Source organism: Lycium ferocissimum, chromosome 1, assembly GCF_029784015.1.
Source record: "Lycium ferocissimum isolate CSIRO_LF1 chromosome 1, AGI_CSIRO_Lferr_CH_V1, whole genome shotgun sequence".
Taxonomy (NCBI): domain Eukaryota; kingdom Viridiplantae; phylum Streptophyta; class Magnoliopsida; order Solanales; family Solanaceae; genus Lycium; species Lycium ferocissimum.
The window spans coordinates 9710654-9782742 of record NC_081342.1 but is presented as its reverse complement, the minus strand read 5'-3'; the positions used below and the strand labels follow the sequence as shown (position 1 = coordinate 9782742).

General features: G+C 33.9%; 3 protein-coding genes across 4 annotated transcripts; 2 read left to right on the top strand and 1 right to left on the bottom strand.

Moving 5' to 3' along the window:
* The first annotated feature begins 16711 nt into the window (after window positions 1–16711).
* Window positions 16712–24498, top strand: LOC132046910 (protein tesmin/TSO1-like CXC 3). Of its 2 annotated transcripts, none has more exons than XM_059437750.1 (10): window positions 16712–16898; window positions 19707–19858; window positions 19945–20665; window positions 21754–22247; window positions 22337–22408; window positions 23024–23204; window positions 23300–23395; window positions 23479–23545; window positions 23733–23877; window positions 23956–24498. In XM_059437750.1, exons 1-10 carry the CDS (start codon window positions 16737–16739, stop codon window positions 24308–24310), a joined length of 2445 nt encoding a protein of 814 aa, XP_059293733.1. In that variant the 5' UTR covers window positions 16712–16736; the 3' UTR covers window positions 24311–24498. The 2 variants fall into 2 exon arrangements, with proteins under 2 accessions (XP_059293733.1, XP_059293725.1); XM_059437742.1 differs by having other exon boundaries at window positions 23718–23877.
* A 19540-nt stretch (window positions 24499–44038) lies between these two features.
* LOC132046904 (protein NETWORKED 1B) lies at window positions 44039–53086 on the top strand. Its single transcript, XM_059437728.1, has 5 exons — window positions 44039–44250; window positions 45052–45142; window positions 45277–45464; window positions 46834–51041; window positions 51563–53086. The coding sequence occupies exons 3-5, from the start codon at window positions 45365–45367 to the stop codon at window positions 52790–52792; spliced, it is 5538 nt and encodes a 1845-aa protein (XP_059293711.1). The 5' UTR covers window positions 44039–44250; window positions 45052–45142; window positions 45277–45364; the 3' UTR covers window positions 52793–53086.
* A 2554-nt stretch (window positions 53087–55640) lies between these two features.
* LOC132046895 (small ribosomal subunit protein eS1) lies at window positions 55641–58830 on the bottom strand. The gene is made up of 7 exons (XM_059437715.1): window positions 58725–58830; window positions 58580–58627; window positions 58095–58200; window positions 57203–57340; window positions 56912–57097; window positions 56099–56299; window positions 55641–55954 (listed from the first exon to the last, which is right to left on the bottom strand). Exons 1-7 carry the CDS (start codon window positions 58733–58735, stop codon window positions 55862–55864), a joined length of 783 nt encoding a protein of 260 aa, XP_059293698.1. The 5' UTR covers window positions 58736–58830; the 3' UTR covers window positions 55641–55861.
* Window positions 58831–72089: the final 13259 nt, after the last annotated feature.

Here is a 72089-nt window from a genome sequence, read left to right as displayed (position 1 = left end):
GAAATATAGTCTGACGTATTAAAAAGCTTTTTAGAATTTCTCTGGATCCACCTTTCCACGGGATCACTTAATTAGTTAATGTTTTTGGTAATAACTGTGAAAATAATTAGCTAATGTTGACATAGCTCACATGCTTCATCCGTTCACTTTTACTTATCTACTATAAACTTTGCATACCCTTTAAGAAATAATAAATGAAATGCATATTTTATAATGATTTAGAATGAGTAATTAATGCTTAAGGTAAAACAAGAAAAACAAATTATACTTTTCTTGATATACGAAAGTGAACAAGTAGAAGTGAAAATTTATTTTTGAAATGGTGGATAAGTAAAAGTGATCGGAGGGAGTGTAACTTTAATTTTTAAAAGGAAATACGTACCTGTAGAGGTAGAGAAGTAATGAAATGGTAATTAAAATAATTTTCCTGATTTGATTGAATAACATAATGAAGCATTGAACCAACAAATTTAAGGACCACAGCAACACCTACACGGGAAAAACATTATACAGCGGTGTTTATATTTAAAAAAGTAAAAATAAACTGCAAAAAAAAAAAAAATCGCAGAATTAACCAAAAAAAAAAAGAGAGAGAAGAAGTAGCGCACCGTTTCTCATTAGTACTTTCTAAGTACATAACAACTAATCAGATGTTTTAAATATTCTTTTTCTTTCTCTTGTGCGATGCACGGACCGAACATGTTTATTCAATTTAATTAGCCAGTCTTTAAGGTTTGTATTTTAAAAATAACTTTTAAAAACATTCTAATTGTTATTATATATAGCAACATATACAAAATGCATTTTATGTACCATTACTTTAGTTATAATTAGAAAATGGAGTTTAAAAATTAAAAATATATGATGGAATTAAGTTTTTGAGATGAAAAGAGTCGGACTTTTTTCTCATTATTATGACAATGAAAGTTGTTCATCGATGTGAAAAAGAAAATTAGTAAGAATATGAGAGAAAATTAATGTTTTGATTCTAGATTTTTTCTTTTAAATTCTTTAATATCTTATATGTATCTTAACAGTTGATATCCATCTCAATTAACTAATTGTTCAAATCCAAACATAAGAACCATTGTTGTATATATTGGATTTTTCAAAAGCAAAACTAATAAAATATTTTTATTAAATTAATTAAAAAATATATTATAATTATTTATATTAACAATTATAGATAAAAAGAATTGTTACAAAGAAATCAAAATTAGAAAGATATATGTTATATCGTAAATCACCAATTTTTAATTCCGAAATAAAAATATAAAGTAATACATTTTATAAATGTAAAGAAACAATAATCGGATAATGCAATAGAGAGTGAAATAAGTAAAGGCATTGAGAAAGGAAACGGGGATAAATGTCACTCCCTCCCTTCACTTTTACTTGTCCACGTTGACATATTAGGAGAAAGAAAAAAAATTCTTCTTCTTATTTTACCCTTCACATTAGTTACTCATTTTCAAATCATTTTCTAAGGCTATTGAGACTATACACTAATAAATATGGATATTATGATAATATATATATTTTATTTATTAACTTTTAAAGAACGTGAAAAGTAAAAAATGGACAAGTAAAAGTGCACGGAGGGAATAAATATGTGTAGGAGAATTAAAATTGAAGTGCATATGTGTATACATGAGAAGAGAATAAGTACTCAGTACTATGACATATGTGCAAGTGGAATACAAAAGTAGTTGGATAAAGTGTACAATGTATATAACTTTTGGTACAAATTTGCATTGCTATTGTTCGTCCTCTCTTCACATTTAAAGTATTGACAAAGAAGGAAAATGGGGATAAAAGTCACTCCCTCCGTTCATTTTTACTTGTCTATGTTGACATATCAAGAGAAAGAAATTTTTGTTCTTATTATTAATTTTACCCTTCACATTAATTACTCATTTTCAAATCATTTTCGAAGGCTATTGAGACTTACACAAATAAATATAAATATTATGGTAAAATATATACTCACTCCCTCCCATATTACTTGTCACTTTCCTTTTTGCACGCTCCTTAAGAAATCATAAATAAAAGATATATTTTACTATCTTACCCCTATCTCTCTCCAATAAATACATTCTAATCAAAATTGACTATTTTCAAGAACATTTATTACTAAGGGTAAGATTGGAAAGATTTAATTAATTTTATCTTGGTTTTGTAAATGAACAAGTAATTTGAACATATATTTTTAGTAATGTGGCCAAGTAATATGGGACGGAGAGGGTATAAGATGGAAATATTTAATTAATTTTATCTTGATTTTGTAAATAAACAAGTAATTTAGACATATATTTTTAATAATGTGGCCAAGTAATATGGGACGGAGGGAGTACTTCATTTATTAATTCTTAAAGAACGTGAAAAGTCAAAAGTGAATAAGTAAAAGTGTACGGAAGAAATAAATATGTGTCGGAGAATTAAATTTGAAGTGTATACGTGTGTACATGAGAAAAGAATAAATATTCAGTACTATGACATATGTCCACATGAGATAAAAAAGTAGTTTAGTAATGTGGCCAAGTAATATGGAACGGAGGGAGTATTTCATTTATTAATTCTTAAAGAACTTGAAAAGTCAAAAGTGAACAAGTAAAAGTGCACGGAGAAATAAATGTATCGGAGAATTAAAATTGAAGTGCATGCGGGTATACATGAGAAGAGAGCAAATATTCAGTACTATGACATATGTCCACGTGAGAAAAAAAAATTAATTGGTTAAAGTATACAATTTATATAGCTTTTAGTATAAGCATTCATTGTTGTGTTAGTCCCTCTTGGGCACTTATATATAATAGAAATATTTGTAGACGTGACCATTTACTTTATACTATTTTGTTTACTAGTATATGTCAAGAATGTTAGATTTTTTTTTTCATTTTTTTTTCCTGACTTTACAACATATACAGGTTAAATATACTCTTCCCAAAATTTTGTAAAGTTCTTTGTTAAGTTTATTTTTAATGGTCAACTTACCTTAATATTAGTTAGTATGTTAATTAAGAAATCATAGTAATTAGTAATATAACACTCTCAATCACTGAATTTTGTAAAGTTTTAGAATTGTTAATTATTTTTGACATAGTTAAGAGGCAAATAAGAATGAAGGCTCAAGTGGATAGCATTAAGAATAATTACAAGATTTTAGATTAATCACACTACTAGAAAAAGATGTTTTTTCCATCAAATTTGTGCTACAAAACATGATTTTCCCACCTCATTCCCACCAAACCAGCTCACTGGGAAAATACATGGTGGAAAACAGATTCCCACTGAAACGCTGGGAAACTTCAAATTTTTTTCCGTGTAAAAACACTACTATTTAAGTTTTCCCACCAACATTCAGTGAGAAATAGACACTGAACATTTTTCAGTGAAAAAATAGAGATTTTTTAATTGTATTATTTGTGTATTTGGAAATCCATGAAGCAGGCTATCTGATACCTTGGTATCCAATTCTTGTATTTGATAGTGAATGCACTCTAGTATATTTTCATTCAAGACCTCTAACATTTGGTCATGCTCAATACCTTTGAGTGGTACTAATTAGGGAAATCTAGTTTGGATACAGCCGGAAATTAATAACCTCTCTCTCCACAAAGGTAGAGGTAAAGTCTACGTACGTCATATCTTCCGCAGATTCTACTTGTGAAATTACACGAAGTATGTTATTGTTGCTGTAGTTTGGATATAACAAAACCCATTCATGAAAATTAAAACGGTTAAAACATAATTTGTAGCGTAATAAGCAGACGGTGGATATTGCAATTTTTCACAATCACTAAAAAGGACATTGCACAATTGAAGACGAAGAAATAATGGAACAATAAAATGACGAAAAAAGAACAAGAAAGTTAAAATGAAATACTCCCTCCGTCCCAATTCAACTATATTAATTTGACTGGACACAGAGTTTAAGACATACAAGGGACTTTTCAATCCTGTGGTTCTAAATTAAAGATGTGTGAAATGTACTAAAATGTCTTATGACTTTTGTGATTTTAAACTTGTCATGTATGGTGTTTGAATTATCAACATACTAAATACAGAAAAAGATATTCTTTTTGGAACAAACCAAAAAGAAAAGTAATACACTTAAATTAGAGTTGAGGGGGTAATAAAGATATTCTGAACCAAAAAAAATAAAAAATGGAAATCCTATTAATTCGTATCCTCATGCAAGTATCGGAGAGATGGTCCTTTGATTACATCTTATTACAGGTTCAACTCAACATGGGTTAGCTACGGCATTTGTCGGTAATTCCTAGCTAATCCGTCGCTAAATAACTCCTCGCTAATAAGATTTTCTTATAATTCGTCGCTAATCCGTAGCTAAATGAGATTAGTATGAGATTTTGCTGTTTAGCTACAAAATTTTGTCCGTCGCTAATTTCACATTTTCTTGTAGTAGCTAGGTACACCATAGAAAAAACTCTCTCTCATTATTTACATTATTATGTTACCTGAGATTTCTCCAACTCCCCCTTTGAACTTTCTCATGAACTCACAACTTCTATCCTTTCAACGCACATATTATAATACATCACCAATGAGTCATGACACGTTCCCTTTGACTTTTAACTCAATGGAAAGTTAAGATACAATAGTTGTACCGACATATAACAAACTCCCCGCTCCTTGATTTGATTGCCTTCACTGCCAGTTTAATATTCATATTGAACTCTACTAGCCATGTTCCACAGACTCAAACTAACTTCATCACAGGAACATGTATGCCAAAGAGGTTATTCACGGTTAATCTACGTTCACTCAATCTTACGGAACAATTATAAATGACTGCAGTTATTGTTATGTTTGTGGGCCTGATGTAAGGACTAGGCCCACAAACATCTTCCATTGAATAATAAGAGTTGGTAATGATCGTGGTTTACTTCCCCTTGAGTGTTTCCAAGATAAAAATGTGTGTTCTTCTTTTTTGTTATCATTGCTATAATTGTCGTTGTCCCATAACTGGTACTTGCTCAGATAGCTGGATGATCTTTTATTGGAGCATGTCTAAAGGGAGCAAAATTGGGACGCAGACAAACCGGCGCGATATGCCTGTATAAATCTAAACACCAAGTTAATAACTATTTTCTATGAACCACCACCTTTTGTCCAGGAACTTTTGCAAGACGACATCACTGGGAAGTTATATTTGAGGCATGGACCAACAACTGGAAACATCAGTGCTAACTCCAAGAACCTCCTCCTTGTAACGACTACATGTTAATTTTCCCCTTACACAAATGATTTTTGTATAGACTTAACTGTTGAGTCCCTATGTATTTGTATGGCATAATGCATCATGTATTTTGCACATTAAGTGGTATAATATGATCTTTCTGGACACAAAAAGAGATCAGTTAAGTGTAGAAGTAATAGTGAAGCAAAAAAAACTTAAAATTGTACGGAGATTAACTCTAAATGCAGAATTTTGGTTCGAAGATAAGTAGTACATGAATAAGTAATGCACCAATTAGTAATACATGGATCAGTAAAAATCAAGGACTTAGGATATCTCCTTGGATATTTGTCTTTCATAGACTTCTAGGAAAACGATAAGTGTAGCTTTGTCCTTTTGGTATTTTATTTATGTATAAGTTATTTCAGGTTGTTAAGGGTCGTTTTCTTTGAGCGTAGAAAGAATTGATCTCAACATAAAATCAGGCATAAGATAGTAGTGTTTGGTTTGAGGTATATGAAGAGGTATATGAAGAATTAATCTCAGCATAGAATACCGCTTAAGATAAAATATTTTGGCTAGTGGTACTAAATTATACCCGCATTAAGTTATGCAAAAACCTATGTATTATTTTATAGAGATGAAATCTGAAATAAGAATACATATATTAGTAATTCAGGGTTTAAACTATTTAAGGACAAAAATGTCCCTTTAGAGTAATCAATTCATGTATAACATTTTTTAACCAAACAATCACCCCATAACAATCCTTTCATTATTAATCACAATATAATAATTTCTTCATTATTAACTACCGTATAAGCAATTCCAACATTACTAATTCCCGCGTAAGTATCTCTGCATTACTAATCCCCACATTAAACACTTCTAAACCTAGCGACCCCTAAGGTGCAAGCTCTCATTTCAATATTTAATTTGAAGGTATGATATTTTGACTAATACACTAAACAGCTCAATGATTCGAGCGATTGGTGGTCCTATCGAGACTAATTAGAGTTCTTGACTCTGCATGATAGTTATCTTAAAACTTACAGATACAAGTTGAGGACCTGCAAAAGGAAAACAGAAAAAGATCTCTTAAGGATAAAACAATTCTGAAAGGTAGATCTTCCCCACATTTGGAAATCTCAACAAATAAAGAAACCCCAAAAATGTTATAAAAGAAATACCCTCCACAGAAATAATTGAATTCACATTTATCTACCTTTAACTTTTTTGGTCCTTTTATAAAAGAAGATATACATATTCTCATGGAAGTAAGTTTGCCTAACATTTCCCCACACTTAATTGCTTTTTGGTCTTTCTTTTTTATTTAATTTTAAGAAACTGTGCCATTAATTCTTTAGAAATAATTTGACTTTAATTTCTCACAGTCCCTTCATCTTTGGTGGCTTTAAGTAACTGGATGGAACCTTAGTCAATGTTGTGCTATAATTATTCAGCAACTATTCAGTGTAGCCTTGGCATTGTTTGGCAAAGCTAAAAACAACAATAGAGCTGATGCTTACCTAACTTAGCACAAGTAGCCTTACAATCTTCAACTTTGCAATCCAGATAAGCAACATTAAATGACATCTTCTTCATTTTTTTAATTTTGTCATAACCACCTACTATCTGGCATACACTGATCTGATTAATTTAAATTCGCATTTTGCAAGGTCCTTTAAAGAGAAAAGAGATGGCAATTTTTCATCTTTTATGGTTGGAGTTGAGTTAGGCACAAGATTCATTTTATTATCATTATATCAGAGTCTAACCCACCCAATTCTTGTTTCATCCTATGTTAGTCCCTCATATTATCTTGTCCACGCTCTAGTTGTCAGGTCTAGACATACGAGCAAGGGTTGAGTTAGGTTCAAGTTTCATTTTCTTATCAAAAAATGATTCCAACCAAGTGTTTCTCCATTCTCAGGGGATAGAACCTCGTGCACCTATAGTGAATTGTAAAAGAATCCTATCCACCCGATCACATCCCGGTGGAAATTGTCATCTTCAGTAATATTGATTATGTGATGTCTTCATTTCTAAATCATAAAAATACAACAAAAAGAAATTAAATAATATTTCAACTAGAGGGGAAATAATTTTTTAAATTTCTCTTTCGTTCCTTCTTTTCTGTTTCTCTCCTTTAGAGACCAAACAGAAACAAAATGGATGAAATTATGATACTATCGAATATCTCGTGATTCATTCCTTTATGAAAGTATCAGATTCGGAGCAATGTGATCTCTTGTGAACAAAGTGCTCACTGCATTCATCAAATAATAATTTATGCACAGACTTTATACTTATTAAATGTGAGATTGCATGTAAAGAAATGTGAGATTGCATGTAAAGAACCATTAATAATATTCTACTACCTACAATAAGCACAAATCTGACAGAGATGGCCAAAAACCAAAGACTTTTTGTAAAAGAAACGAAGTGTGGGTTCAGATGTGAGATCAATGAGGGACAAGGGGCAAAAAAATTCTCGCTGACCTTATCCAAGAGAATAGGATTTGCAAGAGCATTGGTTCAATAGGATTAATTAAATCAATTATTTTTATTGTAGAACATAAATACACGTATAATATAAAAAATTATTAAAATATCAACAAATATTAAATCATAGGTTCATAATGTCAATAATTGCAATGGTTCAGTAATAAGTAGTTGTATTAACTTTATATATAAATTTGTCTTAAATTCAGATTCGCCCTTGATCTAACATCCCGACGACTGGACTATAGTATAACACACGAATAAGAAAATAGATTCAAATTTACCATTGAAGTATTCACTTAGCCTTACATTTATTATTCGTTCCCTTTCATATAATGAAAGTCACACACTGTTTCGTCTCATATTTGCCTCTCCTTCTAACTGCTATATACTCACCTTGAATATGACATTTGTCACGGCAGAGGCACATAATCAAACAAAGACCCAAATTTATCCCTAAATATTAGCAAATTGGTTTAGTAGAATAATTTGAAGCATGCCTTTGAACAATAAAAAATATTCAAGTATGCCTCAGGGCGATTGAAAAGGTCCAATAATATCCCTTACGTAGCTTCCACTGCATCAACCAAATTAAACCGACCTTTTCATGTATAACCCGTTAGTGGGAGAGGCATATTTGAGGCGAAAGATGATGATGATGTGAGCTTTTAGGAACTGAGAGGTAAATGAAAGGGCAAATGCAAGATAAATTATTAACGTTATTGGTATTTTTGGACCTTTCCCAATGAATAAAATAATTTATGTTATAAAACATGATTCAGTTCCATATGAAGAAAACATAATCAAACCAAAAATAAATTTAATCTTATCTAGATAATCGCTTCAATGAATAAAAAAGTCCACGAGAGTAACCTAGCCAACCAAAATCCTAAAAAAAAGTCCTTGACTTAAATTTGTACAGTTGCAGTCAGCAATTGTAATTAGATGGATTCGTTTACAATCATGTATGTACTCAATAACAAACAAAAAAGTCTATAAATATAAAATCTTGTTATTAGACAAATGAAAGAGTTTATATGCTGGACAAATTTGGGTGGTCATAATATCTTCTTCTATTTGGACATTATTATAAACTTTACAAAAAAAGTAAATGTTTCTTAGCCCCACTTTCCCATTGAAAAACAAAAGCCAGACAAAAAGCCCATTTTCCAATCCTCAAGAGGACCAAAAAAATATGCAAATAAATTGTCCTTGCATGTTTTGGAGTAAGTCACATCCTAGAACCTTGCACTAAACTAATCTTAATTTTTTGTACTAATAGTAAACTTCTTCCTATTAATTTGTCTATTGCAACTTGTACTTGGATCAAATATTCAATAAATGCCTAAAGCTTGGAGTCTTATTCAATTAGTCAACTATTAATAAGGTTTTAATAATTGATCTAGAATCTGACCCTTTACCAAAAAAGTCTTAAAAATGAAGAGATAGCTCAGTACTAAATACTATCTTAATTGGACCTCAGCATATCATATACTATACTAATATACTATATGCTATACTAATAAAAAGTACAATTACATGTCTGAGTTCATCCAACTTTCCTAGATTCTACTACATGCAATAAGATGATAAAAACATAGTAAAACGTTTGCACGAATGCAGTAACAGATCCAAGATTTAAATTCAACGGGTGTAACTTGTAAGATTCTTAGCATTATACTCATTATGCTATCAAAATTGTTGGTTCAGATCAAATATTTCTTGATATTTAGTATGTTTTTCACAGACACACACATACATACGTAGAACTCATAGCCAAGCGGTTACATCCTCCTTCTCCAAATGTGTGGCGCGACAGACATTAAAGTGGATGAAAATTATGGAAGATTACAGTTGAAGTATTATTTGCATCTTTCTAAAGCTAGAAGGTTAGAATTGATTGGTATTGGTGCTAATGAAAAACATCAAATATTCGATGAACAGTTAAGGTGCATACAAACTGATTCGAACGCTATCATTATAAGGAACGCTATCATTATAAGGAAATTAGTAAAGATTTTACTTATTACTAGTAAATTAAAAAAGAATTTAGTCACATGCGAGCCTACGCATGATGTGGACACAATGATAACAGTGGAAGTTGGACTTACCAGAGAATGTGGGGATGGTGGGAAAGTACAGATGTCAATAGAGTTGGTATAACAAATTTTACAGAGTTTGAAGTGTGAGTTTACTGGTTACCATGACTTTTGAGGAACTTGGAAATCACGTGATCTGCACATGTGGCCTTTAATATATAAAGAGGACCACACACCAAACTTATTAAAAGTGTGGAGGAGATAATATTGACAAAGGTAAAAGTTAAAGGTGAAAAAATGGGTGGATAACCTTGTATTCTTGTGTAAAGAAAACTCATAGTGAGGAGGTTGAGAAGAGATGAACTCAGAGTTTTTAGTTATATTAGTTTGGAGTACTATGTACTTTGTTAAATTACTTAACATAATATCTGCTCCTCAAGTTGAAAGTAATTAGACTGGTTAAAAAATAGTAATAGATGTTGTTCTGTTTGTACCATAACACAATTTAAAATAATTACGACTCAATTTAAAAAATGTTCGTATTGATTATATAAATTTTAATAATTTCAAAAATGTTCTTATTGATTATATAAATTTTAATATTGTTATATAGGTATTGAGAGTTCATCTAGTTGACTTTTAAGTAGCATAATTTGTGATCAATTATTTTTGTTGTTAAGTTTGTGTGACATAGAGCGTAAGTGAAAATCAATGTTAATTCCACAGTGCAGGTAAAAAAAAGTTATGGTTTCATGATAAATCTGTTGATTGGACAGTCCACATGCTATTAATCCATCGAAAGTGTCTAAATTTTTGCTGGATTCTATTTGTAGTTAAAACATTGATGTGAACTGTCCCTTTGAAGACATTCGATTATTTAAAAAAAAAATGATGTGAAATTCCCAATAAAATGTCCTGTGTTGGTTTTATTTGTGTGTATGGACTCGGGAGAGTACAGTGTGGAACCAAACTTTGATGAAGCATGTGCTTTCATCATGACTAATGTTTCAGGAAAAATGTAACAACACATAATAAAGTACGTTTAATTTTTTTTTTCTGACAATTACGAAGAAAACTAGAAAGTTTCATACTCTATTTAATAGTATATGATTGATAAGGTACTTATGAAATTATTACTCCACGACTGGTTAACATGCTGCATAAGGTAGTAAAAACTAGTGCCTTGAAATGTTGGAACAAGAGACCAGACATTTATACCTATGTGATAAAACATAAATAAGATACAGTCAAACCTCTATGTAATAATATTGTTTGTCTCAATATTTTTGGATTGCTGTAGCAAAATATTGTTTTAAGGAAAAAATAACAACATAACATAAAAGATTAATTCCATAAAAAGCAAGATAGTTATAGTGAAATATTGTCATAAATAATGATAATTGTTACTGAGAGGTCTAATTGTACCTTCTATGCTTATCCTTTTTAACTTAACATTTAAATTTTGCGGATTTTTACGACCTCCTTACATTTGTTTGAAGTGATGCAGATACCCTCTTTTGAATCCATTTGACACTTAATTATGGGAGAAAATCCCAGTTATTGAGATGGTAAGCCATGAGACTTTTGGTATCGTTGATCACTTTAGAATATTAAGTCGTATTAAAAGAAGTCTCAACTTTGCTTGTCGGTGAAAAACCACAACAAAATTGCTAACTTAAGGCAATTTGATACTATTATACAGTTATATACTCCATGTATTGTGCTTCCTTGCCCAATGAATTTTAAAAAAAAAAATACTTACTTATTTAATGGTTGAAGATGTTGCATGATATAAGGTTGGCTTCGAACACCCGATGAAGAAAACATGAAACAATTCTAAGATGAGTAAACATAGATACAAGATATAAATTTGCTTCTTAAAAAGGGTGTATTTACTTGTAATTGCATAAGTTAATTTCCGTCATGTCAGAGCTTTGAAAATGATTATTTTTAGGGAGCCATTTTTTATTTAAATGAAATTAACATAGCGCAAATTTGAAATAATCATGATAGTGAATTCAGAATACCAAATGAAAAAATAAAATAATAAGGCCACAGGTTTGACAGAAATTCTAATTCCCGTAATCACGAGATCAGAGAGTCATTTGGTGTGGAGATATTCTTAAAATAGACAATGATTGGTCATATTTGTGATCGTATATGTATAACTAGGTATAATATATAGTCGCGCCAATTTGCCAAACAATAAATTTGTTTCGATTGATTGGACATCATTATTTAGCGAGAATAGTTTTATATATTGCATGGTCAAGTCGTTTAGTGCATCCCTCCTAGTGGTGTAAGTGGTGGTGGAGTGACGGGGAGAAAAATAGAAAGGAATGGGGAAGAGGAGACGGTGGTGCAGGTGATGATGACAATGGTGGCGATGGTAAATAATGAGAAAGAAATGGTGATTGGTGGTGGAGGTAGTGGTTGGAAGAAATAAAGGATAAATAAAAAAATTTAAAGACTCAAAATTAGGGGAGGATCAAATTTGTCCTTGAACTTTGCGAAAGGGCAATTTGTCCTTGAACTATGTGAAAGGTTCAACTTTACCCTTCATTTAAAAAAGTAATCCTTAATTGCGTGATACGTAGCATTATCGGGTGTTAAACTTCCACCGTTTAAAAATAAAGGCAAATTTTGTTTATCTCGCTTAGTTTAGGGACAAATTTGACCTCAACTAGTAACGCCAAGAGAATATTTGACCCCAACTATTAACGAAGGCAAAATTTATTCTATTTTGCATAGTTCAAGGGCAAATTTTTAACAATTTTTCAAAATTTAATTACAAGTTGAATTATTCCTTGTGTGGAGGGTCGGAGTCAAAATTATTAAATTTTGGATAAACACATAATTTTACACTCTACATCAGCCCCCGCCGTCTATCTATATAAAAGGGCAACCTAGTGCACTAAGCTCCGGCTTTGCGTGGGATCCGGGAAAAGGCGGGACCACAAGGGTCTATTATACGTAGTCTACCCTGTATTTCTACAAGAGGTTGTTTTCGTGGCTCTAACCTATGACCTCCTGATCACATGACAACAACTTTATCAACTATGCCAAGGTTCCCCTCATTTCTGCCGTCTATCTGTATCACTTCAAAAAATAATGACTTCTATTTGATTCAATTGCATATAAGGCCAATTCAACATTTTCGCTTTTGATCTTAGGAGCCGTTTGGATATCTTAAGTTGTATTTTCTCTTATAGACATAAAAACCCCATAAGTTGTGAAAACTATCAAAATATTCCCAATTCTTATACAATCTTACCAAATGAGTAAGTCATAGCTCATAACAAAATTAATACGCTACTAGAAGGTCTTTCTAAAATATACAACATCAATTAATCAAACTTTAGTTCAATAAAAACGAAAATTATACATGAATAGTAATGTAACTACTCTTTAATATAATCCTAGACAGATAAACATAAAGGTTGGTGAAGTTAATGAGGTTGGTAAATGGTTGGTGACAGTAATTGTTAAAAATATTTACCAACTTATGGGTCTTTTTTTATAAAATATAAACTTATGAGTCAAGTTTTATATTAATTTTTTTTTGAAACCCTAAATCATGCCTTTTCGGATGATTTGGGGTTTCAAACCATGGTTTGAAATCATGAGATGAAATGCACGTCCAAACGCTGATTTCATCTCATGATTTCAAACTATGGTTTCAAACCGCATGTCCAAACGCCAACTTATATTTTGTTTTAACAAATAAAAAGAAAAAGAAAAAGAAGAACTCTTTCCCTCTCAAAAAAGATTTTGAAGTTCTCCTATACTATACTATTAACATGGACCTACATTGGTCCAATGATTAAGCAAGTGTTGGCACAGGGTTCTTATTTGAAAATAGGATGCGCGCCAAAGTCCCATCAGTCTTTTTCTTATTTATTTATCACTTTTTAATAAACTCACGAGTATTTATGACGTTATCATCCAGTAGGCACTGCTACTATTTAATGCATTTTCGTGACTTTATTGAATATCATTTGGTAACTTCTCTTTCAAGGTAAGAATTATTCCTTCTAATAATATAAAAAAGTAAAGTGGGCATTTCTTTTTTTAATTTAAAGGGAGGAAAATAAAAAGGGAGGAAGTTAAAGTCCGGCTAAATATAAGGGTAGTTATGAATCATTATTTATTATTTGTTGAAATAAAGAGCTTATGCAGAATTTATTTTAAGCTTATTTAACAAGACATATTTCTAATGAAGGATCTTGTGTTATTTTTAATTGTCTCCGTTAATTTGGTGATTTATGGTAAAGCAATATCTTTTTTACTTTATTTGAATTTAGTTGAAATGTTTAATGACAAAATTATCTCTGCACCTATATTGACAATAATGATATTTTTGAAGAAAAACTCAAGACCAGATTCTTAAGACACAAAATACATACTCATAGTACAATACTCTAATTAAGGGAAAATCGTGTATTTTGATATAATATTTCAATCTATATTTCTTCTCTTAATATTGAAAATTTATTGTTTGCTGCTTCTTTATAAATAATGACATAACTCTAAACTCTAAAGACATGTTTAACATAATGTTAAAAGTGGGACAATGAAGAATTACATCTTAGATCTCAAAGTACAAATGTAATTAACAATTGGCCTCTCAGTAAAACTATATCTACTAGTTTTGAACAAGTATTCAAAAAATAAAAAAGAAAAAAAAGACAACTCATGAAAAGTTTATAGTAGAATTTTTCACAAAATAATTTGCAACAAAAAGTAAAAAGTAAGCTATTTATATTTTTTGAGAAGTGGGAACAAGGCTTTGGGAACACCCTAAAATTGGAACAATTTCCATTTTATTGCATTGAATCATTAAGTAATATTCCAAGCAAGTTTTAAATTACCAATACATCTAACACAGCTTGAAAGTTTACCAGACAATTTTCATATTATAATTAAGTGGAATATTTAGGACTCTGCATTGCTGTGACAAGATTTCAAGAACCCAAAATAATAATTTGACTTTATGAGCATAGGCCAATAATGACATTGTAATAAGTGCAATAAAGACTCATAAAAACTTGGTGATTATGCATTTAATCAATTAATTAAAGCAATATTAAAATGATTATTTTCCGCTCTCTCACTAAACGAAAAAATAAATGTCCTTTATACTGATATAACCTCATAGATAGCCATAATAAAACTACCAGCAAAAATAGCCCGCAAAAGCGCATAACTGAAATTTAAAACTCAATCCTTCATAGAAATGTTAGGCACCTAAATAGAAACTGAAAAATTATTTTTCCCCAACAATCTTTGACTCAGTCCTGTGCGTTATATATGGCACCAAACAAAGCAAAGTCAAATAAACAAGCTGGTAATTTTTACATGATTAACAATGAACTAAAGAAAAATCATTTAAATGCTCGTGATCAGGAAGTAATTCAGATTAAACACAGTAATATTATGATTAAAATCATGTATTATGAGAATTTTACTACCCCTCGAGAACAACGCGGATGTCTCATAAGCAAATAATTGGCATTAAAATATACACAGTTGAACTCTCACGAGATTTTTACTTTCTTTACTTCGGACCACGACAACAACAATAATAATTACACTCGTGATCTCGAGGTAACTAAAATTAAATTTGTAAGATTGAGATTAAAATTCCTGATTACGACAATTAAACTACCCCTTGAGAACAACGTGAATATATCATCAACAAATAGTTGACAGATATACAATTGGATTCTTGCTTTCTCTACTTCGTATCGCGACAACTACAATAATAATTACACTTCTGATCCCGAGGTAATTTCAGGATCGCGATAACTACAATAGCAATTACACTTCTGATCCCGACGTAAGGATCACAACAACTACAATAATAAGTTCGGGATCACGACAACTACAATAACAATTCCCGAGGTAATTTCGGGATCACGCCAACTAAAATACAATTTTACAACCGCGATCCCGAGGTAAGTTCAGGATCACGACAACTACAATAACAATTACACTCCTGATCCCGAGGTAAGTTCAGGATCACGACAACTACAATAACAATTACACTCCTGATCCCGAGGTAATTTCAAGATTACGTCAACTAAAATAACCTAGTACACTTCTGATTCTGATGTAATTTCAGGATCACGACAACTAAAATAGCAATTACGCTCCCCATCCCGAGGTAATTTCAGGATCACGATAACTGCAATAGCAATTACACTCCCGATCCCGAGGTAATTTCAGGATCATCACAACTACAATAATAATTACAGTTATGATCCCGATGTAACTGTAATTAAACTTGTAATATTGCTATTAAAATTAAGGATTATGACAATTAAACCACCCCTCGAGAACAACATGAATATCTCATAAGCAAATAATTGACATTAAAAGATACACAATTGGATTTTCATATCGGATTCTTATTTTTCTCAACTCGAACTATAACGAAAACAACAATAGTAATTTCGCTACAATCCCAAATAAGTCCTCACTTACGCACTTGAGTTAGTGCAAGATAAGGCTAAAGTCTGAATACACTCTACCCTCCCAAACCCCACTTATAAAATTACACTGACTATATTATTATTGTTGAATCCTCACTTAATTAAATTCATATACTACCTCCTACCAGAAGGAAAAAAAAAGAAAAGTGGGAGTTTTATAAGTATGTGACTAAGGTAAAAAGTAAAGGGAGGAGATTTGGTCAAACTATTTCCAGTGTACGTTACTTTTTGGTCTATTTTCCCTCCTACCCTTTATATTTGTTTTTTGTTCCACCAAAGATTCATTCATAGCTGTGTGGTGTCAACAACTTCTCTTTGTGCGTTCTGAGGTTGTGGGGTTGGGTAGTGGGGGCAGATAGATGTCACCATTCTTTTATCAACACGAGAAAATCCAACCTTTCTTTATCACCATTCCCGCTCCTTATTCAATTTAATCTGTCTCTTTCTTTATCTCAGAGAGGGAAACTGTGTGTGTGTATTTGTGTGATAGAAAAGATGTCTACTAAAGAAAGTAAAGAAGAAGAAGAGAAAGTGAGTGAAAATGTAGAAGAAAAAAAGAGTGAAGTAGAAGTAGAAGGTAGAAAGTGTGTTGTGGTGGTAATGGATACTCCTGAGAGAAACAAGAACCAGATCGTAACACCCATTTCCAAATTTGAGGTATTTTTACTCATTTCATTTCACCAAACTTTGAATCTTTTGAATTTGATTAATTGACTTGAGGGTTTTGGTTTGTTACTGATTTGCTTCCTCCAACAGCCTAATTCTTGATTTTTTTCTTTGGATACTTGTCTTGTTGGTTTAGTTTATAGATGTCTGATTTATTTTACTAAAGTTAGAATCTTTTGCTAATTTTTTAAAAATTTCTTTTTGGGGGGAAGGGGTTTTTGGGCTAATTGACCTGAGGGTTTTTGGTTGTTAGTTACTGAGTTGGTTCCTCCAAGAGTCTAATGTCTGATTATTTCTTCTTTCTGATTCTTGATTTTCTGGAAACCTTTGTATGGTTGTGTTGTGTGTTTTGTTTACTGATGTCTGATTTGTTTTATTTTGGCTACTTTCAGGATCTTTTTTCATAAATGGGGTATAATTACTGATTTGATTTCACCAAGAGACTAAAGTTAAAATCTTTTGCTAATTTTTTGAATTCTTTTTGGGGGGGAAGGGGGAATTTGACTAATTGACTTAAGGATTTTGGTTGTTACTGATTTGGTTCCTCCAACAGCCTAATGTTTGGATTTTTTCTTTTGAGGAGGTGTTTTTTTTTTTGGCTAATTACTTGGGGGTTTTGGTTGTTAGTTACAGATGTGGTTCCTTCAAGAACCTAATGTTTGATTTTATTTTATTTTATTTTTTTTTTTTTTTTTTTTTTTGGCTAATTCTTGATATTTTGGAAACATTGGTATCTTTGTCTTGTGGGTTTTGTTTAGTGATGTGTGATTTGTTTTGTTTTGGTTACTTTAAGGTTGTTTCTGAGAAATGGGGTATAATTACTAATTTGATTTCACCAAGAGCCTAAACTTGCAATCTTTTGCTAAGTTTTTGAATTTCTTTTTGGGGGGAAGGGGGATTTTGGCTAATTGACTTGAGGGTTTTGGTTGTTACTGGTTTGGTTCCTCCAACAGCCTAATGTTTGATTTTTTTCGCTAATTCTTGATTTTTTCGGAAACATTGGTGTTGTTGTTTTGTGGGTTTTGCTTATTGATGGCTGATTTGTTTTATTATTGTTACTTTGTGCTTTTTTTTTTTTTTTTTTTTTTTTTTGTTGTGTAGTAGTCTTGCAAAATAGTTCGATATTCACCAAGCGCCTAAAGTTAGGATCTTTTGATAATGTTTGAATTTTTTTGGGGTGATTTTGACTAATTGACTTGAGGGTTTTGGTTGTTTGTTACTGATTTGGTTCCTCCAACAGCCTAATGTTTGGTTTTTTGTTGCTTAATTTTTGAATTTCTTTTTGGGGGGAAGGGGGATTTTTGGCTAATTGACTTGAGGGTTTTGGTTGTTACTGATTTAGTTCCTCCAAGAACCTAATGTTTGATTTTTTTTGTTGCTAATTCTTGATATTTTGGAAACATTGATATCTTTGTATTGTGGATTTTGTTTGTTGATGTCTGATTTGTTTTATTTTGGTTACTTTGAGTTTTGTTGTTGTTTTTTTGAGAAATGGGGGCTGTTCATCTTGCAAACTAGTTTGCTATTCATGTTTTTTCTTCCCTCTTTCATTTTTTGAGAAACGCTGCTTCTGGAAAGGCTTTTATTTTTGAGGGTTAGTTTAAATTTTTAGGCACCAAAGCTTGCTGAAGATAAATCTTTTGGGAAATGGGAATCCTGCTTCTGTTAATCCATTTATATTAGAGTGGTTTCTAATTAGTGGAAATGACACTTTTTTTTTTTTTTTGGAGAATTGGGTTGATTTAGTGGAATACGTTGTTTTCTTTTTTTCCTCCTTTCTTCTTTGTTTTTGATGTGTTTCTAGTGGTGATTTTGTTCATTGCCTTTACTTGACCACTGTTAAATTTCAATGAAATTGATTTTCAGTGTTATTGGTAACATAGCTGACCTTATCCTTGATTTGTTAGATTTGCTATCTTCCCGGTGTCTAGAATGCTTTAAGACTTGGTTATGTTGCTGAAATTGTCTCTCTTATCATTTTCTGAGTTTGCATGTTTTGCTAGTTTCTTTATTTGGATGCTTTCTGTTTTGGTGTTAGTTCTTGTGTTAATAAAACTTTTCCTGTTTTGGTGTTAGTTCTTGTGTTAATAAAACTTAGTCCTTATCTATTTTCTATTCTTTAACTAATTTTTCCTTTATCACATGATTAGCCTTCCCAATATTCAATTAACTGTTGGGATATTTTGCCTAGTTTTTCAAATGTGAGATTTCTTTGATCTTGCATCGCAAGATTCTCTTGTTGAGATTCTTTCATCTGTGCCTTATAGTGTGATAGTTCTCCTTCCTTTGTATCTGGAAAACTTGTGATGGTTTACCTAGGCTGTCTGTCTAATTCCCAATTGAATCTTGTCACATTTTCATCTTGCTTGGATTGGAATTCAATTGAGCTGTGGTGGATGCATTCCTTCAAGAAGGTTAATTAGCAAAAAAATGAAATATGCATACACTAATTAACTTCCAGGCACTGTTGGATAATTTGCACGTGTCTTCTTTAATTAACTGATGAAGCAGATAAGCTGCTATATATATGATTAAGAAAGTGGACGAACGAACCAAGTTCATTTCCTTCCCTGCACATTACTTGGTCTGTTATCTTTGACATTAGCTTGAGATCTTTCTGCTCTTTTTGCGTTAGGGTCAATTAACGTAAATAACATATTTTTTCTGAAAGGGCTTAGCTTGTTGCGTCGTTGAAATTCTGAAATCCGCATGTTCAGGAAATTATTACTATCATTTAGTTTGTTCTCTTGTATTCTTGTTCTCTTGCAATCTGAAGGTCTTCTTTTTCTCTCTATGCAGGAATCCCCTTTTTCTAATTTCCTTAACAACCTTTCGCCCATCAAACCAGTTAAGTCCGCACACTTCCCTCAGACGCTCAATACCCTTAGTTTTGCATCTATACCGTCCGTGTTCACCTCACCCCATGTCAGGGAATCTAGATTTTTAAGAAGGTAATCAATCTTTATTCTCTCTCATTAGTTTTATTGAATGCCAATCAGGCTATTTTTTTTTTGGTTAATTTTGTTGTTTTTGCCAGGCACCTGCTCTCAGATCCATCAAAACCAGAGTTTGCTTCTGATGACAGTGTTAAAGATGATAACGCTGAAGGTAACTTAGATGCTGTAAATAACTCAAATGAGCCCAAGGAAAGTTTTGGTTCTGAGAGTTCTGTGGTTGAAGCACTGGCTTCACCATCCCATGAATGCTCAAAGCTTGCAGTTGAGCTTGCCAGAAGTCTAAATTATGAGTGCAGCAACGACAGTCCCAGTACTTTGCCTACTGGGGGCATTAGAGGTAAGAGTTTGTCAGAGTTTGCAGGCAGTTCTGTGACATATGTCCCTTTGGTACAAGACAAGTCTGGAAAAGGTTTGCTTAGATGTGAGGTGAATATGGAGGGGACAAATGAAAATGATCCAAATAGAGAACCTTCAGAATGTGATTGGGAGAATATGATTTGTGATGCTACAGATCTACTCATCTTTGACTCACCTGGTAACCCTGAGGCTTTCACGAAAGCAACAGGTCCTAATTTTAGGTCCTTTGGATTTATCTCAAATGAAATGCAGAATATGCAAGATTTTAGTCAGGTTAGTACCAGTGAGTGTGGTGGAGATGGAAGTGAAACAGAAAAGCCATCTACTCAACCTGGGGATGAAACTCAAGTCGAGGAATATACCGAGACCCAAAATATGAAACCTGATTCATCTCTAACCAATGATGGCATGGGTGTGGGTCAAAGTGAAAAAACTGAAAATGAGGTGAGCAATTGCATTCTGCATACTAGTTTTTTAATGCCGGTGCTTTTATTGTAATTGTTTGAGATAGCCACTACGTGTTGTGGCTGTTTTTTCCATTTTTCCTTTTCTTTATTCGTCTCTTCCTATGTTATGGGTTGTGTTCAGCTATTTTGACTGCAAGTTTTTACTTTGGAAAAGTCATTTTTACACGTTTTCTGCTATCTATGTATACATAGACAGTAGCATATGTACCTTTTTGTGCTATAACATCTATGTTATACATTCTTCATTGGCATCTTGTTGACTTTGACAAAAGCACATTGGTTTTTCTGTTGAGCTGATCATAGAAGGCACCGAGGGTTTTAGCTTTCAAAGGACTGGCCCCTCGACATTTGATATAATGTCATAGCTACTGAGTTTTCTGGTATTATTGTGATCCTATCGCCTAGCTCGTGGAAATTATTTGAGTCAGATTTTGCTCTTAAAGGAAGATTTTCAGACACTACCTTGTTTCTGACATTATATCAAAATAACCATTGTGCATTTTGTAAGTTTAAACTGATTTTACAAATCTTTGCTTGTGTGGAACCTTGACTTGGTTACAGTTTGAAGCATTTGCTGGTTCCTGAGTAATATGAGATGCAATATATTTCAGCTTTGCATTAGAAGACGGGGAAAGTAGTCAAACACAGAGCATGTTTGTTTAGTGGTCTATTAGCTGATCTTAAAGTCATTTATTTGTCTGTTCTAGCTTTTATATTTACCAGCTGTACTAGAGCCTGTTTGGATGGGCTTAAAAAAAGCCAAAAAAAAAAAAAAGTTGGGGTAGCCCAACTTATTTTTTTTGGCTTATAAGCTGTTTTCAGCTTATAAGCTGCCTTTTTTAAGCTAAGCCAAACGGGCCAACTTATTTTTTGGGCTTATTTTAAGAACAAAATGGCTTATAAGCTGGCCAGCCAAACACTCAAAAAAGCTAAAAACAGCTTATAAGCTGTTTTCAGCTACTTATAAGCTAAGCCAAACGGGCTCCTAGTTGCGAGCGTATTTTGCATTGAATTTCCAGTTCTTTATTTTTGTGATCTTGATCTCTTATCGGTTTTCTAATTCAGATGGTCTCTACTCTATATCGTGGAATGAGAAGACGTTGTCTAGTTTTTGAGATGGTGGGACCTCGAAGAAAGCATTTAGATGAGGGTTCTGGTTCTTCTGCTGTGCAAGAAACTGATGGAAACCTTGCCTGCAACGAGAAGCAGCTTGTACCTTCTAAAACTGTAAATGAATCTTCGCGATGCATTTTACCTGGAATTGGCTTGCATTTAAATGCCCTTGCAGCATCTTCAAAAGATGGCAAAGTTGTCAAGCATGAAGCTAATAATGCTTCTGGGAAACAGCTTTTAATTGCATCCGGCTCAGCTGTCAGTCTTCATCCTTTAGTTACTGGTCAAGAACCACTGAATAAATCTCTGCCTGAAACCCCTAGAGAAGGACAAATTGTTCCTTTTGTTCCTTTAGAGAATAGTGTACCTCTTATGGAGGATGTTTGCCAGGCACCTGGATATGTAAATAATGAAGAGCTTAATCAGACTAGTCCAAAGAAAAAGAGGCATGTTCATCCTTTTCCCTTATGATCATATTTTGTTCTTGTAATCTCTTTTCGCTCTACCATTATCTGATTACAAATTGCTTCCACAGGCGTCGATTGGAACCTGGAGAAGGTGAATCCTGCAAGCGCTGTAACTGTAAGAAATCAAAATGCTTGAAACTGTAAGTTATTATTCTCCTTTTATGTGCTATCTTTAGTCCGTACTCAATTTAAATTCCTTGGGTTGCTTATTGAGTATTTAAATGAGCTGCCAGTTGTTTAAGTAAATGCCATTTTTCTTTTTAAATTATATTTGTCGTTAACTACGGGATTGTTTGGTTAATGAAAATTGTTGAGTTATAAATACATTAGTTGTAATACGGTGACTAATAATCCCCATATTAGTTAGTGCATATGCATGATCTGAAGTTGTAAAACGGGTTCTTACCATGTAACAAATTTCTTGTGCATATTGAATCTTTATTCAGTTTTTTGTGGATGGACTCGATATAACTGACGGTAGCTCTTTATTGGATGCTCTTCGTATGTCTCTGAATTTGAGATGACCATAAATGCTTCAAAACTTTCTTGGACACGTGGTTACTGCCCCCACCATTTGTTGTAACCCAAAAGGTATTTTGGAATAATTGAAGTGGAAAATTGTGATCTGCATGATTAGAGCTTATAGAAGATATAGACCCCCTCTATCGGCCTAGCATTTTTTATCATGTTCCTATAGTGACAATATGCTTACTCCATCTACAAATTTAAAATTTCTATTTCACTTGTCAATGCAGTTACTGTGAATGTTTTGCTGCTGGGGTCTACTGTGTGGAGCCATGTGCATGTCAAGACTGCTTCAACAAGCCTATTCATGAAGATACTGTCCTTGCAACTCGCAAACAGATCGAATCACGAAACCCTCTTGCTTTTGCTCCTAAAGTGATTAGGAGCAACGACTCTCTTTCTGAAACAGGGGTGAGTAAACAATTCATGGTTTTCATTCTGTATTTCTTTGTTATTTCAAAGTGACAGATAAGTCATATAACACAAGTAATTTAATTGCATTGCAGGATGATTCCAGCAAGACTCCTGCCTCAGCTCGTCACAAGAGAGGATGCAACTGCAAGAAATCTGGCTGTCTGAAGAAATATTGTGAATGCTATCAGGTCTTTATTTCTACATTTTCAGGTTGCATTGATTTTCTTTTGTTTTATACATCAGCTGATAGTAATTGTTTTTGTTCTTGAAGGGTGGGGTCGGATGCTCCATTAATTGCAGATGTGAAGGATGCAAGAACGCATTTGGCAGGAAGGATGGTAAGTCTAGTTAGCTACTCCTAATACTGGCTCGTTTTAGTTTAAAACCTTTCTAAGACGTTCCCCGCTACCTAAACTGAATGAGTTTAACGTTGGTTCATATCATCTTTTTAGTTTCATTCAGTTGCTGTGACCTATAAATGTAGTTTGAAAATCTACTATTCTGATTCAGGTTCTATTTTCATAGGCACAGATGGGGATGCCGAGGAAGAGGAAACAGATGCATTTGAAAAGAGTGTTGTGGATAGAACTTCTCATAAAAACCTAGTACAGAGTGATGTAGAGCAGAATCCAGATTCCGTTCCGCCTGCTACACCTTTAGCGTTCAGAAGGTATATCAATCATTTAACTTTTCAGGCGAAGTTCCTTCTTATGCTTTTCACATCCTGATGATTTTTTTTGCCTTTTAGACCACCAATGCAGCTCCCATTCTCATTGAAGAACAAACCGCCTCGATCATCATTTCTATCCATCGGATCCTCATCCGGTATATTTGCTGGCCAAGGGGTTGGAAGGCCAAATTTCTTTCAACCTCAACCTAAGTTCGAGAAGCCATTTGAGTCGATTAAAGAAAATGAAATGCCTCAGATACTCCAAGAGACTACCTCTCCAATTAGTGGCATTAAGACATCTTCTCCCAACAGGAAGAGAGTTTCTCCTCCTCATGCTCATTGTGACTTTACAAATTCGCCCGGTCGTCGAAGCAGCCGAAAGTTGATACTGCAATCCATCCCTTCATTTCCTTCCCTCACTCCCAATCCTTGAAGATCATCATCTAAACCAGTAGGTGAACTTGGAAGGAAATTTTTTAATATCTTTATTATTGTAGTTATTAGTTTTAGTTTAGTTCACCTCCATGGACCTTTTGAGGGCGCCCTTGTTGCTTGTATAATAGCCTTGTTTCTTAATAACCTTGTTTTATCCTTAATAATGAATTAAAATCTGTTAGTGTACTTATTGTGTCATGTTCTTTAGTTTAATACTTGATCTTATGAAGAAAAAATTGATATAAAGTATTAGGAAGAGTGATTTTGCATGATGTACGTAGGAGTGTGTGTTTATTATAGAAGTTGGGCCTCCAAACAAGATGTTACTAATTGGGCTAGTCCACTACATATCCTAAGCTCCCTGGTCAAACGAGAAATCATACTTATGGGCCTAACAGACAGATGCCTAGCTTGTTCATGTCATTTCTCTCTACAAAAATACAAGTACACACCTTTTCTTTTTTGCTTTTTCAAACCTTAATATTCCCCAATCATTTGCTTTCTTCAGGTAATTCTGTTCACATCTAGGTGTGGTGGGCATAATTATTGCTTTTGCAGTTCCCATCTTTTGACCCCCTGTAATTCTCATCTCTCATCTAAACCATCTTTAAGATTTGGATTTAAGATTGGATTTAACTTATATGCATTGGCATTATGAATAATTTATACATTATTAGTGTATTTGAACATGTGCAGCAGGGTATCTACCCCGTCTTTAAGTTACTAATCCACTTACACTGTGTTTGGAACGTTGTTACCCATTGTATTGTATTGTATCGTTATTAGTGTTATTTTGATCGTACGTATTGTTGTGCAGCAGAAAGTTCTTTATTTTACGTAACAACCGATTGGTGTTATTCCATCATTCTATAATTTCTTTTTCCAATTATATCCTTACTTAATATTTCATAATCCTATTTTACCTTTACCCTATATTATCTAACTCCATTCAAATGCTCTGCCCTATCTTTTCCCAGTTTGAGGCTGCAGCTATTTCTGCATTCTGGGTTGTGGAAACATAAACCTGGGTAAGTGCTGCTTTCCTCTTACAATCTAATTATCAGACCAATCTCTGTCGATACATTAAGAAGTAATGTGAGAGGATATTTTTGTTATATATATGAGAAACTAATAAATCTCATAAAAGAAAACTGTTCTTCTGTGCATATGATTCATAGAGGTTTGATTTTCTATAGATCGATAAGAATGCATTATTAGTGTACTAAAAACTTCTTCTTTTTTTTTTTTGTGTCCTACTTTTTGGTAAAAAAACTTTTGTGATTTTATAGTGTACTATTTTTAATTGCTCAGGTTTCTCTCTCTTGTTTCGAATTACATGTATAATTCGTTTTCATTAATTTTGTTAAAATTTGCATTAATTTAACAATTTAATACATTTACAATGCATTATTTGGCACAACTTAATAAGTCAATATTTCCAATAGTTTAGGGCATTTTAGTAAAATAGTTTACCAATCCAAACAAAAAAAAGTATTATAACAGTATCCAAACATTATATCTACTTTCAAAGACAAAAGACAATACAATACAAAGACAAGACAAAGACATTATGAAACGATGGATAACAACTATCCAAACAGAGCGTTAGTATGGACTGTTATATATATATTTATTTTTTAGATGATTTAACAGTGTAATTTTTTTATATCGTCAATGTATAAAAGTAAAAAACTCTCGAGAATAGTCATTTTTAACAGTATAAAATATATGTGAGCCATATGATCACTTTAATTTTATCTTTGTTTCTCTACAGTATGCTAACAGTAGCAGCATATGGATAAAGAGAATAGTCATTTTTAACTTTGTATGCAGAAAGCACAACACAATTATTGTACCATTGCATTCACAAGCTCTTTTCAGACTCTTTTGGCTTAGGTGGGGGTCTACAGCTGGCAATATATCACAATACAACAAAAACACCATTTGGATCTCATCTTATTCAACTAGGCCCCATTTGCATTACTTTTTTCCCCTCTGCCCCATAAATGTGTTTATACACATTTCTTTCAAAGAGGTTGGTAGGAAGATGTTATGTCTTATTGAGTGATGTGTTTTTGTATAAAGTTAGATTTATGAGATACACAAATTGCCTCCCTTTATGGCTATATCATATGCTTTTTCACACCATATAATATACACTTCTTGGCCCCTCATCCAACCTCCCCCCACCCCTCCCACCCAAAACAACCTTAACCCCACAAAGAAAAAATGGGGAAGAGGAAAATTCTCATAAGAAAAGATTACCGTCCAATGTGGGTAATAGAGTGAGGGGGTGCAGTGGGGGTATGGCACTAGTATGAGATATAGACTATATAGTATAGTGTCGGTCAATCCAGCTAGTATTTTATTGGAAGAAGGGAAAGAATTGGTGGGGAGCAACCATCAGATATTACTTTGAAGAAAAGACGAGCTTCAAAATTAAGACTTGTTTCACAGATGTTGATGTAACTTGTGAACATTAGGCCAACATATAATAAACAAAATGTGTGTTACTTTAATTTAAGTCTAATATATAAAGACTACGTTTTTTAGTTTAATTAAGTCAAATACACGTAAGGACATAGGTTTTCACTTCATATTTGCACATGCCATTTTTCAGGGGCACAGCCCATGTGTAATTTGACTCCACAAAAGTCCTTTTCTGTCTATCTCAAATATGAAGTTTGAGACCAATGCTACTCAAATTTTGAGCTCTAGTATCAAATATTTTATGCTCGAATGTACTATACCCGAACATTTCAAGTTAGAAATAACAACAACAACAACATACCCAGTGAAATCCCACAAATGTGGCTTTGATGAAGGAAGGAGTAGTACGTGTATCGCTATTTCCGATGTAAAGCCGCATGCTAATGTTAATTCAAAGCAGGATGAAACAGAAATATAAATAAACCATGGAAACGAAGTAATACAATAGTCAAAGGACAAGAAACAACAAATAGTAACACAAATCGAAAGGCAAGGAACTACAAGAGTAAAACTACGAGTACTAGTATGAAAGGATAAGTGAGACAACACTCAACTACCTACTAACCTTCTACACTAATTCGGGTCCTCCAAAACCTCCTATCTACAGTCATGTCCTCGGTAAGCTGGGACTACACCATTTCCTGTCGTATCACCTCTCTCCACTACCTCTTCTAAAAACGTCCATAGCCAACCTTTCACACCTTTTCACTGGGGCCACCGGGCATCTTCTCTTCACATGTCCAATCCACCTCAGTCGCGCTTCTCGTATCTTGTCCTCCATCGATGCTACCCCCACTTTATCCCGGATATCGTCATTTCTAATTTTATCTCTCCTATTATGCCCACACATCCATCGTAACATCCTCATTTCTTCTACTTTCATCTTCTGAACGTGAGAGTTCTTGACTGGATAATACTCCGCCCCATATAACATAGTCGGTCTAACCACCACTTTGTAGAACTTGCCTTTAAGTTTCGGCGGCACGTTCTTGTCACATAAGACTCCTGATGCGAGTTTCCACTTCATCCACCCTGTACTAATACGATGTGTGACATCATCATCAATCTCCCAATTTTCTTGTATAATAGACCCAAGATACTTGAAACTTCCTTTCTTTTGAATGGCCTGAGTACCAAGCCTCACTTCTACTCTAGCCTTAGACCTTACGCCACTGAACTTGCTCTCCAAGTACTCTCTGCCTCCGACTCAACCTCGAATCTTTAGACTCCATGATTCGATGTCTCCAAACTCAAATTTTTAAGATTAACTCCAGTGCGAGTCTTGTCGGTGAGAACTATATCGTCCGTAAATAACACAAAACAATGGCACCTCACCTTAGATTTGTCGCGTCAATCCATCCATTACTAAGGCAAATAAAAATGGGCTAAGAGCTGATCCATGGTGCAACCCCATCAAAACTGGAAAGTGCTTTGAGCTCTTCCCACTATCTGAACCCTAGTCTTGGCTCCCTCATACATGTCCTTAATTGCCCGAATATACGCCACATGAACACCTCTAGCCTCCAAACATCTACAAAGAACCTCCCTTGGCACTTTTACTACAAAAAAAATTGCTTGAGGAGGCTAAAACCCCCGCAAATTGCAACTTTCAACCTCCGCAAATTACCTCCTTTTTTGTAGTGTTAATTGTAACAACCTTGGACCTAACTCACACTCTAAAAGCTAGCTATTAAGGTGGGAGAGCCCAAGGCTATTTAAACCCACATAAGCACATTATGCCCACCGATGCGAGACATAAAGAAACCACCACGCTCCGCATCCGTCGTCCCGACGCTACGCGCGATGTTACTAGCCCCGGGGGCGAACACCGTCATACCGGCTGGTCACCACGCCCCAAGACACGGCGAAACACGCACTCGGTGCCTTACCGTACGTGACCGAGCGAACCACATGACTTGTCAATCATCACGAGGCATAAAGGCGAGCGAATATAACCTGACGTGAACTCGCAGCCCCAAAATGCAATAAGTCATAATACTCGATCAAAATACTTGTTTAAACAGTGGAAATAAATACGAAGAGCCCAAGGCTATTTAAACCCACATAAGCACATTATGCCCACCGATGTAGGAAAACAAACCACCACACTCCATACCTTCGTATGCCTAATCATAAAATAAAAGCCGACTGAACACCATGTGTAAGTCCCTTTTCCTCTCCGACAGATGCATACGTCCACCAATCTCGGAACGCAGCTCCCGGCAATAAAAGGACGTCGGATTGCATGTAAAGCAACCGAAAGAAATAGCCGGATATGATAATAACTCGTAGACCGAGCTGAAATCCGAATCGTACATATACATATATCGTGTAAAGTATCGTTATAGGGAATAAAAATATAACCATACACTCCTCCTCACCCTCCTCTCCACACGAGGTTTAATAATATTATGAAACTCTCATCGTCCAAACGATTTCATTGGTTACGTAGCTTTCAAAGCATCTCGTTCCCTTTTCGACTCCCTCATAAAATAAGCGCATGCAGCCCATGGTTTTCATGCAACTGCTTGTATATGGATATCAATTATAGCTTAAGCTTTAACTTGTACACAGTAAAAATCATAATATATCATAAACCACCTCCATTCGGGATATACGGGGTTTTGCATAGATTCGCCATTCTTAATTTAAATATTAAGAACTCAATGATGGAATTATAACCCACGCATAATATAATCATGACATAGGCCTAGGGTTTCCAAAATTTGTTAATGACGTAAAAACCCTAGTTTTAGTAGCATCATAATTTATGTGGATTTTGGAGACTGGGAAGAACAATGATGTTCCCACACGAGATAGTAACTCTACATACTCGTAATGCTCCAAAATCTTGAATTAAAGACTTGAATTTTGAGAACATTTCCTAAATCTTGATTCTTGAACCTTTGAGACGTGGTTTTCGAAAACCCTAGTTTATGAACAATGATTTTCGCTTAGATTATTAGATATATATATGTTAGAATTGAGTCTTCCTCGTGACTCTACTCTGATGTTTTGGATTGGTTAGGCTTGGAATTGTAAATAATGAAATAGAAGAACTCAAGACTTCGATTTATACAAAAATGAGGCGGAGGTTATATGGACATATTATACGGTCCGTATAAAGTTATACGGTCCGTATAAAGTTATACGGTTCGTATAATATGACCATATTTTATCATAGTGGAATAGAACGTCGGTTTGGAGCGTCCTGAAGTATGGACGAGTTATACGGTCCGTATAAAATTATATGGGCCGTATAACAAAGCTTGTATAACATGATCGGTGAACAACACCGCACTATAATCCTTCAAAGCAAATGGCCAACTTTTTGCAATGTGAGGTCCCTCGACCCCCATAATATACCGTCGGAAAGGTATTTCAAAGGGCTACAACTTTTCAAGTAGGAAGTTTTCACAAATTCCTAAGTAAAGTTCCCCGAAAACAGTCCATAAGTACAGATCGTCCTAGACTTAAACGAATTGAAGGCCTTAAGAACTTCACTTTTTGGTTTGACTTCAAAACGACTGTTTATCACCCGAATTCATCCCAAATAGATTCGTATAGCTAAAATATCACCTTTATACTAGATTTATACATTCATACCTAATTCGGATTTACGGGATGTTACTCTTTGGGATCATTCGTTCTGACGGGTCTTGGACCTTCTTCTGAAGAAACTAAAAACATATCAACAGTTGTGGACATGGCGAATGAGAACTAAATATGTCATTACATAGAAAATATTAGTAATAGCCGTACCAAAGAATCGTACTTGATTTATTAACGTAGGTATTCATGTTAAGTAGAAAATTTTAACTCATAATTATTTTTATAATCAAATATACCAACACACAAAGTATCTTATTACGTACGATGTGACATAACGTGATAATCAACGTGGTTGCTGCCCGACACACGGATATTCGAATGATTACATAATTACTATACGGAGTTTCGAAGAGAATCAGAGTCCGAAATCGGAAAATAGGCACTAAACATTACATGATTATCCGGGTACGCGAGTACGATACGGGACATAAATACATTAACTGGTTACATACGAGTGCTAAACAAACAATAGTGGAAACGGAGCAATACGAGATTCGAATATCGAAAACTTGATCGCAACTTGGACATTTGAGACGAGAATGAATACCGAGAGGTTTGATCATAGACGTTCGTATATCACCATCACGAGACATATAAGATACGAGTACGACTTAGGCTTTAACGTGAGCGCACTATTCATGTCATATAATAGGAATATTATCCTACCTACATATTCATAAAGGTCTAGCATAGGCATGACATAAATACGCTTCGAGTAGAATACTCCCGAGATAAGAGTTGAAGAACTCTTGCTTGCATCCGAAACATAGATAAAGGAATACCTTGGCATACCTTACTTATTATCGTGAGCAAAAGAGAAAGGCTCGTACTATTCACACGAGATACTTTGCTTTAGAAACAGACAAGACACGGTGCATTTACACGCGAACGAACGTATGTATACGGAACGTGGATGGTAACATGGATACGGGGCACTACAGAAACATCATACGGGTAACATTGATGGACTTGGTAATCTGACCAAGACAATAAATAGAACTTGTAGGCTATCGGATAAAACATTATATTTTGATTTAGATATTGATATGTTTCAACATTTATGTAAAAGTAAACCTTTTTTTTTTTAATTTTTTATAAATAAGGTTCATGAAAGAACGGATTATAAAGAATGAATACTTCATTTTCGAGATCTAAAAATTGTCACTTGACATAACGAGGCATAGATATTTAGCGAAAGGAGAAAGGATCATGTCATAATGATCGTAAAACAAGACATAAGCATGTGTTACATAGAATCGTGGATAGGACATCCATCATGACTTACTCTCATTATCGCCTACCAACATCATTTTATACTATTTCTTTAAGGATGCTCGAATAAGTCTATCAAGTACGTGAAAACCGTAATATACCATTGGGAGTCGAAATAAGTCATTCACCTAAGGTGCCCTCTTGTCCAAGGAATAGGTTGCATTCCATAGATTCCTAATCTTTAAAACCTTCCCTTCGATCCTTATCAACGTCAACATCATAATATGAAATGTTAGGAGCTAGAACGTGATCATGGGTATAAAAAAGCAAGATAAATAAGACATGAATGCGGTCTTTTTCATGGACGAGTACGTGGGAGAAACATGAAAGAACATTCTTTGCATAGTTTACTATCGTATGAAGTCTTGTCTGAGCCAGTAAAGCTTTAACAAGGGCATAAGAGAGGTATGCTATGTGTAGAGGTCCGTTTGGGCATTGGTACTACAAGAATATAATTGGAACGGTTATCTTAAAATCCGCTATTCGATCTAACTTTATCTGTAACATAAGTACTAGTACTTCGATCTCAACAAAGATAATAAAAATCACATTCTACGCACCTTATCTTGGTGTTGAACGACATAATCTCCTTGACACCAATCAACTTACGAAACACATAATCTATATCGGCACCTTATCGCACGATCTCCCTTAGTTCAAAAGCCGACATTTAAAGCCTCGAGGATCTCTCGAGTTAGCGATAAGATGTCATCTATATTGTTTAATTTCCTCAAAATACTAACGACTCATTTCTTCCGCTTTTCAAGCAAGTCTTACTTTACCGGGAAAACCGGGATTACTTAAATGAACGGGTTTCTAATGTACATAACCGGCATACTAGCTTTGTCAATCTTGACCCGAGGAAAACTCTTCTCGATAACTCTTAAAGGCTCTTCTTCTCGTAGCTTGCTCTCTTATCGCTTAGATGGTTTTCTTCTTTCACCAATTTCTATACCTCAAATTTAACTTAAACCCTTTGGGTTCTAACACGCTTTCGGTGTATTCAGATAGTCACCCACTTAGTAGTGCTAACTCAACTAAGTAACTCAAATCGTACTTCTACTAACTCTGCTGAAAATTTCTAATTCACTGTATCCATTCAAACTTACTCACTATGCTTCGTTAACCACTTGCTAGGATCATTCTCTCTAATTCTTCTCTCGAGTACTAATGTGAAACATAAGGTTATTTCTAACTTTTCCTCCTTATCCGCTGGGTTGTATGTTATCTTTCTCGAACTATAGACACGGATCACACTTAGAGAAATTTCATCTGTCTCAAACAAGGAATTCGGGAACAACTAACTTACACTTCCAAAATTATATCATACTATACACATGAGGATAAATACTTAATCACATAACCAAAGAGGGAATTGTCATATATCTCATAGTAATACACTTTCGTAGTAACTTACTAACGTCGTACCTCTAAGCCTGATCCGAATAAGCTTAAATAATTTAAAACTAACCCTAAAAAATCAATATCTTCCGCACTATAACTGGTTAGCACAACAAACAAAGTGGAAACAGCTTCTTCAATTATCGCACTTGGACGACAAATATAACAAGGAACCAGTTTCGTCAAGTCACTATTCATGATTTACGTATTCACCCATGCCTTTTCCTTGCTTTACTCCTGAGGAGTTGAAGTGCTCATCCTTTACAAATTCTATTGCAAAAGTAAAGCTTATTCAAGTATACCTAAAGAAGAGTTTAACTTATGTTCAGTGGATAACATGTAACTCATCATAGTAACTTGATCTGGTAACCTAATAAATAGAACAATATCAACTATATTTGTTTGAATTGTACTAATTTATGTAAAAATAACCTAAATTATAGTATTACTTAAAAGATTTATTTGACGAAAAAATTGTTTGACTTCCAGAACCGTGATGGCGCCATATAAAATGGGGCAAATGTGGAGATATATACCATTGGCACATCAAGTGTTCCGTTACATTCGATCCAATTATCCAAAGATCCAAACTGCTAATGAATGTTAGCTAGGTTGGAGTTTATCAAAGATTGCCCTTTCATGCGCGTGTAGTGTATGAGTTTTAACTGAGTTTGTCTGATAAAATCCTAAAAAATAGTTGAGAAAAGAATATAATTCATCATGCAATTAATTTACAGTTCTCAGTCAGGCAACATAGGAATACTCATTTTGGTGTTAACACTCCAACTCATATATGGAAGTCCCAGGGTGTTCTGAAGTTTACAAAGATACTATATATTGGTTTACAAAGATACTATATTGCTTTTTCCGTTTCAATTTATGCGACGTATATATTTTGACTGGAATACCGAAGTTTAAAGAGGAAAAACTATCTTATGATATATAAAATAAGTAATAGATATTTATGTGGCTATAAATCATCCAACTAAGGTAGAATAACAAGTTTAAAGTTAAACTGTTACTAAATATAAAATTATCTTATTCTTTTTTAGATAGATTAGAAAAAAATGCATCACATAAATTGGAACAGTGAAAATGGATATTCTGTTTAATTTCATGGCACACAATTCTTTTTCAAAACCTTTTTGCTGGGTTGTAGTGTCGGAGTAGGGGCCGAGTTATATAATCAGGACTACACGAACGATCAACTACTTTTTTGGTCATTCCATGAGGACCAACAGGCAACAAGTATATATGTTACATAGATTGCAAGAGTTTAAAGTTATACTTATATACATTGTCATTTGTTTTATATTATTAGGCCATCCAAATGATATTTACAGGTAAATCGTCTTCAAATATAAGATTTATAATTTTGAAATAAGCTAGATTACATGCTATATCAGTGGCGGAATTAGGAATTCGAACAAGGAGATACAAAAAAATTATTCCAAGAAGATTCAACAACTTATATATATGCGAAAAAATCATTTATGTTCTATTTACATATTATAATTTTTCAACAAATGAGTTCAATTGGATCCCCTTGCACCCCTCTGGTTGCGCCCGTGCTTGCTACGACAGTGTGATCTAAATGTAGAAAAATTTCTTTGACTATGTATAAATTGCCTAAACTCATATTACAATTAGTTTATGCCTACCTAATGTAAAAGCCACGCTATATTCCGGATGCCGATTCAAAATTTTAAGTTAGTAGCTGCAAACGTACACAATATCGTTTATCATATTTCATTGTTTCAAGAATTAATAAATCAAACAGAACAACCTCTGCTTATAAATCCAATTGCCTTATGTAGGTATGTTTTTATAAGTGGTAATACTGAAGTCATACGTTTATCGCTAACGTGCAACCTAGAATTATAAACTACTGGGCACAAAATTCATCTTCAAATGTTTAGTTGGTTGAAATTACTTATGCTTTTATAAGTGGTAATACTGAAGTCATACTTGCTAACGTGCAACCTAGAATTAATAAACAATAAGCAATAATTATGAGTTCACAACTAAATATTTATAGATATTAATTTAATGAATTTCTTAATACATACATAGTGGCAGAGCCATAATTTTTACTAAGGGGGTTCCAAATATGAAAAGTAAACACACGAAGAAGTCAAAGGAGGTTCAACGTCTATTATATATACATAGAAAATAACTTTAACTATGTATAAACAGTATAATTTTCCGCCAAAGGGGGTTCGGATACCCCCGATCCCTCCTCCCTCTGCCCCTGCATATACATGATCTAAGCAAAAGTTATGAACTTCACGTGAACCCATAAATTATACAGTAGATCCATGACTGTCGAAATGCCACTGATCCACCTTTTTGTGATCCCATGAATGTATACTTATTATATGCGTACCTGTACTCTAAAATTTCTTTTAACACTTACATGGGAAATTCGCGTAGAAAACAGTAGATTCGTTTGCACTCGTTTAATTACGAAGCTATTGCCTCTAATAATGTGTATGAATAACAACTAGTACTATTTCTCTGACTGAGCTGTGTTGGCAAGCTAATGCGAGTAGTCAATCAGGCATGTGAAAGTGGACCCGATTTGCTATAATAGCTCATACTTCATCTTTCACATGCAATATTATATTTCAGCAGCTTTACTTATAAAAAGATTGATTAACCTTGATAGTGATGATTAGCTGCACGTGTCATTAACCACACACTAATTACCATTTGAACAAGAGTGAGAGTTATATGTTAACCAAGAAACTATTGGTGCTTTGGCACTAATCACTTTGGTATAATTTCCTATCATGTTGTTTGAAATCATCTTTCTTTCTTATTCTTAATTAATTACTCGGTTAGGAGAATAGTAGTACGTTAAGGTTCAACATCTGGCAAGTTTCACATAGCGTTTGTTCAATGCCCTTTTTAGTTTTTTCTTTTTCTTTTTGGGTTTCTCCACCTATTGGTATCCCCTTTGAGGCACGCAGGATAGTGTTACTTTGGAGGTAAAATGATCCCCATCAAATGCAATTCCATCAATTTTTCAAGCTTGAACCCGAAACTTTGATTAAAGATGAAAGGATACTTAACAATATCACAACTTTTTGATGTGCATGCCCTTTTCTAATTTGTCGTAGCATTTTGCACCATTCTATATTATTTTTCCTTTTCCAAAATTCAGAGAAGAAAATTAAAACTATCTTTAAACTCACAAGATAAACTTAAAATTAAGAAATTTTACAAAAAAAGGTAGAGATATAACATATGACAGTTCTTTTTATAGAAGAAGATCGAGGTGGGGAAAATGGTATATACGATGAGAATTTGAACCCACATTTATTGTATTTGACAAATTTGTTTGTGCTTATTAATTCATAACATACAATGTGCCATGAATATGGCAGAGCTTCCAACTTTGTGTTTATCTAATGCTTGTTTGTTTTCTTGCTATAATTTGCCTCAATATATAACTTGAGTTTCATACTCTTTTCTTCTTAATTTTTGTAGATTTATCCAAATATTTTTAGTCATGTGCTGTAGAGGAAAAACGAGTTGGGGATAAAATTATTTCAGTAATGCTTATATAAGGAAGGATACAATCATTGTTAATATTATCTATGCTCCGCAAATAGGATTAGATGTAGGTGTTAAAGCTAAGTTTTTGGAGAATATGGACATCTTGGTTCAAGGGATACAGGGTAACAAATCCTTATAGGTGGATAGGTAAAGATAGTGACGATTTTGAACAACACATACAGAGGTTATGCTTATAGAGTTAGAGTGACGGAGGCAACGCTATATTAATTAGAATTCGCTTTAACTGATGATTTAGTGATACCTAACATTTATTTAAAAAGAGAGATTCTCTCCTAATAACTTATAAGAGTGGGGATAATAACCATATTCAAATAGATTTATCCTTATAAGAAGACATGATAGAACTACATGCAAGGACTGTAAGGTTATTAAGGGGGAAACTTTGACCATCCAACATAAGCTAATTCTAGACGTGAAGCTTAAGAATAATGTGAGAAAGGAGACAACTTGCAAACAACCGCGAATTAGGTGGCGGACATTATATTAAACGGTATTAACCAACTAACGTTTCAAGAAAATCTACAAGAGAGAGAAGTTTGGGACTTAGAGAGGGACATAAACATCTTGTGGAAGGAAATGTCATGTTGCATTAAGAAGGTAGCAACTGAAGTGTTATGTGTGTTCAAAGTTTTAGGACCTCGACCACATGAATCTTGGTGGTGGAATGATGAAGCACAAAGAGTTATTAAAGATAAAAGAGAGTGCTACGGAAAGTTGTCAAAAGTAGAAGATGGAGAGGCCATTGAATAATACAAGACAGATAAGATAGAAGCCAAGAATATTGTTAGTAAAGCTCGAGAGAAATCTCTAGATGGCTTATACCAAAAGCTAGGGACACGACTAGGAAAGAAGGAAATATTTAAGCTAGCATGAGAGAGAGAGAAGAATGGTAAGTATTGAAACTGGAGAGACTATCTTGATCAATTGTTTCACTCTAACTAAGGTACCACGAAAGATCCTTTATTGATTAATGGAGATAAAAAGAAATTCACATTAAATATATAATGCCATAAATGACGTGTATGAAGGAGTCATCATTAGTATGAAAATAGTGGTACGAGATTTAAAGGAGTTTTTCATAATGTTCAGTCTACACTATGGATCGATATTGAGCCCCTAATTATTTACCATAGTTATGGATGAGTTAACCAGCAAGATACAAGATGAAGTCCATAGTGTATGATATTTGTTGACGATATAGTGTTGACTGACGAAGAAGGTATCGAAAAAAGCTTGAACTATGGATAAACACTTTAGAGAGTAAGGACCTTAGGATAACTAGAAGGTTATTGCATGCACTGCAAGTTTAGTCAACATGAGAAGATCGAAGTTGAGGTAAAACTTGACGAGATTATGATCTAAATGTAAGCAATTTAAATATTTAGGCTAATTGTTTCAAGAGAATAGAATGATAAATGAATATGTTATTCTTGGATTGAAAAATGGACGGTTGAAATGGAGAAATGTTACCTAGTTGCAATGTGATAGAAAGATGTCTATCATAGTCAAAGGTAAATTTTACACAACAACTATAAGACCTGCTATGTTTTATAGCTTGAGAGTGTATTAGACAATATTAGACAATAATATCTATCATGTGTGAAACTCAATGAGAAGAATTTAGCGCATTAGTTTCCATTCTGCTATCTGTTAAAGCACATGTCGTGAATGTTGATCCACTAAAGTTCAACATATCACAAGATGAGTGTTGTAGAGATGCGGATATTAAAATGGATGTATGGTTATACAAGATTAAACGAGACTAGAAATGATGACATTCGTTAAAAGGTACAAGTAGCATACATTAAGAATAAAATGAGAGAAGATTGCTTGAGATGGTTTGGTCATATCTTTCCTACAGATACAACCGGTTAATAGGTATGAAAATATGGTGACTGAAAGTGTTAAAAGAGGACGAGGTAGACGTAAAATCACAGAAATTATCTCAATGACCTCCAATTTTTTGGAACCAATGTAGACTCAGTTAAAGATAGGACACAACAGAGACATATATATATAAAAGACACTTTTATATATATATATATGGGAATATTATTTAGTTTTGTTAGAGGACTTTTATTGTTATTATTTAGTATATATATTTATGAGTATATATATATATATATATTTTTTTTTTCAATTTTATTTTTATTGGACTATTTAATATGACATGAATTTTTATATTGAAAATATATATATATATATATATATATATATATATATATATATATATATTAATCGATTAATATCGTATCAGATTGTTGTTTATCAAATTTTAGTATTAACTACGTACAAAATAGAATTTATTAATATTTTTTAAAAAAAATTGGAACTATTTTGATAACATAATCTAAACCATGAGTTTCCCTTAGTTTTTGGTTATTGAGCTAAAATCATACATCTAATTTCCCAATTTCATCTCGTTTGGCACACGTTGTTTGGTCCCCTTTTCTCCTCAAATAATGCTTACAGGTTACAATGTCCCGATCTAATATACAAAATCCTGTTACTCGGGTAAAGTATACGACCCTACATGCCCTTTCGAAAGAAAAATTTAAACTTTCATAAAATAAAATGTGTATGCGATAAAGCCATTTTAGGCCTATATATATATATATATATATATATATATATATATATATATATATTATATATGCCGATTAATATATATTTTGCCTTTCTTGAGAAGGAAAATGTTGGTCGGAAAAATAAGTACTTATTTCATTGGTATGTACCTTTTTCCGAACTAATTATTCATTCTTGAAAAGCTAATTATTATTGTTGGAAAAAGTTGGCAAAAGCTTTTAACATTATGTATAAGAAGAAAGGTCGATTCCATCAACATCAAAAGTCCCCACTTTCCCTCCTCCCATTTTCTTCCAAATTGATAAGCCAAATTCTACTTTATACATTTTCTGGTAGCACATTATTTTTGACCCATATGTAGGGATCTAAAATTCTTATTGTAAAATTTAATGAAAGAAACAAAAGCTTATGCTTTTTTCAAATATTAATTTTGTAACATTTATAAGTTTGGTTAAAAAGGAGCGACGACAGAAGCCAAGGCGGTGCCATATTTCTTGGTCCACATTTGAAAAGGGTTAATGTAATCCAAAATCCAATAATTTGCCTATGCCCATTCTTTCAAGATCATGAACTAAAACTATTTCTTTGACCATTTTTTTAATTTTCCATTTTGCTATGAAGTTTGATTACAACTTTTTAGTCCATGCATGCATGCTGAGTACCACATTATCCTCTATTATTTTGTTGCAATACGTCTCGAACCAAATTTAAAACTATGTTTGAAAAAAAATTCTATTATATGTTGTTATTTTTTTTTAAAAATAAAACTATATGATATTCCAAACCCGACTGGTCCGACTTATCTATATTTCACAATAAGAAAAGTATCAATTACATAAAAAAAATTATCGCAAGAAATTTATGTTTTTCATGTGAATGAATGTTTACCTCTGGATTAATTTTGATAAGGAAAATTCACAGCTAACTTTTACCAAAATTTTCTTGTGAATTTTTTATATTCCTTGCAGGAAAATTCACAAATAACTTACATACGTACTAATAATATCCAATTAGCTTTTCTGGAAATTTATAAATCTGTCGGTAATAATTACCAATGAAGATTTGTCAATAAGATTCGCAAGAAACTATTTTACATGTGGATTCATTATAATTCCATAAATTTTCTAATGAAAATGGTACTTCTATTAAGGGTTTATAAGTTTGGTATGATCTATTCATCATGGGTTTTTTGCATTTGAAAAGGGTGACTAATGAACCAAAACAATAATTTGCCGATTGAGGATGCACTAAAAATCGCATCATTTTCCATTTTGATTGGTGATTACCATATAATTGGTAGGCAGTGAGTCTATTGGCACCCATTGCTAATATGAGCATGTACCAGACCCTTTATTCTAGCAATTTAGCAACCTTATTTTTATGAGCTCAATGTTTCACTTATTTTCCGTAGGGCAGTTTTCACTATATCTCTCTATACAGAATTTAATTATTTGCGGTTACATTTTATATATATATATATATATATATATATATATATATATATATATATATATATATATATATATATATATATAATTCTTAGAACTGTTTAGTGAATAATTATGCCTTTTCCTGATAATTAGTTTGTTATATATATATATATATATATATATATATATATATATCATGCTTCTTAGAACTGTTTAGTGAATAATTATGCCTTTTCCTGATAATTAGTCCGAACAAACCACGATTGTTGTGCTATTATCTCGTTTTACTTCAACAAAATGAATTTTTCCAGGCCACGAGAAAGTACTGCAACTAGTACTAACTATAAAGGGCATTTATATTAGGGCATTAGCTAGTCATAATGAAATGTACTTAATTCAATTAATTGCTAATTAACTGCACGCTACAACTTCTTTTTTCAAATGTAGCTAGGCCAAAAAGTCAATAACCAACAACTCCATCCAAATTAATTGAGGCACAATGTTTTCCACCGTGATTAATTGAAACCATGGCAGATAAAGTCGAAACAAGTATGAAATTAATTATCATGTTGGACAAAAAAAGTTAATCTCTTATACAATTTTTCCAATCTTTTTCTTCCTATAAAGCTCAAGGTGAAAATTAAAAATATAAAGTATTTCCGATCAAATTAAAAAATGGTGACGTCTCACGACCCAACTACTCAATTAGTCATCCATACCATGGGATTTGGAAAAGTTCTTTTTAATCTATTCCTTTTCTAATTTTTTTTTTTGGCACAAAGTTATAATGTAATCCACAAATGAACAAGTTTATCGACTATGTGTTATTATTTTTATTTTTTTATTTTTTATGATTTTAATTATTTCACGCGACTTAACACAGCTTATTTGAAATATATTCCCACATAAATAATGATGTATAAATTAAAAAAGAAGTGCTATTATTGAAATTGAAATCATTTCCTACTCCCTTTAAACTTTCCTTCCGTTTTATTTTTTAAACTTTTTAGTTTTATTCGTGTGCTTAATTTAGGCTCCTTTTAAGGATGCAAAGAGCACTTGAAGAAGTTGAATGGAGGACAATATAGATTTCTCTACGATCCAATAAAATATAGAAGTACAATAATTACACAAAAGATTAACATTAACACGTAAAGAGAGAATATGACTATATGTAGGTTATAATATACAATAGTTTTGCTACTTTAAATATGAAAAATGAAGGTTCTGTAATTTTTGAAACCATAAGCAATGTATGTGGTACAAGTTGAATTTTTGCGGAAGTTTACGCTTTATGGGAAAAATAGTTTTTATGGTCACTTACAATTTGAATAGAAGATTTTTTTTTTTTAAATATCGTATATATTATTTCCAGATTATCTCTTATGTATAAAATGAAGATCTTTTATTAAAAAATATAAAACTAAAAGTAAATTTGTAAAAGACTTCTCATCAATTGACCCTTCTATGTTTACATTAATCTAATAATTACTATATGATATATGTATTCACATACTGTTATTAGTAAACTAGTAATTAATTAAAACACATTTTATTTCAATTTATCACTTACCCCGGATAATTAGAGCTCGTTTTGACATAATGTTTTGTTACTTTTTCCAAAAACGTGTTTGGTTATACATTGTGTTGATTTTCACTCCAAACATTTTAAAAACTTTTTAAAGTTCGTAAAAAATAATTCTCACAAACTTCAACATTTTTTCAAGTAAAATGCATATCCGCACATAACTTCAATTTTCAAACACGCCTTTCAATTTAATTTCAAACACTATTTTTGTCGTCAAATATTACACAATTCATATCCAAATGCCAACGTTGTATGATGTAATATATATATTGGTGCGATAGACTTCACCATATAAGAAGTCCAACAAATATTGTCTCGAATTTTAGACGGATATCTATTTTTGTAGTATACGTGCGACCAAATGAAATTACTTGGACATGTAAATTGGATTGGAAGAAATATTAATTACCTGGTAGCACTAATAATTAATAATATTTATTTGCTTAATGATGATAATAACTTGAGGGTGAAAATGGGGGAAAGAAGAGAAGTTAACGTCATATCTGCTTTTGCTTTAAGTATTTAATAAGCCAGCGAAGCTTCCACGCATGCATATGCTTTAAGCTAAACAAAAGAAAGAATTGTGTAAAAATGTGAAATTTTATAAAATATTAAAATACCGTCAAGATTGTGTAAATAAATTTATAATCAATTGAATGTTAGTACAAGAAATAAAAGGAGAAATTGTGGACCAAAGATCATAATTTCCTTAAAAATTGTGTGAGGTCCGTTGCTATTCCTGCAAAAGCCTCCCATCCCTCACTTTTCACTTTTTAGCAGCTTTTAAAATTTTAAATCCAATTAATTAATGGCATTAACAGGTTGCTATAATTATGCTTTTAAGTTTAGTTGCTTTTCAAAAGACTTTACTATATACACATAATTGCACAGAAATAAAAAGTAGAACGTTAGAAGATGAACCTACCTTAATTGGATAAGATCAAATGTTACATGTAGCCGATCTATAAAATCTGCAATTTTATATAACTAGAATTTCTTTTTCCACCAATAATTAATGCTTTTTTTTTCACATTTATTATCAAAATTTTACTTTAATAGTTGTTCTATTAAAACTTGCAATATTTTCGACTGTTAAATCTTGTATGAACTAAAATATTTGATTGTAAAATCCTATTTTGGCGAATTCTTTGTATCTACGATCACTCAAACAAATGTTAAAATTCTCCAAAAATCAACCTCCCCTAGTTGATATAGCTAAACAAAGAATAATTTTCGTTTGAGAAATTTTTTTATTCTTGTGTTAAAAATGAAAAGAAATATATGGAGTATCTTTTATAAAAATCCAAAGAATAAAGAGAAGATCTGTTTTGCTTCTGCCACATAAAAAGGGGTACCATATCTCATATAAAATTTTAATTCTACGTAAACTAATAAATTTTTTTTCCAACAAAATAATGATTAAAAATATAAAAAGATAGGAATTAGACCCAAGAAAGAACATTTTTGAGATCCCAAGAAAAGTATATATTATTAATCCAAAAATAAAACACCCCATTCTTGGTCATGAGTATAGAAGAGTTGTATTACCCAATAAAGTGCCGACAAAATCTCAACAAATAAAATCTTTTTATTTTTATTTTTATCTATTTACAAAAATCAAATTGATAAAGATCATTTCTTCCTTTTTTGGTTACTTAGCACATTTACTCCATTTCACAACGTCATTATTTTACCCCACCCCACCTCACTAGCAACTTACCACCATTACAAGAATACAACATTGTATGTCATGTGTACATTATATTGAAAGGTGCAATTTTGTAGGCTTTCATATTTGTCTAATATTTACAGATTGTCACAGTGACACAGTACCTACTAGAGGATAAAGTTGAGTGAATGACTAAGGGAAAACAAGAAAGGAAATGGGGTGAGAGGGAAATAAGCAGCTAGTTGGTTTTTGACAATCATAGCTGCTAATTCAGGCTTTTTGAGTTATTCAGATTTCTGTAATCTTGCGTAATTTTCTGATTCTTGTTTTGTTGTAAAGATCCAATCTTTTTGCTTGTTTCATGTTGTTGGGTGGTCAGTGTTCTTGATGTGTACTGCTTTTTTTTTCTTTTTCTTTTTTTCTATGAGGTTGTGTGTATCAATGTCAGTTCTGTAATCAGTCTTTTTGCTTCTAGATTTTGTTCTTATGGTGGGGTTTTTGGTTCAATTCATAAAAAAGGTTGATTTTTTTTTTTTTTTTTTTTGAGGTTTTAAAGAACCAATCTTTTTGTGCTAAATGTTATTGGGTCATGTGTTCTTGAATTCTTTTTTGAGGTTGTGTGTATCAATGTCACTTCTTTAATCATTTTTTTGCGTCCAGATTTTGTTGTTCTGTGGGGTTTTTGAGTCAATTCATAAAAAAGATTGCTTTTTTGGGAGTTTTACTTGTGCCCATTTGCTCAAAATTATTGGTTTTCATGGTGGGGTTTTGTAAATCTTGATAATTATGAGTCTTGGTTAATTAAGAGTTAATGGAAATTTCTCCATTCTGATTTTGCTACGTGACAAGTCTATTTTGAAGCCTTGATCAGAATTGGAAGTTGCTTGGAAGTTTCCCTCTTTCTTGTATGGACTTGATAAAGTTTGTCAATTGGTGAATTCTGGGAAATTTCTGTTAAATTATGATGTGCATATCAATTAACCTTTACGAGATATACTTGTCTAACAAATGGATAATCTTTTCATATTCTTGTGAATTCTTTGAAAATACTGTTAATTATGATGTGTATGAGACCTGATTCTCAGTCATTTCTTTGTTTTCCTGTTCAGGTTGCCTGTTAGTACACTGGCATTGAAACTTTTAAGTGAAAAGTAACTGTAGCTGCAGCTGTGGTTTTTGCTTGCAAGAGGCACCGAGCAGGTACTTTGCAATGATTTATTAGCTTCAATACTCAGTTCACATGGTTTTCATTCCTAGGCCTTGATCCTATACCCCAAAATCAGTTATGTCTGCTTTTTCCTTAATCTGTTATTCTTTGCTCTCTTTTCCTGCAGGGACTTGGTAGTTTGTTTCTGTTACTGGTAAAATTTCCAGTATTTTGCAAGGATAAATCCAGTTGTTTTTTTGTTCTTTGCTGGAGTCATGGCAACCTTGCCACATTCCGACTCCAGGCGCAAGTATTCTTGGTGGTGGGATAGTCATATCCCGAAGAACTCCAAATGGCTTCAAGAGAATCTTACTGGTGAGTATGTCTCTACTTGGTTCTTTTTGTTTTTGTTCTACTTGGTCCTGCAGAAATTGCTTAATTCTTAATATTTTTATGTTGCTCATTTTTCTCAAGAGAACTAGATCTGTAGTGTTCTTAAACAGTGTCTTCTATGTTGTCCATTTGATGTTGTGTTTTTTAACGAATCACAAAATAGCGAGTTCTAGGCAATGCAGGATGATTGTGTTCGGATTGAACTATGATAGTCGGACTTGATACCATCTGCTTCTTGCATTCATGAAAGCATTAAAGAGAAACAAACATATTTGTAGAACCTAGTGCTTGCTTTGGTTATATCATATTGTGTTAAAAGGTTTCATGCAGGTTCTCATCATATTCCTCTTTCAAGTGCTTTGCCTTGTCTCGCTTTATGTCTTTACCATAAGATTCTGTATTTAAACAATGTGGCCATTGTGGGGCATATGTATATGATGTGCTTGGGAATTTGGTCACCTGGAAATTTTTGTGGTTTTCAAGTTGGGAGGTTCCTGAATAGGAGCCTTGGAGCGACGGTAAAGTTATCTCTGTGGTGATCTATAGGTCAGAGGTTTGAGCCATGGAAGCAGCCACTAGGGACCGCAGGCCCTACTTTGTTTACTAATAATGGCAAAGGCTTGTGAAAAGCCAAACCTATAGGTCCTTGGTAGCAGTGAAAAGCAGAAGGACCGATTTAACATCTGATTCACAGAATTTAAAATATTTTCGTTTGTCAACAAAAAACTAACTCAAAAATATTCTTAAGAATTAGTTTATCCTCCCAAAAGTTTGCAAAATTTGGCTTTTCTCTTTTCAAACCAGACTGCCACCCTCTCATGTATATGTAATACAAAGTGCACTACCTGCCTAGTGTCAGTTGCATGTCATAGAGAACTTTGTCTATTATTCCCTTATAAAATAACTGTCTCATGTAATCGAAGTATTTATTAGTACCCAGCTCTTGCACAACGTACGCAAACACTTCAATTGGAACCATGTTTGCTAACCTCAACTAACTCCTGATTTCATTCGACCTGGCACATTCTCTATGTCTGTTTATACCCCCTAGATATACTACCATATGTGGATATATTATGGGTGGGTTAAAAGATTAAGTGCAAGTAAAGATTGATCTTTCTTAAAGTAAAACAGATCAAGCTTGTATGCACAACCAGTTTGACCGTAGCATACATCCTAGGTAATTTTGTCGAAAGGTATGCTCTAGGTAGTTGTAAAAGCTGATGGAATAATGCTGTGGCATTTTGTCTCCTTCTCCCATTTAGCGTCTTCGCCTTGTTAACTGTAAAAGTATATGGATTGTCTCGTAAAAAATGAGGAATTAACTTGTTTTTGTTTCTTATTTTCGCAGAAATGGATTCTAAAGTGAAGGCAATGATCAAGCTTATTGAAGAAGATGCCGATTCTTTTGCGAGAAGGGCTGAAATGTACTACAAGAAAAGGCCTGAGCTAATGAAATTAGTTGAGGAGTTCTACAGGGCATACCGGGCTTTAGCTGAAAGATATGACCATGTATCAGGCGAGCTTAAGCAGGCCCAGAAAACCATGTCAGAGGCATTTCCCGACCAAGTACCCTTTCGTCTTGAAGATTCACCAGTGAAATCTCCCGCACAGGCTGCAGAGCCAAATAGTCCAGAAGTGTTGGGGTTACTGCTATCGAGAATGCATGCTGTACAGAAGAGTGGTGATGATAATGGAACAAGTGAGTGGGGTCTAAAACAATTGCATGATATGCTCGGGGCTGGAGAAGAAATGCTAAAGAACTCGAAGTTCCTTGAAGGAACCTTAAAGAAAGGAGGGAACTGCAATACAGAGGAAAAGGAACGAAGTTTGCATTCTCAGGTATCTGAATTATCAACTGAGAATGAAAACCTCAAGGCCAAAGTTCTTGCTGAGTCAGAGCGTGCAGGTCAAGCTGAAGGTGAAGTTCAAATTCTGAAAGAAGCCCTAGCTGGTTTGGAGGCGGAAAAAGAAACTACATTCCTGCAATATCAGCAATGCCTGGAAAAGTTGTCTGCTGTAGAAAGGGATCTCAGTGCGGCACAAAAGGACTCCCTTAAGTTCAATGAACGGGCCAGTGAAGCGGGAAATGAAGCTCAGAAGTTGAAGGAATCACTTATCAAACTGGAGGCTGAAAAAGATGCTGCTTTGAGCAAACACAAGGAGTATTTGGAACGGATATCCAGTTTGGAGGATAAGGCTTCTCAAGCACATGAAGACACAAAAGGAGTAAATGAGCGAGCAATTAAGGCAGAAAGTGAAGCTCAGCATCTGAGGAATGAGATCTGTAAATTAGAGTCTGAAAAGAACTGTTGCTTTCATCAGTACAAACAATGCCTGGAAAAGATATCTGAACTGGAGAAAAAACTCTTGCTGTCTCAGGAAGAATCCAGACTTCTAAATGAGAAAGCTGATAGAGCTGAAAGTGAGATCAAGAAACTGAAAGGGCTTGTTATGGAGCTAACTGAGGAGAAAGAAGCCTCAGTCCGTGAGTATAAAAGCTGCCTGGTGAAAATATCCAAACTTGAGAATGAACTATCTTGTGCACAACAGGATGTAAAACGCCTTAATGGTGAGCTTTCAGTGGGTGCTGCTAGGCTTAGAAATGCCGAAGAGAAGTGTGTTCTGCTGGAGACATCAAATCAGTCGTTGCACTCTGAGGCAGATAACTTGGCAAAGAAGATAACTATGAAAGATAAAGAGCTTTGTCAGAAGCAAAAGGAGCTGGAGAAACTTCAAAGTGATTTGCAATATGAGCACTTACGGCATGCACAGATTGAAGCCTCGCTTTTGGCTTTGCAAAACTTGCACTCTCAATCTCAAGAGGAGCAGAAAACGCTGGCATTGGAGCTCAAAAATGGCCTTCAACTTTTGAAGGACATGGAAACAAGCAAAAATAGTTTGGAAGATGAACTTCGGAGAATGAAGGATGAAAATCAAAGCCTGAGTGAACTGAAATTGTCCTCAACCTTCTCACAGGAGAATCTGGAAAATGAAATCCTTAGCCTGAGGAAGATGAAAATGAGACTTGAAGCGGAGGTTGCTGAACAAGTGGGACTTAATAACAACCTTCAGAAAGACATTTCATGTTTGGAGGAGGAAATCAAGGACCTAAACAGGAGCTACCAGACTTTGGTGGAGCAAGTGAAGGGTGCAGGTTTAAACCCTGAGTGTATTCAGTCTTCAATAAAGATCTTGCAGGAAGAAAGCTCAGAGCTGAGAACAATCTCTGAGAAGGACAAAAAGGAGAAAGAAGTCCTCCACAAAAAGCTGGAGGACATGAATGAAATTCTGAGGAAGAAGACTGTTTTGGAGAATTCCCTCTCAGACGTCAATGGCGAGTTGCAGGGATCACAGGAAAAGGTGAGAGCGCTGCAAGAATCTTGCCAAATTCTCAATGGAGAAAAATTGACCCTTGTTGCTGAGAAAGCTTCTTTGCTATCTCAGTTGCAAATTATAACTGATAGCATGCAGAAACTCCTAGAGAAAAATGCTGTTCTTGAGAACTCTCTTTTTGGTGCAAAAGTTGAACTTGAAGGTCTGAGGGAAAAATCCAAGGGTTTAGAAGAAATCTGCCAGTTGCTGAAGAATGAGAAGTCCAATCTTCTTGCTGAAAGAGGTAACCTAGCGCTTCAGTTGGAAAAGGTTGAACGGAGACTAGAATACCTGGAATCAAGATTTACAGGATTGGAAGAAAAATATTCTTGCCTGGAGGAGGACAAAAAAGCAACTAGCTTAGAAGTAGAAGAACTGAGAGTTGCAGTTGGAATGGAGAAACAAGAAAGGGCCAAACTTACTCATCAGAGTGAGACCCGATTACTTAGTATGGAGAACCATATTCATCTCCTACAAGAAGAAAGCAAGTGGAGGAAGAAAGAGTTTGAAGAGGGACTTGACAGCGCTGTGAAAGCCCAGTGTGAAATTTTCATCCTGCAGAAATTCATACAAGACATGGAAGAAAAGAATTACGCTTTATTGGTTGAGTGTCAGAAACATGTTGAGGCATCAAAATTGGCTGACAGGCTGATTACAGAGTTAGAGAATGAGAGCCTTGAGCAACAGGTAGAAGCAGAACTTTTGCTAGATGAAATCGAGAGGTTGAGACTGGGGATATATCGGGTTTTCAAGGCCCTTGATAATGAATCTGATATGGTATCTGAAGATAAGGTGGAAAATGAACAAATATTTCTGCATCAGATTTTGGGCAATATAGAGGATTTAAAATATTCGCTCAGAGAATGTGAGGATGATAAGCAGCAGGTGTTGGTTGAAAACTCTGTAGTCGTAACTTTACTTGCACAGCTGAAATCAGAGGCCCTCGAACTTGAGTCGGTGAAGAAATCTGTAGAGGAGGAGTTCAATATCATGGCAGATAAGCTTGTAACAGTGCAGGAAGACAATCAGGAACTCCTAGAGATGAATAAGAAATTGGGACTCGAAGTGAGTAAGGGCAGTCAACTAACAGCTGTACTGGATGCAGAGGTTGGGAGTCTCTGTGTCAAGCACGATCAGTTGCAGACAGCTTATGTTGAATTAAAAGAGAAATACACTCAGGTTCTTGAGGAGAACAGAACTTTGTTGCAAAAGATCACAGAGATCAAGGAGGAGAAATGGATGGTGGAGCAGGAAAATGATACCTTTTTACTCGATACACTAGCTCTTAGCAATCTCTCTACAATTTGGATGAGTTTTGGTAGTGAGAAATCAGCTGAGCTGAAGTCGGTATGTAAAGATATGCACAATCTACTTGGTGTAATCAGTGAGTTTGACAAGGAGATGGGCATATTGAAGGAGAAGCTGGAAATGAAGGAAACTGAAAACTTACTCCTGAAGGAATCAGTTCAAAGGCTGGAAGAGGAGCTCCATGAAGTCAGGGAATCTAATGATCATTTGAAGTTTGAACTTTCCTCTGGAAAAGAATTAATTGATAAGCAGGAATCAGGACTCTTGGAAGCCAAACAGAAGCTTATAGCATCTGAGAATTTGAACATAGAATTGTGTAGGACTCTGGATGTGCTAAAAACTGACCGTCAAGAATCCTTGCAGACAAATGTAATTCTAGAGAAGAAGATACTTGAAATATCGAGTACAAATACCACTCAAAACCAAGAACTTGAAGTCCTTCGAGAAGTGAATATGAACTTGGTAACTGAACTGGGTAAGTTGCATGAAGAAATTGAAGAGCAACGAGTGCGAGAAGAATATCTGAGTTCGGAGCTCGAAGAGAAAAACTATGAGTTTGAACTATGGGAGGCAGAGGCAGCTACCTTTTATTTTGATCTCCAGATCTCCTCTGTTCGTGAAGTACTACTGGAAAACAAAATGAATGAGTTGACTGAGGCGTGCGAGATACTCGAGGATAAAAATGCTTCCAAAGATTTGGAGATTCAACAGATGAAAGGAAAAATGATTTCGAAGGAAAGTGAAATTGGAGAACTGAAGTCACAGTTACATTCATATGCTCCTGTAATTTCTTCTCTGAGGGATGACATTGTTTCACTTGAGCAGAACGCTCTGCTCCTCATGAAACTTAATCTAGCTCGCTCACAGGAATCAAAGGTAATGTACTTTCTCATATGTAAGCAATGTTGGTTTTTTTTCTTTTTCTCTAGTATTTACTACAGCTAACAGTATATCTATGTTGGGTTTGAATGGACTCTGGTCTTTCTGTACATGCCCATTGCTTTAAAACCTCGATTAGTAATTTGATTACTCTAGAGTTTCCTCTATACGTCATTGAAGTATACAAAATGCATCTTTACTTTTTAATACAATTCTTGGCCAAGAGTTTCTTTTAATATTCTTGCTTGAGGATTGTAACTTCACTTTTTAAGAGCAAGTTCCAGTGCAGAGTTTCTATCATGATATCTCGTCTTAAGATAAACTATTTGTATTTTCTGAGATTCATAACATGCAATATATTGTCAACGGATGCCTATTTGAACAAACTTTACTTTAACATTGGTATTTCCAAAGTGTTATTCTCGTTTTCTCTCCTCTGTTCTTAAGTTTCAAGCTGAGAATGTAGCAATGATCTCCAACTTTTTGCTAAAATTTGTTGTTGCTGCATGTATTTGCAGTGTGTTGAAGTTGAGGTTCATTCAGATCGAATTAGCTCAAACAAGCCGACGGACGGTCAATCTATCATGCCAAAAGGTGTTCTTGATTTGCAGGAGCTGCGGACTAAGATTAAAGCAGTTGAGAAAGTAGTGGAAGACATGAACAAGCCTGTTTTGCATCGACCTTTACACATCAAGCCTGGGCGAGATAGTTCTGCAAGTGAAATTGAGGCAATAAAAGCTCGACCCAGTTTGGATCGAGAGAAACATGATCTTGCAGGAAGGAGGAGTCACCATAATGAGCATGACGATGACCGTAATCGACGGAAGACAAAACCCAAGTCCTTTGAAGTAAAAAACGGGACGCAAATGAAAGATATACCACTTGATCATGTCTCTGATAGCTCACCGGAAAGAATTAGAAGAGCTAATTCTGCAGCAGAGAGAGTAGATGATCAGATGCTTGAGCTGTGGGAAACTGCAGAAGGAGGCAGTCTCAGTCGTAGCGTGAAAGATGTGAAAGATTTCAAGAAACGGGCAAATCATCCACCAGCGGGGCCTATCGTGCCCAACCAATATAGGAATTTGGAGTGGAGGGGCAAACATCCACCTACAGAATCTGAAGTGGAGAAGGAGTTGGGTGTGGACAAGTTAGAGTTATCAATGAACTCATCCGAGGCAAATGAAGAAATGAACAAGAAGATTCTCCAGCGACTTGCTTCTGATGCAGAGAAACTGATGAGTCTTCAGTTGACTGTGGATAGCCTGAGAAGAAAATTGGAGGCAAACAGAAAGGCCAGAAAACCAAAAAATGTTGATTTTGAAACAGTTAAGGAGCAGCTACAAGAAGTTGAGGAAACAGTTGTACAGCTGGTGAATTTGAATAGCCAATTGATGAAGAGTACAGAGGAAAGCACATCATATTCTCCAAGCAGTGGTTCAGCAGAGTCGAAAGAGGTCATGAATATCTGTCAGAAGAGAGTTTCGGAACAGGCAAGAAAGGGGTCTGAGAAGATTGGACGATTGCAACTAGAGATTCAGAAAATTCAGTACATTTTGCTGAAACTGGACGACGAAAAGAAAGGTGAAGTTAGTAGCAGATTTTCCAGGAGCAGCACAGGCATCATTCTGAAAAACTTCATCCATATCGGGAGGAGGAACAGTGAGAAGAAAAAGAAGGGTCGTATGTGTTGCTTTAGACCTTCCAGTAGCAGTGGCAGCAATAATGGCAGCATCAGATATCGCGTCTAATGATTCTAACCTTTTCTTTCAGATTCTGGTCGGAGGATCATTTCTTCTGTGTCAGACAGAAAAACTGATCCTTGTTTAGTTTTAGGGGAAGTGTCAAGCGTTAGGTTGGATCTAATCCAAATAAGCTTGCTCGTGGCTACTATTTTGATTATTTAGACTTTTAACTGCCTAAAGAATTTTAGCAATGCTTTGTGTTTTGTAATTTTAATCTCTGAAACTCTCTAAGATGTTATCAGTTATTGGTATCTAATGTAGGTGTTGATGAAGCCCCTATGCTTCAAGTTTGTGCATGTACATTTCTCTTTCTATTATGGTATTAAAGTACTGGCAAACCACAGAAAAATAATTTTTCTTTAGTTTAGATATGAAACCTTGGGTATGTACTTTTTTCTCATTTTTTGTCACCATTTTTGGTTCAGTATGTACTTGGTTTTCTTATTTCATCATTATTATCTACTTTCCAATTCCATTTAATACATTTGCTTTTAAAAATTACTAAGATATACTATAACTGAATTTCTGACCAAGAAAAATTGTTTGATTCCCAAATAGTACTTGTGTAATATAAATTCTAACATGTGGTTAAACTTATTCTTTTAAATTTTTCTCATGCCAATGAATTTGTGTGTCTCTTTTCTTCAACATTATAAACGATTTAAATAATAAACTAAAAATTGAAATAGATGAGATTGACTATTATGGACGACTAAAAAATGAAAATGACCCAACACCTCGTAAACATGATTATTTAGAAGCAGTTATAAATAAGAGTTACTGAAAAAGATAGCTTTCTTCTTTGATTATTAACTACTATTTAAACATTTCTTTAAGAAGGAATCGTTAATCAAGTCCGCAAAAAGTTAATTGCTAAAACAACTACCACGTCCGAGTCAAAGAAAAAGAAGGAATTGAAAGAGAGTAGTACTTTGAATTCTATTGTTAGTGTAGATTGAGATGTTGGTTCTTTAATTAATTTGAAATAAAATTTGCAGATTTAAGAACTACATGAATAGTTCTGACTTCTGTAGATCACAATTTTTTCGTAGTTAAGTATTTTTTTCATTTATAGTTTGTACAATGTAAATGATACATCACTCAGGTCATTCCACTCACTGCCTTACAATTGACAATCATCACTTCTTTTTTCTTTCATTTCGTTTGTGGACATTTTGTAACAAGGTAGTTGCACAAATGAAAAAAGAAAAAAATAATGCTTGTGATCTAAATAATATTTAAATCTTATTTATCAGGGTCTTTAACAGCAATCATCTTGATATTAGTCTCTGATAAGGGAGCTATAGCAAAGGCAAACCTGAGAGTCGGACACTCGAGGATTGTTTGGCTGGGAACAAGTTATTTTGAAATTGTAATGACGCATAATACGGGAATTAAATAATGCTGAGATTATATGATGAATATACATATTAAATATTTAGTTCATTTAACAACATTTGTTTGATTAGGATTTGGATTTTTAACCGTGTCCTTTATAGAAACTATGTCAGAAATTTTTTGAAGGACAGAGTGGACAACAACAACAACAACAAAAATAACACATCCAGTGGAGTCCCACAAAGTGAGGTTGGGAAGGGTAGAGTGTCTGTGACTTTAAAAAAAATTACGCTTAGAGTGTGTTGTTTCCGATAGAGAAGGACAGATGTCATTTTACTGTTTTATCTCAAAATTAGTCGTAATTGTCAAGTCACGTAGAATGTGGTAGAAAAATAAAACCACAATTGTGGTTTAAACAATCCCGAATTGCTAATCCAGAAATAAGAAGTGTAATCCTATAAATTATTCCGAGATTATAATCCCTTTTTCCACAAAACCAAACAACCCCTAAGATATTTTAGGGACCTCAATGAAACCACAATTAGCATTTTATCTTCTCCAGAAGACACATAAGTTGACTTTCACAGTGTAAATTCAGAGGCTTCTTTTGATGCTAAAGACATGGTATTATCTAAAGGACAAAGGGTCAAATATACCCCTCTACTTTACTTTATTGGTTAAATATACCTTCCGTTAGTCAAAGTACCTAAATATACCGCTCTGTTAGCCAAAGTTATTAAATATATCCCTACATGAATGGAAATGTCCAAATCAGATTAAATTAACCATTTAACTTTAAAAAAATCATGCCCCATAATTTTAACCCAACCCGACCCGACCCACCCACAAATTCAAGAATGTCGTTTCAATCAAGAATTCAATCAAAATTACCCTGACCAATGCTCTTAGGGAACCATTCAAATCAACTTACCTTCAACAAAATCCATTCTCCAAACCTCAACTCTCGCAGGTACCCAAAATCCCATCTCTAAATTACCCTTCTTTTTGTGCAAAGAAATTGTTACCCATCTTCTTTCTTCTTGATTAATCAAAGATGTGTTTGGTTGTTAAAAAGTATATATGTATTTATTGTTTTCAGTGCTCAAAATTAGTCACTTGAAGAATCAAAACTTGCTCGAAAGATTGTACATAAATGGGATGATACTATTTATTTCAAGAATAGTAACTTGTTTTTCCTATAAATATATCTTCAAGAATGTATGATTTACATTAATATATGTTTGAATTCTTTTAGATATTCTTGAGGGACCTCAACAAGTAAAATTTGTGGGTCAAGTGGGATTAAAATTATGGGGCATTTTTTTAAAAAAAAGTAAAATGGTTAATTTCATCTGATTTGGACATTTCCATCCATGTAGGGATATATTTAACCAATAAAGTAAAGTAGAGGGGTATATTTGACCCTTTGCCCTTATCTAAAAGTAACTTTGCTAGATTTAGGACCATTACACAATTGCACAGATAAAAATAGGGAGTAAAACTTTAGAAAGCAGCGAAGGCCAGAATTGCAATGCCATTTACTGAGAAAATGGTAAACATATCTAAATGACTGAGAAACATCATAATGTAGTATAAAATTACTTCTAATCTGTTCCTAAACTCTCAAGAAACAAAATAAGTAGTACATGAACATAACCTACTGACTCATTTAATGGGGAAAAAAAACAATTTAAGCCAAGCAAGTTCATTACACAGATTGTGAAAATCATAACATATTTAAGCTCCAACTACTTCAGTTGGCTCAGTTGCAACTTCCTCTGCCGGTCTATCCACCTTCACACCGACATCTTCTGAGTAATCACCATGAACCTACACAATAACGAAACAATAATCTCCACATCAATATTTGTTGAAGCATTAGTTCACTTAAGAAGAAAAAGTAAGGAGTTCGGTAATACTGATAGTGACCACAAATGGAAATTAACATTACTAGACAGGGAACAACAATATTACCTCCATCAACTTGCCAAGGTCAAACTTAGGAGCCTTCAAGATCTTGACCTTGCGAATGAACACATTCTGCAATGGGTAGATGCTTGAAGTTGCCTTCTCAATCTCTCTGCCGATTGATTCAGGAATGAACTTCAGGACCAAGTCTTTCAAATCACATGATTGTGCCTGGTTAACCATGATCTCACACATCTTGCGACGAATCTGAAAACCATTATTTTGAAAAGAGAGAGATCAATGATTCTAGCAATATACAGGAAGGGAAGTGTAAGCACTAGTACTTATCCCTACATTATTTCTAGAGATAATTACAGTCAATGCCTTTAGGTGATCTAATTTACAAAATGGCCAGCAAATGTATAGGTCATGTATATTACGTACAAATATATATATACACATACATACATATTGCATACATAAAAAATATAACATACATAAATATATATGTATATTGACTGGCGCCCATCATTAATTTCCGCCAACAGGTCAAAAAAGGAAAAAGAACACTTATTTCTATTGCTTATTGACATGTGCACATCAAAATGGATACAACAACAACAACAAGCCCAGTAGAATCCCACCATGTGGGGTCTGGGGAGGGTAGAGTGTACGCAGACCTAACCCCCACCTTGAAAGGTAGGGCGGCTGTTTCCGAAAGACCCTCGGCTCAAAAGAGGAAAACAAGACAAAAGGTCAGATAGGGCCAAGCATAGAAAATTTAAACCAAACATTTGGATTTACCATACAACTAATACTGCTATATCACAATTAGAACAGTACTTGTTAAGATTTGAACAAGCATTAATTTGCAATTACCTGGCGAATCTGGCTTGACTGTGCGTAGCAGGTTCTTTTTTGTTGGTTAGGGCGCTTTTTGGTGAAGCCAATGCAGAACATTCTCAGGGTGTAGGCATCAGTTGTCTTAACATCAACATGAGCCTCAATCAATGATTGCCATTTCTTTACAAGTGACCTCAACTTATCTGTGGTGAAGTCCATACCCTGACCATTTTAACCCCCAAAAAAAAAAAAAAAAAAAAAAAAAAAAATTGGTACGAGTATTTTAATAAGAATAGGTACAAAAAACAGTTGAGTTCATTGTCATACATAAAAGTTTGTCAGGACATTTCTTCCTTGAACATCTTCAGCTCTCAGACGAATCTTCCTGAAGGAGTGGTCTTCGTCATTCTGAAGATCAGCCAATGACACTTCGAACACACGATGCTTCAGGCCTTCTGAAGCAATCTGCAATGAAGTAATAACATTATAATTCGTCGAATTGTGTTTTCTTTGATATAGTTCACAATTCACATCAACTACTATGGCTAAAAAAGGGTGAATACCCTTTTTTATTCCCTCACAATTGTGAATCAAGAAGATTAGTAAAATTATGCTCATAATTTAGCCCAATTTGACTCGAACTAAGAAGAGGATTCCAATATTTTATCCAAATTGTTGCTTCTCTATTCTGGTTGAATGGCCCTATTTTTGCTTTTGCTTGATAAAGTTCACTTTCATATATATACATGTATGATATTCACAAGCAGAGAGCTTCCCCCATACGCCAAAACTTCATCTAGATTTTTCAGTCCAATTTTAACATGACTAAATATCGATTCTACATTATTAACCATGTTTAAGGAAAGGTCACAAAACTTGCAGATTTCTCAGCTACACCATTTAAGTTAATCCCACTACAAAAAGCACCCACATTTAGCACAATGACACATCAGATTAAACTTAAAACTGTTTCTAAGCCACTAAATATCATCAATCAATGAAAAATAACAATTAGTCAATGGATAAAACTATTCATGAAAACTTGAAAGTAATCCACCGACCACCAATATTCAAAATCAAACAAGCAAACCACTAATACCAATCTAGCTCTAACATTTCCAAAATATATAAAGTAGTGAATGTCATGATTTAGTGATGCATATTCTTGCAAACTAAAAATAAAAGACAGTGGAAACATTAATTTAAAGCAAATAATCACCTTAGTACCCTGTGTACGGGTAACAAGGGTCTTGCCAATGTTGCGGACACCAAATACTGATGGAGCCTTGACATCATACCAATCCTTTTTAGCATATGGATCAGCTCTGTATCCACCAAAAATAAACACTAAAAACATATTTAACAAAATACCCACAGCACAGTAAATAAAAAAATTGAAACTTTGGCAGTAGAAGTGTAGAACTAAAAAGAGCAAAGAAAACACACCCACCCAAAACTATAAACAATTTTAATAAATACACAGATTAAGGAAAGACAAAAAAGATTGGAACTTTGCTATAAAACTAACACTAGAGCATTTCAAAACTGTTTTAATAAATGCCCATATTAACGAAAGACAAAAAAGATTGAAACATTGCTACTGTATAAAATTAAAGACCATCTCAAAACTATATTCCCAGATTAGGAAAAGACAAAAAAAGATTAAAACTTTACTATAAAACTAAAGAAAAAAAAAGAACTTACGCTTTCTTCTTTCCTCCCTTCTTGCCTTTGGAAATTCGCTTGTTCTTACTATAATAATACAAAAAGGGTTAGAGATAAATATTACATTAAAGAATAAATAACACAAATGTGATTTTTGACATTTATAGAGGAAAAGATAGCATACCCAACGGCCATGGTCGAGCTTCTAAAAGAGAGAAAAACAAGAGTGTAGTCAGCTCGACGACCGCTTTAATGTTAAACCCTATGTATTTAACACTTTCTTATTGGCCCATTTTATCTATTGGGCTTTTTATTATGGACCATTTATTAATGGGCAATGGGCCTGTCCTTTTGAAACATTATGGGCTTTATTTGTGGGTCAGGATTTTTTTTTTTTTTTTTTTTTTTAAAAAAATAAGCTAATTTCCATTACTTCAGTCGCAAAACGCAAAAGAACTGAACAGGTCGTAAACTTATACCCTACTGTAACTAAAAGGGACATTCAACTCACAAAACAACTCAACGGTAGCGACAATCTGGTATTGTGTTTGATGAACCTAGCATTATTACCTTTGCTACTTTTATTTTCCAATAGTAAATTTTCCTCTTTTCTATAGACTATAGTCACACAATCTCTTGAGCAGCACCACCTTCAACATCCGCTAATCCATGCCTCCAACCTTGAATCTTCGTCAGCCATAGCCTCGCCTCAGCAAGGAGTGCTGGTAAGATTGACACTGTAGTGGAATGAAGTGTATTCCACTTACCAAGCCAGTAAGACCATCTAGTTGGTCCCTCATACCTTACAAATACTGGTCTAACAGTGTCAATAAACATCAGAATCCTGTTTGTCACAGACACTAAACCAATAATAACATCTTCCACCCTTATTGTAGCCCGGTTAACCTCCTTGAGTTTCTCGTTTTCACTAAGCAAATCGGATATCTATTTTTTTTTATTACATATGGAGGGGGGTATTAAACACTCAAGGCTTCAAGTAAAAACGTAAAGATCTCAAGATTTTTTTTTTTTTTTTTGGATAACTATCAATATTTCATTAATTACCAAGTGTATATTTACAAACCCAGCTGACTTCATACTCAATTTGCTGCTATCTAAACAAGCTTTATGTGTCTTCATCATAAGTTAGCTTACATTTTTTCAGTTAGTCAAGAATTTCCTGGAGTCCCTGCAATAAGGTGTATAGGCATTGAAAAAATAACATGTTTGCAAAATAAGCCGCCCTCAGGGGCACTATATTTGGTTGTCCCTTTTAATCTGTACCCATTTTAAAGAAAATATTTAACTGGTACCCAATATTTAATAACTTCAGACAAAACTATTTTTTCTCCGTTGTTTTTTCTTTTTATTAGTTGTTGTACAATAGTATTATTCGAATTTATAGCAATTAAATTATGATAATCTTAAAAATTGAGTCTTGAGTTTCAAATAGAAAAAGTGAGTTTAAATCAAATAACCTTGAAATAAATGTCAAATCACTATTATTGCAAAATAGATTTGTTAGATTTATTGTTGTTTTGACAAATTGTTGCCTCTAACTAAAAGTCGTAGACAAGAAATTGTCATGCTTCAATTTTGACCCTGAACAAAGTGACATTGTAACTGAGACTTTCTGATAGATACTGGAAAGTAGCTCTCCCCTTTGCTTCAATTTGTTTTAAAAAAAAAAAATTGAAAATAAAAGGGTAGAGACATGTGAGTAAGAGGGTGTTTGGATTGGCTTTTTAAAAATAGCTTATAAGCTAAAAGCTAAAAATAAGTGCTTAAAAATACTTTTTAACTTTTTCCAAAAACTACAAAAAGTAGAAAAGAGCTTAAAAGCCAATAAGCACTTAAAATAAGTCAATCCAAACACCCTCTAATAAGATAAAAATTATATTAATTTTTAAAAATTAAATAGAAATAAACTACCTTTTAGAGTCGGATTCAAAATTTAAATTTTATGAATTCTTATAGTAACTCCAAGTCAATATATAATAACGAACAAACTAAGGGACATGCAGCGATATTCATTATAAATTTAAAATTAATGAACAACATAAACTAACCAATGAATTAAACAATACCATTACAGGAAATTGTACTCAACGATTTGTCATATTTTTTATAACGATCAATGATTGCATCATTAGAGTCTTAGAGAACTTTCAAATACTCCATCCTCTTATGAGAACTTCATATTGACTCTCACTAAAAGATCCTACAAATCACAAAACACAATTTAAACCCATTTGGATACAAAATTAAACTTAAACAAATAACTAAAACCCAACAACTACCAAAAAATGTATTTAAACCACATGTTAGGTAACTAGCCACATATTAAATAAATAAATGAATAAAAATGTTCTTTTTCAGTGGTTTAGCTTAAAATTCTAATTTTGAATTAGTTGTTCCCGTAACAATCACAAATTAATTTTTCTATTCAATAAGGCATCACTTAATATTTCCAACTGAAAGTGTGAAACTCACTATCTATGCATGGTCATTATGTTAGTGAAAGAAAAGAAATGTCTTTTAGTTAAGAAGGTTCTAATACTGCGTCTATTATGATCTGTAATTCATTCGAAATTTTAAATTTGAGATTGTTAACACTTATATTTGTTTGATAACAGTAAAGATACAAAATACAAAAATTATAAGTTAAAACAAAGAATTAGAACTCCAAGTCCACAATAAGTTAAATAAAATTTTTTTTTACACAAATTAGAAAATAAAATAATAAAATTTAAAATAACTGGTTGCCGACTCCAAGTCCGAAAGTTGAACCCGCGACAAACATGATGAGAAAACACAACTGAAGCAACTCTAACCAGCAGAACTATCAACACATTTTAGAATTGGATTCCTACTTAGATATTTTTATATATTTAGTAAACATATTAGTACAAATATAGCATTTGAGAAAAAGTTAATAGGTTCAGGGAAAACCATGCCATCACTGTAGATCCGCCCCTGCTATCTTTTCCTTTGTGATAAGACTTCATTGAAGTTTTTTCTTTGAATTCTCAAAATTTTCTTATGCAATATAATTAAGGAAACTTCTAATACAAGTAATATATCTGGATAAGCTTTATTTTTCTCTAGTAAGAGATATTTGTTCAAAGGATGAAAACTCACTCAGTTGACAAATTATTTTTTCTCAAGTCTCGAACTCTTAGATTGTCTTTATCTATGTTAGTGATATAATGTAGTGTGTTTGGTCTTGAGTGTTCAAGGTTTGCTTGCGCATTGTGGAGGATCATGGAGACTGCTATATGTTTGATAAACTAAAACGTATATTTTTCTTTTGTATATTTTATCTATAATCTTACAATTTTTATGTACGTACAATTATTTTTCTCTCTTAAAAGGTACATGTTGCGCTTTTGTTGAGCCAGAACCCGAAATCATCACAATATTGCGATAACACAATATACTCTGCATGCTAATCATTATAATAGATAAATTTATAAGTTTGTAGTTGAGAAAAGTATCTTTTCTGATAAGTCAAATTCCTATTTTATCAAGAGGAATAATTATCAATGTCATAACCTGCCTAATGAGGTAAGTACTACATCTTAGTTTAAGATTACAAAACTCAAAAGCCTCCCTTACTTATAACCGAGGGAGTATAAATCTTAGCTAGACTACGAGCTTTTGATTTAAGCGAAATCAAATACATTATTGATATGAGTAATGCTTATTTAGCTCCAACGCATTTGAAGTTATTAATGTGAAACCTCAAACACATAATCTTAGTTCAAATAAACTTTATAAAATGTGTGAACCAAAATTAGAGAATATGTAAAATTGCATAACATATATAAGAGAAGATATAACATGAAAAAATTCACTAAGATCAAAGATGACCCATTAGCTGATCAAGTGCATATCAGAGTAAATAAGTTAGTTAGACTAACTATGCATTTGGTAAATAAAAATGTACTTATAAGTCAAATGCTTATAAGCTAAAATCAATCAAAAATTATAGTTGGACGTTGGTCATGATATAATTGTAAAGTGATGTATATCTCACACTTACATTTTATAATTTTATTGGGCTTAATAGCACACTCTATGCTATCATTTCAAAGAAGGTGGAGCTGGTTTTAAGAGAGTATTTGATGTTTGCAAAGCTATGGAAATTAAGGAGTGGTGGAATTTCAAGGCAATGGATTCTCTATGGGGCCAGTTGTCTTAAAGCCAAATATTGTCAAAGATCCAATCCTATTTCCAAGAAATCTCATTCCAGTAACTCTATAACTCGGGGATGAATTTAACAAAAAAAAAAAAAGTATTTTCAACATTCTTTTATCAAATACTGCTTATGATCAGATTAAACATTTCTATCCAAACACTTAATTGTTTATTCATAACATTAATTTTAGCTCCTAAAAGTAATTATCAACTACTTTTAATCAGCTAATCCAAAAAGACTCTGAGGGTAATTAGCTAACGGCCTATGTATAGGCTCAACATCCACGAACCCCTAAATCCCAAATTCATATCACTTCCAATGTAATTTTTCTTCCTTCAGAGACCACTAACAAAACTACTAAAAAAAAGGGTAAAATGCAACTCCATTAATAATAGAAACATAACCAAAATATTACTGTATTATATAAATATTACTACTACAGATAGCGCTTTTCAAAGTGGTAATTATTTTTACCAAAAGATAACGGCATTAACACAACACTAAGAACAACAATGTCTATTACTTTTTTAGTAAAAAAATAAGGTTAGAAAGCGAAAGAAAAATCAAAGCAAGAGGTGAGCTAAAAACAGAAGAAAAAAGGTTCCAACCAGCTTAGATAACTTAATAGAAATAAAACTAGCTAGACATTCATAGAAGCAACCCACAAAATCATTTCTCAAATACTTCATGTTAGAGTGTGAAACTTGACAAAAAACAAATGGGAAAAGAAATCCAAAAATAGAAGAGAAGGCACACACACCTTTCAATCTTCTGGCACTCAGAGCTTTCAACACTTTTTTTTCATGTTTCTCCTTTATTGTTCTTTTCTTTGGGTTCAATATTTTTACATTTCATTTTTACATCTTTCAGTTTAGAATCTTGACTTGAACAAAGAGAATCGAAAAGTTAATTAAACATCAACCCATTAATGAAAGTTTGAAGTATGTAGAAAGATTTTAGCCCTATAAAGAAAAGGTAAATTAATTTGATTTTGTGCTTTTATTAGCGTGCTTTTTTTACTCTTTATTTTCTTTATTCAAATTTCTATTTTGATCGTCTAGGCCCCTCATATTCAACCCTTCTCTTTCCAGTTCTTCATCTCCATCCTGTTCTTCACCCCCAATCTCAAATTCAAACTTAGGTGCAGCCTCCTCATTATTCTCTTGCAGTTGTTGCAACTGCTGTTGTGCAGCTCTTGCAACTCGTGATAAGTTTTTTTAATATAAAATTTACACGAGTTTAGATGAATAAGAGATTAGCTATGAAAACCTACTTAATACTGAAAGTGAGTCAATTAAAATCGTCATGTTGTGTAGATGGTGGTATGTGGTGTTTAAAATGGAATCAGCTATATTTTAATAAAGAATAGATGGAGTGTAAATTATGTTACTAGGGGTTTGCTCAGGCTGAGAGGAGTGATGTTATGAGCGTGTCTTTCCCAGAACTTGATGTGTAGATAGATTTTGATCTTGATTGGGTTAACTATTTCTTTATTGTTGTTTGGCCAAACCCATTGATAGACACATGTGGTCGTTCGATTCTTTCACTTGAACACCTCAACTAAACCTTGTTTCATTTAGACACCTAAAGTAGGGTCCGACTGTGTCATTTAGACATTTTTCGCTGAGTTGGCAAATTGTGTGATCTTCACACAAAACAGGCGCCTGAATGGCTTAATTTTACAAAAAAAAAAAAAAAAGTCTTCTTCTTCCTACTCTTTCCTTCCAACACTTCCTCCACCATAAACCATCACCTCGCCACCGCAATGCCACCACCGAACAAGTTTTTCCGGCATAATTTCAATTTCAAGCCAGACAATTTCAATTCTAAAGTCAAGCTCTATAACAAATTGACAGCAAGAGTTCTGAAATTTGTTTGTACAAAGCTTCAAATAAACATTAATGGAGTCTTCTAATTTTCATATGAACACTCTTCAATCTAAAATGACAAAGTGTTGCAATAGAGAATTTCAGCACAAATACACGACTACCGTTCATTTCAATTACAAATTAGCCAACAAAATTGAATTCTAAATCTGAGTTTCTACACCAATCTTCAAATGTTTGAATAGTGATTTTCTAGCGAGATTCCGACAAAGATATATCGTTTCTTTCAATTTTTCCTGTTTTATTCTTTCATATTCTTGTATGGTTTTCCAAAATTAGTGTTGTGATGGTGGGTCTGGTGGATGGTGGTGGAAGGTGCTCTAGCCGGAGGCCCTGCGAAGGAAGAGGGAAGGAGGGGTGGGGCAGGTGGGGTTGGGGTTTAGAAAATAGTTTTTTTTTTTTTTTTTGTTGCTAAAATTGTTTTTTTTTCCCTTTATATTTATTTTTAAATTATTATTTTGCACTCAAAAGCCACATGTCCTCTTTCAATTAGTCATCATGCCACGTCACCCGCAAGTTTTATTTTTTTTATTTTTTATTCTTAAGACAAACCTATATCAGAATAAATTTAAAAGACTAAAACGTTAGGATCCAAACAACATAAAGACAAGAGCAGGTTACTCCTATGGTAAAATCCCACAACCTCATTAGAAAATAGGCCAAGTCAAATAATATCAAACCTTTTTAACCTGGATCTTGACAGCATCCTTCGCAGCCTCCTTCACTGCGTCTACTGTAATTTTTTTGAGAGTTTCTTTTACCCGTTCTTCAGGTGTAGCTTCACCTGGTACAGGTTGAGGTTTATCGTCGTATATTTTCGGTTTGGGAACGAATACACCTCAAATGGGAAAATTTCCAAAAAATAGTAGGCTACCGCTGCCGGATTAACTCTAATTCTGCCTGCAAATTCTTTCAAAGCAAGCACTAGCTCTTGTCTTTGATTCTCTTCCTTTTTATTCCACTTCAGCTTTATTCCCTTTGAGGAATTCCTCACCCAAATCCGCAGCGGGATCTACGAGGTAAGGCACGACGCGAGTATAGAAGCAGAAAAAACTAACACAAGAATACCAAGAATAGTTGCACCCGCCTTTGGACTTTCTCTATTTGTTTTATCGTCAGATTCACCACCTTTTTTTCTATCCCCCTTCTCCTAACCATCAGAATCAACTTCTTCATTTTTAACCTAGTCCTTACCATCAGAATCAACTTTTTTATTTACCATCACAATCAACTTCTTCATTTTTAACCTGGTCCTAACATCAGATTCAACTTCTGCATTTTTAACCTGGTCCTTACCGTCTCCATTTCTCATTCTCGGGTCTGAAGAGTAAGTGGTAAAAGGGTTTAGGTTAAAAGGGTTCAAATAGGGGAAGGTCTGTAGAATGGTAGGTGGGTAGGGAATAATGTAACACCGGGCATAAGACACCGCCGAAGCAAAATGGCACACACTTTCCAGAGATGGGCCCTACTTTTTGTCAATATACTAAAAATAGATTGATATTTATGTTTTATATGTTACTTATTTATTTAGAGGCCTTCTTTTGGATAAGTTAGTTAACTATTTCTATTTAATGACAAAAAGTATTCAAATAACTGAATAAAAAATTATATTGATGTAAAATGGGCACCTAAATATGAGGGGCCTAAAGTATGGGCTTTAGAGGCTTTACCCAAAAGTCACCCCTTTAAAGTAGCAAAAAATCATTTGAATCTTTTGGTCTTAAACTTGTCATATAAGATATTTGAATTATAAAACTTAGTAAAAATAGAAAGAGACATTCTTTTTGGGCCAAATTAAAAAGGTAGAGTAGGTGGTAAAAGGGTTTAGGTTAAAAAAGTTCAAAGAGGGGAAGGTCTGTAGAATGGTAGGTGGGTTGGGAATAATGTAACACCGGGCAGAAGACACCACCGAAACAAAACGCCACACACTTTCCAATCACGGGCCTTACTTTTTGTCAATATACCAAAAATAGATTGATATTTATGTTTTATATGTTACTTATTGATTTAGAGGCCTTCTTTTGGATCAGTTGTCTTCTTTATTATATTTATTTTTTACTCTACGAATATTTGATGTGAGGCTGCATTGTGTCAATGTCGACATACATAAAGTAGCCAGCACTAAAGAAAACAAAATTAAAGACAACAATTGTCAATCACAAAAATCTAGCAACAACATCACAAGTGAGCACCGGTTTTATGAGAAACACCCCTCCTCCGCATGAAATCATGAAGGTAAAACTAACTTGATCTTATAAATCTCAGATGTGCGATTTTCCATATTCATAATGGCCAAATGTAGATTAATTTGGTCTTTTTCGGGATCAAACAAATCAGAAGCATCTGTTTGAAGTACCTTAGGAAGATTTGGAGAATCAGGCGCACCTCGGTTAGGGAGCGATGACTATTGCGACAAAATGGGATATGACGCCTAATAAAACTTTTAAATCATGAAATGTTCCCGGAATGTGGATGCGGTAGCAACCTACTGGAAGACATTTTCGAAAATTTGAACTTAAGAGCTTTTTCTATTTTGTAGAAGAGTGAAGAATGCGATACTATCTTTTTGCTTATGTGTGTGTATTTAAGACTTTTTATTAAAATTTGACTTTCAACCTCTAATCCTATTGAAGTACCCTTCCTATGAAATATAGTAATTTTCTCTTTCCTCTTTAATTTTGACAAGTGAAAAATAAAATATAATTTAAGCGCTTCGCTAGTCAAAGATAGTATAGTATTTAGATCGTCTCCACGGGGATTAGTACTGTTATACCCCGTACTTTTATACGTCGAGTTATTCGCAAGCTAATCGACATAAGTTAAGGACGGGGTTATTTTGGAATACAAAATAAGTGCCTTTAATTCTCAATTTTAGTCAGTGCACTATTTGTTATAAATTCCAATTAGTATAGAAATATTAATGAAGATTAAGGATTAATTAGCCATGATCATATTGTTAAGTAGGGATTAGTGATTAATTAAGCTAATTAGACCACTAAGTGGGCCCCACGACACATGGCAGAATTTGATTGGTGGTTGAATAAAAAGTTGACACATGTCACAAAAGTGGACACATGTCATAAGAGTGGACACATGTCCACTTTATAAACAACATATAAATACTACGATTGATGACTAAGTCATCAACAAAGGGTCATTTTCATCTTATGGAAAAAGAATTGAGAGAGAGGAAAATAAGCTTGAGAGAGAAAAGAGTCACGGCCATGGCAGCCATTTAAAGGGCTCTCGGCCAGCCCCTCTCCCTTCCTTTCTACATAATTAAATTGAGGGATTTCATGGCTAATTGAAGGAAAAAGATGGAGATCACAATTCATGGCAACTCACGGCCGGTTTGTTCTTGAAGGAGGTTACATGTTGACTTTAAGAGCTTTGCTTCTAAGGTAAGATTTCATTCCCTTTTTCATGTTTTGGAAATGATTAATCTTGGTATGAATTGGTGGATGTGGAATTGAATGCAAAAATTGTGTGGGTTGATGTTGAAGCTTGTTTGGGCCGTGGGGGGCTATTTTAAGCTAGAAGTGGTGAGCAAATTTTAATTAGTATTGTTGTTGTTATTGTCATGAATTAAATGATGAAAGTAAAGGGAATTTGATGATTAGAGATGAAGTTATATTTGTTTAGTGGAACATTCTTGTTGAATTGAAGGATTAAGGATTGAGATAATGTGTTATGTTGTTGATCTTGTGTAATTGGTGGACTAAGTGTCATTAAAACTTGTGTTGTGTTGATTGTAATTGACGGGCTGTTTTGGGACTTGTTGTAAAGTTAAGATAATTTTCTTGCACATAAGAGGAAGTCGTTGTTGTCGTTGCTAATGTGAATCACTAATTTGATAAGAAAGGAATGCATGAGATATTGTATGCGAAACGTATGTAGGTTGTGTTGGAATATCTTGAATCTTACCTCGACTAGTTCTTAATGCGATAACTTAGACGTGCTTTGGTTGTTGTTATGTTGGTTGTTGTATAGTTGGCGTAAATGTGAGGAGATTGAACAATATAAGGGAAGTGTTGCCCAATTGTCAGGAAATAAGTTACTAACGTTAAAGTACGTGTTATGCCATTTCGTAGCTTAACTATAGTCTTGACGTCTTAATATAGGTCAAGATATTTTGGGCAACGTGTACATATCGAGTCATGGATTAAGCGCCAAAGGTATGTAAAGCTTACCCTTTCTTTCTTTTGGCATGTCCTAGACGTAAGTATGATACGATATGAACTTTGGGGTAACTCTATTCATAAGTTCTTAGCATGTTTTATGATTCTTATTCACTTCTTGATGTTAGAACTCTCAGGATAGTCGAGCTATTTCCCTCGAGTCTTTTATATGATTGAATAGTAAATGATGCATAAAAGTTCCTATTCCTAAAAGATTCTATAATGAATAATGTCCATAACTTTTATAAGCTGACTCGGATTAACTTAATACATGTCTATGATCTGCGGGCATTATTGATATGGTTCGTAATGATATTCAAAGAGCACCGAGTGTGACTATTATCCTGTTGCTCGAGCGTTGATTAGTCTACTTATCTATTGAGTCTCAAAAGATGATTTATATGTATATGGTTACTCACACCTGCTACGCTCGTGCATCTTGTTACATCTTTCCCGAGTCCGGGCAGGACATGTTCTCGTGCGCGGCTTCGTTGCATTACTCACCGAGTCCCTCACTAAGGGCGGGACACGTTATATATATATGATGATATGATGATATGATGATATGATGACATGATGATATGATGATATGGGGATGGCGGCCGGAGGGCATATGATGACTTTATTCACGAGTCCCCTCACTAGAGGGCGGGACACGTTATATGTACATGTATATGATGATTTTGTTACCGAGTCCCTCGGCTAGGGCGGGACACGTTATATATGCATATGTACAGGATGATTATCTAATTATGTCACCGAGTCCCATGATGGGCCGGGTACGGTATATGGTAATGATATGCATAACTTGCTTTACAAGGCACAGGTACAGTGATTTCTTGATTTTTATACTTGTCTCCTGAGATCTCTACTTCAGTTATGATGTTCCTTAATGTATTTCATGCTTTATATACTCGGTACATATTTTGTACGACCCCGCTTTTCTTGGGGTGCGTTTCGTGCCGCGAGGTACAGATGCTCGATTTGATGATCCTTCCGCTTAGGACTTCCACTCAGCTGTCTTGGAGAGCTCCGTTGTTCCGGAGTCTAGACTTTTGGTTTGAATCTTATGATATATATATATGTATATGTTATCCAGGGGTACGACGGGGCCCTGTCCCGTCATATTTCGCTATTCGTACTCTTAGAGGTCTGTAGACATATGTGTGGGTTTGTATATAGTTGTTGTACAGTTGTGTATGTATGACTTATGTTTTGGGACGTTCCCATTCGTAGTGGAAGCCTTGTCGGCTTGCGTATGTATATGTGTTGGGATGCTGTATGTAGTGGTAGCCTTGTCGGCTTGCGTATATATAGTTGGGACGTTCCCACATGTTATGATAGCCTTGCGCTTATGTACGATGTTATACGGTAGTATTTGTGACTACAGAGACAAAGTTGTCTTAATATATATACATATGCGACAGTTTGAGACGGCGCTATGCCTTTTTGTATACAAGTTCTTTATCATGCTAATTGTGGACTGATTGTAGGTAACAGGTGTATACGAGTGTCCAGCTCGGGCACTAGTCACGGCCTACGGGGTTGGGTCGTGACAGGTACAAATAATTACTCAAATAAAATCTTGCTCAGTATTATTCAGGTGATCAAAACTTGAGTTTGTTGTGGTTATAAACCACGATTATCAACTACGAACGTAATTAACGACAATTGACAACGAAAGCAAAGGTTACTATTAATATGAGAAGTAAGGATTGTAGACAAGATAGATGAAGGATTTTAGCGATTAGCTCAGATTTGTTTTATCATTCTCTTCTAGATTTTATTGAGTCTTTCGAATTCAATATGTAATTAGTTTACTCAAAAATCTAATAAACATCTTCCGATTATGTATTCAGATTTCACAAATTAAACTAATGCAAGCCCTTAGAATGTTCAAAAATTATGGATAGAAATAGATCTTCTGAGGACTTCTCACGAATATCGTCAGCTTATAACCCAAGATAAATTATTCAAGAGTCTCTTCCGATTACTCAATAAAATCATTCAATCATGAGCTAAATCAGATTTATATTAAGATAATTCATAAAACACTTTCTCTCTTTGATTAAAGCATTCATGAATATCTCAACAATCAAGTAAAACTACTATCCATGAATTCAAGACTAATGAAAAGTCCTGTGAATATATGCAAGAAAACATTAAGGGTTTAGTCTCAAGGAAAACGTCTCTTGAATATTTTCCTCTCTTGGCTCAACCAATAATTCAAGAAGCTCTTTTGAATACTTAGAAGAATCACCAATTAAAACCAAACAAAATAATGCAAAGATATTCACCAAACTATTCTTCTTTCGATTAAATAAAATAGTAAATTACTCTGCAAATAAATTTAAAAAATTATTAATGAATTCAAGCAATAAAACAAGAATTAAATCTAAAAACGTCAATTAATACATCATGTCTGTCAAAACCCTATAAGAAAATTATTCCATAATAGGATAAAAGAACATAGAAAAAATAGAAGTAGAAAACATTACAACCGACGATTGATCCAAACTTCCGTATTGAATCGAATCGCGATGGAAAGTAACGAATTCTGCCGTCAAATCCTCTTCTACGCTCCTCCAATGCCTCTTACATCAAAAGTCCTGGCATAAACGTTTTTGGGGAGTATTTATTGGTGTAGTAAAAGTCCTAGACGAAATTAACCTTGTCCAAATAAAATAGGAAAAGTTGTCTTTCTGAAATCGGTTGAGTTGGCCCGCATCGAGTTTGGTATTGCACTGATCCGTATACTAAATTTTGAGATCCTCTCTCCATCGTGACCTGCTATTGCTTTTAAACTTTGAGGTTATTTGGTCTGTTTGGTGTTGCCACATGACAAACATTAATATCCAAAAGTAATTTGGCCAACTGAATTCACGACTTCGACAATTTAATTGGCACCTTTGATGGCCAACCTTTTTGCCAATGACGCCACATAGACAAAATTAATTTGTCTTTCATTCTCAAGTCTGAAGGCAGCCTCCCATATATTTGAATATTTTTTTTCCTTTTTTTTTTTTAATCAACTTCGACAATTTCTGCTAAATTTCGTTTCAAATCTCTTCATCTTCGTACCGCTCTATTCCTGCACATTAAAACACACGTAATAAGTCTAAAATATTAATATTCAAGCTCAAACACGATTAAAGTGTAGTAAATAAAAGGTGAATTGTAGCCAAAAATCCGTATTTATGACCACTCATCAAATTTCATAGTAAATTTCTGACTTCTCTTAATCTTGAATCAACTCCTTTTTGGTGGATGAAATTGTGTGTCGG

Bases quoted from the DNA above. Each gene is read 5' to 3' on its own strand.
- LOC132046910 (XM_059437742.1), top strand. From the start codon at position 16,737: ATGTCTACTAAAGAAAGTAAAGAAGAAGAAGAGAAAGTGAGTGAAAAT. The intron at 22,248-22,336 runs GCATGTTCATCC...TTGCTTCCACAG, and splicing joins ACTAGTCCAAAGAAAAAGAG to GCGTCGATTGGAACCTGGAG. The intron at 23,396-23,478 runs GTCTTTATTTCT...TTGTTCTTGAAG, and splicing joins AATATTGTGAATGCTATCAG to GGTGGGGTCGGATGCTCCAT.
- LOC132046904 (XM_059437728.1), top strand. From the start codon at position 45,365: ATGGCAACCTTGCCACATTCCGACTCCAGGCGCAAGTATTCTTGGTGG. The intron at 45,465-46,833 runs GTGAGTATGTCT...TTATTTTCGCAG, and splicing joins GCTTCAAGAGAATCTTACTG to AAATGGATTCTAAAGTGAAG. The intron at 51,042-51,562 runs GTAATGTACTTT...ATGTATTTGCAG, and splicing joins CTCGCTCACAGGAATCAAAG to TGTGTTGAAGTTGAGGTTCA.
- LOC132046895 (XM_059437715.1), bottom strand. The intron at 57,098-57,202 runs GTATGACAATGA...TAAAATGGTCAG, and splicing joins ATGTCCTGACAAACTTTTAT to GGTATGGACTTCACCACAGA. The intron at 55,955-56,098 runs GTAATATTGTTG...GTTATTGTGTAG, and splicing joins ACCTTGGCAAGTTGATGGAG to GTTCATGGTGATTACTCAGA.